Source organism: Tympanuchus pallidicinctus, unplaced genomic scaffold (genome assembly GCF_026119805.1).
Source record: "Tympanuchus pallidicinctus isolate F22 unplaced genomic scaffold, pur_lepc_1.0 scaffold25, whole genome shotgun sequence".
Taxonomy (NCBI): Eukaryota; Metazoa; Chordata; class Aves; order Galliformes; family Phasianidae; genus Tympanuchus; species Tympanuchus pallidicinctus.
In genome coordinates, this window is record NW_026294742.1 from 7,007,893 (window position 1) to 7,063,097 (window position 55,205).

Consider the following 55,205-nt stretch of genomic DNA (forward strand, 5'->3'; position numbering starts at 1 on the left):
TTTCTCCTCTGAACAAAACATGCAGGCCTTCCAGAGGTCACTGTCTCTTGGAGCTCTTTCCTCTTATGGGAAAGCTCCATGACTGCTCTTCTATAAGAAATATGGAAAAGCTGAATGGAAGGGACAATTAAAATACATTAATCAGCTTGCCTAACAGTTCAATAGCTGAAGTCAAGCAGATGCTAAATGAACCATTAGAAAACTAATGAGATTTTTTTTTTTTTAAACTCCATGTCAGTTACGCAATGCAACTGTGGCTTGCAACCATCCATTTCAGAACCTGAAGGGGTTTTAACAAGAACTTCACTGTCAAAAAACAGGGTTCCAGAGAAAAGACTCCATGGATTGATGTCCAGGCTTGGTGAAAATACCAGATGAACAGGAAGAACAGATTTCTATGCAAAAGCATCTGCACTTGTAAGCTTAAGTGAATATGTGTACTAAAACAAACGTTACACCTACGTGTGTTCTCTGCTGTGCTGTTAGAAAGCTATAATGGGCACATACAGCTAGGGAGGAGGTACTGGAACCAGCAGAGAAAGACAAACTGGTGCCCACAAGAGACAACAAGTGGAATTTTGCCCATCCTCTCCCACTAGCTGAATCCTCTGGATCATATTCTTGTTCCCTGTCATTTTTGGCCTGAGTGCGTCCTTGCTTGGGGAAGGAGAAGAAAAAGTGTTAAGAAATGGTTCAACCAAAGCTTCCTGAGAAGTGGGATTGTTCATTTCCATCTGTTAATGTGAGCTAAGACACCCATTGCTTTACCTGTCTTTCCCAACCAGCTCTAAAAAACCGTTATATTGTACAGATATCTCCAGTGCCTAATATGGCAACGTTGTCTGCTCGGAGTTGTAACGCTTGGCTCAGGACTGATTGGCCAATACAACAGGCTCACTTTGGAAAACACATAAATACTACAGAGATCTACTGTGGGACATCTTTGACTCGCTCAAAGGCACGAGATGCCAGCCCTCAGCCTGATCGCCCTGCTCAGCCTGGTGTCCACTGGTGAGTTGGTTTGTCTTGAATCTGTACAGACAGACACTAATCAATTACTGAAATTAATTTCAACGTAAAGCTAAGCTCTTTAAATCTGCTTCTATGATGAACTATAGTAGTGTTTTTACAGATAGACCTATACTGAAGTGCTTTGGTTTCACAGAATAAGTAGTTGGTATTGTAGCAGAAACTAATATTAGAAATCTGTGTCTACAGCTTTATTTTCTTTTGCTGTATGTACTTTATCAAGGCCCAAGGCTTCCAGGAAAGCAGTCAAGTATGCATAACGGGTTGCTTGATGTTCTTATAGCTGCAGTTCAGGGCATTATGAAAGCCCACCAACCATCATTTGCCTGTAATTAAGGAGGAAACCTCTCCTCTGTGGCAGAAGTCATAACACATGCCTTCTATCTTAACCATTGCATTTTGTAGCTTACCACTTTCAGTTGTACAACACTAACACAACCCTATTTTCCCCCCCACCCCCACCCCGTTTTCCTCTTCTGCACGGGCAGTTTTCACCAGGCAGTGGGAGGTGCACCCTCCCCAGCAGCAGGGCAGGCACTGGGCGCAGATATGCAGCGGGAACCCTTTCAATAAAATCCGGGGCTGCGACAGATACGGCTGCGGCAATTACGGAGCCAGCAGGTAACAGGGTGGGCATTAAGGACCGGGAGCAGGGGGCGCATTGTGGCTTTCCTACACCGAGTGTTCACAAAGCAAGAATGAGATTTAACCAAGTTTTTAAAAGGCTTACTACTATTTTGCATTCTTTCTCCCAGATTTAAGGACAATACACAAAATCACCAGCAGTGCCTTTCATATATCATTCATTGATATTTCTGCTGCACTTCAAATGAAAGAGAGCTTCTCCATGCTTTCTCTTAGTTGCTTTGAGTCATTACTTAGCAATCTCACTGAAGGAAATCAGTGTGATTTTGACTAACAGATGTATGGGTAAAGAGTAAAGAACAGAGACCACTATGTATAAACTAGCAGGCTGAGTGGGAACAGCAATGGAAAGCATTCCAACGACTAACGTAATTCATCTTTGGTTCTTCTAAACCAGACTCTTAACTAACAATCATCAATAGAGCTTACAAGAAGCCTTACAAATTACTTCACACAAGCTAAAGATCTGCAGCCACCACTGCCTCTGCATAGGCACCTTGTAACAGAGAAGGTTATGCTGTCCTAAAAAGCACTCAGAGGCCCTTTCAGCTCAGGATATTCTGTGATTCTATGATCTCCAGCATAGAACTTAAGAACTGCTAAGTGAGAAAATGCCAAATATACAATTCTATTTAACATGGCATAGATGCATGCTGGAGTGGAACAGGAGTACTCTGATGGTCTGGTGTCCCATGAATTTGGCAGAATTAAAAACATTCATTAGTTTGAAATTCTGCCCCCCTTTAAAGTGGACCACTACAAACACTCTGCAATAAGAATACAATTGAAACCACTAACTTCTCCCAATTTCACTGCAGATGTAAAACATTATGTTTCTAGAGAAGCTTCGTACGTAGTCTGAGTGATTTACCTATTAGGCCTGACAGATTGCATAACTACTTAATTATGTCATCAGACAGGGTAAAGGAGAAAAGCACAAGGGTGTGGATGTCATCTGCACTGATGGATCAACAGTGTATGCTCCCTTCAGTGGCCAGCTCTCCGGACCCATTCGATTCTTTCATAACGGAAATGCCATTGATGATGGAGTCCAAATCTCTGGGTCAGGTAAGCAACAACAGCACATATGTCACAAGGCAGGCACAAGCAATCTTATTTACCTGAGTAAGATATTTCTGTGCCTCTTCAAGTCAAGCAGATTGCTGATTTAGTCTCTCTAGTTCTTATACTGAAGCACAACTACATTGCCGCTTAGAAATACCAAAAGCTCCAGAAGGATGCAGTCTTTTTCTTAGATAGAAAGGAAGAAGGGAGCTGAAAAACACATAGCAGAAAAACAACCCCAAGTCAAACAAAGGAAAAAGTAAAAACAAAGCATCCGAAGTCCTCAGTTTTGCTGAGAGGATATTTTCCAGTCCCTATTTTCCAACTTCCTCTTTTCTTTTTCTTCTTTTCTATAAGGATGTGAGTACTTTCAGGATTCTTGGTACCTTGACTCCATTTCTGCTTCACCACTGTAGCCCCCAGTAACAGCCCAGTGAGGAAGATTTCTTGCACTCTGCCTCAACAGATGCAGCTGGTGTTTGACCTTCCTCTCCCATCTTTTCCAGGTTACTGTGTAAAACTAGTCTGCATTCATCCCATCAGATACCACGGCCAAATCCAGAAAGGGCAACAACTTGGAAGAATGCTGCCAATGCAGAAAGTGTTTCCTGGCATTGTCTCTCACATTCACGTCGAGAACTGTGACCAATCTGATCCTACTCATCTCCTCAGACCTGGTAAAAACAAAACAAAACAAAACCAAGCAACAAACATTTGAGGTTTATCATGAATGAAAATGTTTAATTGCAAATTACAGTAATATCAAGCAATAGGAGTCTCCTCCATCATAGGGTCTCCTCAAGACATCTGTAAGAGAGAAGACATGCATTATAGCATAACAGCACCATAGAAAGGAAAGAACATGTTTTAGCTTACCATGCTTTATTTTTCACCCCTCAATGCCCTCCCATGGCACAGAAGCATCAAGTCCCAGCAAAGATAGTCAGATGTCCCTTTTGATCCTTCTAACTACTAGCAATGTTTCCAAAATTACATCTCAGCTAGATCAGACATAAAATTCACACTTGAAAACAATCATCCTAAAGATTTCAGTGATGACGTAGAAAGACTTAAGGACTTTGATCCCATTAGTGTTGGCATAGAATAAGAAAAATCCAAATCTTCTCCTACCCCTCAGTTTACACTCTGGTTTATAACTGTGATAATCCTGCTGTGTTGTTGTTTTTTGTTCCCCCTCATCCCCCCCCCCCCTTGGAAGCACGTTCTTTATATCAGCCAACCCTAATTACAAAGCATTAAGATGTAGTTTGAGGCATTTGTTCCACTTACAATTCCAAACAGGTGACAAATTTTGTGGAGGATCAAACATCAACTGAACACTGCATGATGCAATTCCAGCATGTTCCTTCCTAACTAAAATGAAAGTTGCAAATGTGAAATACATTAAATAAAAACAACACTACCTTTATTTCCTGTTTCTATATTTCATAGATGTTTTACCACCCCTCCCACCATTCCCACAACACGATACTCACTGGGCAACAATATGTTCTGGGAATCCTACGAACGAGATAAGAGGCTGCGATAAATACGGCTGTGGATATTTTGGAGCTCCGAGGTACTTTGAACACGCGGGGTTTTATCATTGCTTTGTTGGGATAGAGTTGAACCTTGTTTAAGCTCTGAAAGTTTAGGTTGAACATAAGGGAACGCTCACTGCAGACGTCGTGCAGCACAAGAATGGGTTGCCAACATTGTTCATGAAGCCTCCGTGCTTGGAGGTGTTGGGTTAGACAAAGCCGTGCCTGACCTGGTGTTGTGAACAACCCGAGCTGAAGGTAGGGCTAAACATCCTCCACAGGTACCTTCCAACCAGTACTTCTGTAGCTCTAGAGTTCTATTTCAAAACTAGGGAGAAATAAGCCTCCACCCACACAATTCCCAAAGCTGTAAACCTAACTGACTACATAACATTAGCTTAGCTACCGAAAGAGAATGTCTACAAATTCTTCAGCCATGGTCAATCATGGCAGCACCATCTCAGTACTACTAACCTGTTTTCAGAACTTGCTAAGCGACCTCTCTCTGCATAATGTTAGGTCTGGCAGAGACTTCTCTAAGTATGTATTTGTTTTCAGACGCAATGGCAAAGGAGAGAAGCACAAGGGTGTGGATGTCATCTGTGCTGATGGTGCAACAGTGTACGCTCCCTTTTCTGGTGAGCTGTCTGGACCCATTAAATTCTTTCATAATGGAAACGCCATTGATGATGGAGTCCAAATCAGGGGATCAGGTATATAGCTGTTTTCATTTATTTTATTTAACAGTTCATTTTGACTCAAGTTCATGTAGGATACGTTCCCTCACAGGTAGTTGAGTATACCAGCAAAGCACACATTTCCAGTTGCTGTACTGCCACATTCAGAAATTTCTGCTCCTTTCTTAGCATACAAATATAAGCATTCAGTCTTAAAGACAGTGAGGGAAGATCTTGCCTTTATGAACTACTATTTAGTTTTCTCTCTACAAAGAGGAAAAAAAAGCTAAAAAGTTTGATTGGGCTGCAAATTGCATGAGAAAAAAAATTAAAAACAGGGAGCTTGAGTTGTGAATATTGTCTTCTTGCTTCAGCAGAGAGGAGAGCTTGAATTCTCACCTGTCCCTTCACTTTCCCTTCCCTAATAAGCCAGCAACTCCAACCACTCTCTAAACTTCTTACAGTACTTTGGATATTATTGCATTTCCAAAATTGCTATCTCAGTGGAAAGGACAAGAGTTGTTCAAATAGAATTAATACAGGAGAACAAATGTACATCACCTGATTTTTTTCCTTCCTCTTCTTTTTAACCAGGCTTCTGTGTAAAACTGCTGTGCATCCATCCCATCAGATACAGTGGTAGGATTTCTAAGGGACAAGCTCTTGGCAGAATGTTGCCAATGCAAAGAGTATTTCCTGGGATCACATCTCATATTCATGTTGAGAACTGCGATCGCTCAGATCCTACTAGCAATCTTGAAAGGGGGAAACAGAGAAGAAAGTGAAACGGAAGTGTAAAAAGTTCTGAATAAATACATCTCAGCATTCAAATGCTGTTGTTGTTCTCACGTGGATGGTCTCTCTCAATGAAAGAAGGAAAATGTACTTTACAAATAGAATGAAGTGTACACAGCAGGCACGACAATAGATTGCTGATGCAGTATTTTGAGCCTTACTTATTATTGTAAGGCCCAGCATCAACACCTCTGCCAGGTACCAGTGAGGTACTGATTTTTAAGTATTAGTAGTTGTGAATATTGTACCTTAGGCTAGCTTACAAACTTTACTGCATTTTGGAAAACAAAGTTACTGAAAGGAAGATTACTTCAGTTTTTGAAGGCATCTTAAACTGAGAAAAATTAGAGGGAAATTTACAAGAACATTCCAGAAGACAAAGATACTGTTTAGTGTTGTCATACCACGACTGATGCCTCTATAGATTGGCAAGAGGGACTCCAAAATAGAACATGAGATTTTGTTTGAATGGGTATTTGTGGGGGAAAAAAAAAAAAAAAAAAACAACCAGGAAGTTAGCAATGACTCACAATAAGCTTTGTGAATGAGTCAGTCAAGAAACTTGGAGATCAGCTTACCCCCTCATGTGGCAGAAAAGGTGCATTGCTGCAAGCTTCTTGCCAGAACTTGGACTTTCTGCAGTGACCCTACAAATCATCTTCATCCCTTAGGTGTAGATTCTGCACTTTACGTGGAGGTTTTTAGTTATTCAACATCCTTGCATTACACACTGAAGAGAGGGATGTTTAGAAGGTAGAAATAATACACGCATTGTACCACCAACACAACACTGAAATCTAACATTAAAACCAAAATTCAGCATTAACCATGTCAAGTGCTACCCGTAAATTGGTATTTCACATGAAGACTAATGAATCAATTTGGTTGATATTATCAGTTGGTCTTCCTTATTCACATCGTTCTGAACAAATATACCAAAAGAAGTCACCATATTAAGATTTACTTCGCTAATAAACGCAGGCTCATTTTCGAGCTTGGAACTGCAGCAATCCAACATCAGCAACTTCACAGAAGAGCTGCTCCATTAACAGAGAAAGGGACAATATTCAAATAAGCATTTTAAAGTTCCCCCCTTGTGTTTCATTTCTGTATATAACCACTAGAGACTTGCACTTCACTAATTCATTAGTGAATTCCATCATGTTGGCTACAGGGACATAAAGGACTGTAGAACTACTCAACCCTCTAAAAGATTTGCCAGCATATCTAAAACTCTACTTTGAGGCACAAATGTGAAAGGACAATTATTAATTCCCTGTTACTTCAACAGCTCCACTACCTCTCTAGGTTTGTCATGTTAGAAACATGACACAACTCAACCTAAAGGGAAGATAAGCAGTGCAACAGACAGATAAGAGTCTGGGATCAGTGCAGGTATTAGATCAGTTTATTATGTTTACAGTTAAAGCAAATCACACATCTTAAACCAAGAACTGCTTGGAAATACCTCAGTCTTTTTTTCAATCCCCTGACTTATGGAAGCAAATGCTTGGGTAGTAAGTGCTAGTAACCAGAGCCAGATGCTTCTTTTCTTAATTGTGCAATAAGCAATAATACATTATTGATTTAGACATGCATTATATGCTATTGGAATTCCTTTAGCTTGTAACTGTGAACAAGTCTGATCAAAACAACAGAGGTTTAAGCCTCTATATTTTTTTTCTTAACTGTAGAAAAGTATAACCATAGAAGAAACTATTTGACATTTTATCAGATGTGACAAATACCACCAGTAAATTAGATGTAGACTTCTTATTACAAATAGGAATATAGTAATGCAGTATGAAAAAAATTACAGAAAAATTTGTATACTACACATTTCAATTCACAAACTGTGCAAAAATGTTATCGCAAAAATACATACTCTACTTCACATCAACTCCCTATTCCTTTCCACTGTAAAGAAAAAATCTTCATCAAAAAAGCAATTAATAACAAATAGTAAACAGTCTCACAATCCCTCCCAAACCAAAAGTCTCAGCATCTCCTTCAGCAATACATAACTCTAGAAATCAGGGCTTACAGCACAGCTCTATACAAGAAAGGCAAGACAAGACTCCTGAAAGTCATTTCAGCCTCTAACAGGCAATTTTCTGAAATGCTCTAAACCCTTGACTTCAGAAAGTGATTAAAGACAATTGCATTCCATTGATCCTTCTTTTCCACTAGCCACATTCCTGAGATTCTTATCTCTTAATAAAAAGAGCCCAGAGCAGCATTCAGATGTCAACCTTTGTAATCAAAGATAGGAACTCTCAAACTCAGAAGTGCTTTGTCATTCTTCCAAGCAATCAATCTACTTTTAAATTCGTTAACTTCAATGCAATCTCTTCTCCATCCACTTAATGCATGAGATAGAAAAACAACATACTGTACAATGCTGTCTCTATAGTTTAGCTAATCTGATAAAGTGACTTAAAGTGCAACTGAAGATCTGAAAGCGTTTTTTGTTGTTGCAGAAACTCATTTACAACATTTTAATACACTGTCAGGAGTTTAAACTAGATTATATTTCAATAACCTGGGCTGGTGTTTTTTATGTACAAACTTTTACATATGTAACAAGAATGTTTTGAGAAACAGCTGCATAAAATTTCATGACAAATAAAAGTCTTAATGAACTCCAAGTTATATCCAGCTTCCCATAAAGTTAGCTTTACCCGAGGAGAAAAATTTCTCTTCTATTATTCTGACTACAGCAGAAAGACTTAAAGACAGACATGAGAAAGAAGTTCAATTTGAATGAAACATTTAAACTGGAGCTCCGAGAAGCTCAAGTTGACTGAAGTATGAAGCACCTATAAACCAGACCTATTTTCAGTGTCAAGTACACTTAATCTATTTTCTATTTTAATATGTCATTAACATTCTTGAATATCTTACTGTTACTCTACTAGAGGTAAAAAAAAAAAAAAAAAAAATCAAATATGAAAATAATTTTTCACATTTTGTTTTAAAAAAATCTTTATTTGCATAGAAAGTAACGCCCTGATTTTACCTGCCTACCCACAGATGAAGAGTGTTTACCATGTTGGCATCATATCAGGAAACCACATTCTTCCAAGGTGTTTGGAGACTTCCAAATGAAGTCGATCTAAGCTATAATCATTATCTGGAATCAGTACCTCCTCCATTATAGAGAGCTGTGTCAGCCTGCCTCCACACATCTTAACAAATTCGATAAAACCCCTGCAAGTTACTTCACATTCCCCAAGTCCCATTGCTGTTAAGTTCTTACAGCGCTGAGCAATCTGAATAAGTTCATCATCCAAAGGTTGAAGTCCATTAGCACACACAACCAACTCAATTAACCTCGGGCAATTCAGGCCAATACGACCTAGCATTGCTTTGCTTACTGCACGACCAAAGTAAAGGTGCGTAACAGGGGTTTCCTCTCTGAAGAAAGCATCAAATTCTTCTTCATATAGGAAAAAATACATCACAATGTTGACTTTGGGGGAGTGTTTAACAAAAGCATCCCAGCTTTGCTTTTTAATGGTGTGAAATTCAACCTGTCCAGGATTTTCACTCACAACGTCTATGCGAAGGTGCTCAAGGTCCACGTGTTTTTCACTTGAAAGAGCCAGCAACAGCTCATCACTCAGTATGTAGTAGTTCAGAGCCAGCTCCTTAAGTCCATGACACTGGTCAGCAACGCAAAGAACTCCTGAGAAACAAAAGAAACTGATCTGTAAAATGACAAGTGAACATAAGCACAGCAGTGTGCTGCAATGCTCAAACAAATACTATGTCTACTGACTTGAATGCTCATGCCTGTAACAAAAAAAAAAAAAAAAAACAACAAAAAACCAAAGTATGATAGAAGTTCAGAGTATACTTTCATGGGGTTTTGGCCACAAATAGTTATTAGCAAGGTCTGGTAAGATCCAGCTGAACTTGCCACTGTTCTCTTTCCCAGAGCTCATTCCTTCAGCACTTATCTGAGAGCTCTTTTTAAGTGAACATCAGCAGCCAAGTTGAACTTGAAAGCTAAAACCTCCCTGAGCTAAGACAAATAACACACTGCTCTTGATCTGTTGGAACAGGGTTCACAGATTAAATTGCCTTTTGTGGATGAATACAGGAGAAAGACTAAACCAGCTTTCCCTTTACCTTGCTCCAGGGTTTCAGGAGAAAGGTAACTGAAGGTCCTTTGAGCTTCCCATCTAGAGCCTTTCAATGGAATCAGCCATTTGCCAAACAATATTTAAATGAGCAAGTTCATGCTGCTACATCTGGGCACAGGAGGACACTATAGAAATCAAAAGACTCTTGCTCTTTTACTATTAGTTTTAAAATTCATTTACTCCTTCTGTTTTTATTAATAAAACTTTGAAGCATTAATTTTTTTTTGCTCAGTAAGTTGAACTCACAGCATTTTGCAAAACAGTTATTCATAGTTGCTTTCACATCCCTCAGCCCATCAATTAGTAATAAATTCATCCGGGATTTTGCACATACAATCCCACAAAATATCAGTTTAATTTACAAGGTTGCACACTTACATAAACTGTCTAAATACAATACATGAATAATTGTTTCAAAAGTAGGTCTCAACTATTGTTTTATGTTGCTTTTTTACTGTATTTTTCATGCATATTCACTACTCACCAGCAGGTGATACATGAGGACAACTGCTCATTTTAAGCAGTTTTAAAGTATCACTGTTGTTAGCAACAAGAACCTTCAAAGAAGGATCATCAAGTGGTGTGTCATCTATCTTGATTGATGATAATGACTTGGAGTTTACAAAAACTACTGTCAGTGCTGAAGCAAAATGAGCCTGTTTGAATGAATTGAAAGAGGAAAAAAAAAGTTTTATGAAAGACAGGAGGAGCTTCATCAAAACTTTAGGTTTTGCAAGCATAAAAACTTCAAAAATAATTACTTCTTAGGTATCCCCTTTATTGTGTAAAGAATATATGCTTATCATTGTTTAGATTAATTTTTCTTGAAATATGGTTTCTAAGTTATATTTTATTAAAAAAAAAAAAAGTACCTTAGAGACATTCATGAAGCTTGGTTTTGCTGTAGAAATCAAACCCAGTGTCTTGATAGAACAGTTTACCAACTGAGAAAGGATGTTACAGGCTGCTTCTGCTGACTCAGTACTACTATCAACCTGCACAAGCAATTTAAAAATCATTAAGTTATTCTTTACTACATTTCAGAAAATAGCATCACTGATGGCCAATACTGCAAGGTCCACAATCACTCAAGCTGCACCACACCAGGCTTCATTTACCACAAAAACAGGAAAGGAACAATAATTGGAAATTTCAAGACAAGAAAGAGTTTAGGAAGGTCAGTAGTAAAAAATATTTCCAAGTATTGACAGTTCTTTCTAATATGAACAGACCCCACAGATCTAGGCTGTCTTTTCAGATAAGCTCAAGCCTATCCAAATAACTACAAGTAGCGCCAGTCTGATCAACAATGGTACAGATGTACTTTAAGTAAAATATCCAGACTTTTAGAGCAGAAACAGAGTTAAGATCTAGACATCCTCAGCAAACTAAACCATTTTGCCTGCATGGGGAAAGCTTTGCATCTCAAATAATGAACTGATTCCTCATTCAGCTGTAAGATCAATGATCAACTTTGGACAAATCACCATTTCATCTTGCGTTCCTCCTTTTTAATAGCCAAGATGACAGACAGTTCCAATACCTGAAGAAGTGAGGCATAATTAAGTGCCTGGAAAAGGGCACAAGCTGCAGAAACAGATACTAGATTGCCAGTTCACTATCATCTGCTACCTGGTATGCAAAAGTAAGAGGTATTTAATAACTCATCATCCACGGATCTCCAAATATCAAACTCCTAACACTGCTGACAAAAAGCAGCTTTGGATTTGTATCCAAGTTTTAGCATCAGATTTCTTCTACTTTTCCTTCATAGATATGACTACCTCCTCTTAACAAGTGACTATAAACTGTTAACAAAGCAAATTCAATTTCAACAATGATCTTCTCAGATCAATTATTAGTAAACCCACACCAACTAATCAAATAAGATCAAGTTTATGCAGTCCTGAGACTACTAATATAACCTTCCTTTAAATCAAGGTTACTGTTACTTCATTACATCCTTACTTCTCGAGCACCTGAATATACATGGAGAACATCTTCCCCCCTGTTCACATGAATTGTAAAATCTCAAGTTGTTCTTCACAGTACAGACAGTTTTGCAAAATTACACACATAAGACTTCAGTTCACTTCCTCCAATTCATCAATGTGTAAGAAATGTTTATCCACACAACAATCTGCTGAGATCTCAGACTGCCACCAACACTGGAGCAGAGAAACTCTGCAGCATATTCTGAAAAACGTAATTTAACCTTCAGTGCAGTATCACATAACGTTAGCTCTTCCTTTACTTTGCAGGGATTAAAGTGTAGAAATCAGAAAGAAACAATGAGTATGTGTGAAAAACAAGTTGTTCCAGTAACTGTCTTTTTAAATATAACACTTCACAGGGATAACACTTGAGACCACCAACACATACGATTTAATTTTCTGTAGGCAGAGAAGCTGCATACATCAGGCAGAGCAATGTGACAAAAAAGCCTCCATCCACCCCAGACTTTACCTTGAAGCTGACATACTGCAGATGATCAGCGTGCCTCTTGATAATCTGCTGAATTAGATCAGGATGAGTAGACTTCAAGTAAGAAGTAGCCGGCTGGCTGAGTTCAAATTCAAATCTCCTCCAGAGATCTGGGATGTGAAAAACTTCGTTCCACCTTCGGCAGACGGACGATGCCCTGGCTCGATCTACCAACGGCAGGAACTGGAAAATGCGCAGAATAACGTGGTGCGGAAGGCTTCCCCAGTCTATCGAGGCATGGGGGTCAGACTCACTAAAGGCTGACCCATATAAGCAAGTTTTCTGTTTTTTGTTTCCCTGTGATGTTTGAGGAACTGCATTTTCATCTGTAACTTTCTGCCTAGCTCTCTTCATCATGAAAGTTTCAGGCACTGGACCAACCCAATGTATTCAAATTGTGCAAGAGTCTTGAAAGTCCTCACGTGCAGTAGATCTCTAGAAAAATAAAGAAATTAGGGAAGAAAGGCAATAAAGACAGGGAAAACACAGTAAGAGATAAATAAACCATGTTACTAACCTGCCATTTTTGCTAGTAAAAACTTGTGTCCATGTGTTATTGTCTAGCATATAGACACAAGCAAGGACCTTGCTTCTCAACACCATTTGTTTGCACAAATTATAATACTTGATTTTGGTACAAACAAGTTAAAAAAGTTTCCTAATTTACCAGGTGCAGTTTAACCTGTTACTACTTGAGAGTGTATCGATCATTTTGTGGAAAAGTAGTATTTAAGAGCAATATACTTTAGTAAGAGCAAATTAGATACCTTTAAGCAAATCTCAGACTACAAGAATTCTAACATCTACAGAAGCCAATTCCCAAGAACTTCCTACAAGCAACAACAAACATTAACATGTGTGCCTCCAGAAGAATCCAAATCAATACTTTTGCTCATCTCCTTCACAGACCTTTTAAAAGACAAAAAACAAAAACAGCTGCCAAACACAGAAAAGCCTGCACAACTAACAGCAACAACATACTCTACAGGCCTGTCAGCAAAACAAGAGCAAGAAGTAAGATTCTCATGCTGGCGTTTTTTTGGCACAGAAGACAGTGATCTCACAACACAGCAAAGTACAGTACTCCACCAAACAACTTTGTCATCTCAACCAGGGATTAAAGAAGGGCAGGAAGAGTTTTGATTTCATATTCTGGCACAGGGCAGCCTACCTAAATCCATTCAACACTGAATTCTATTCTGCAGGTAATCCTCAACAGTTTTAACTGTTTCAAGAACTGCTTTGTTTTACAGTGGGCTGAGGACCCTTCCCAAAGGCTCTGCTAATTACACATTCAGCCTGATCTCCTATCTGCAATCAGCCTGAAGGGAAATTTTGCATTACTTTACCATGTATTCCTCACAAATCAACAGAACACATCTATTTTTGGTTGAACTGTCTTTCCATGACAACCCTCACAGGATGCTTTTTCTGGGATTCAACTCTACTTAATGTTATTTCTCCCCTCTTTAAGCATTAAATAAAGAAACTAAGAAATAACACTGGTTCTAATTCTTACTCCAGTTTATTCATTTTTTCTGATGCATTTCCAAAAATAAAATGCAGCAATAAGAATAAAGATCTGGTAAATTTCAAATATTCACAGACAAATTTAGTCTGATGTTCACATTTTCTTTTATTCTACCCCTTGTCTTGAGTTCTTTGGTTTATCATGATTCTCAGGCAGCTGTAAAGCCCACTGACTTACACACTTTTTTGCTCCTAAAGGCCACACATCACAGCACGAGTGAGGCCTTTGGAGATCACTGCTCCATGCACACAGAAAATATCCATCTTGTAACACCACACTAACCCTGTAAACACCACACTAACCCTTGACCTCTGCCCAATGCAAGCCTCTTCTCTGCTCTCTCTGACAGGATATTAAAAAAATCACATATCTGCATTATCTTGCACTTAAGAAGAGTATAAGTGTTTGCTCTCAGCTCTTAAAAGAGAGCAACTCAATCACAGTTCTGACTTCAGTATATTAAATACCCAAAATGTTGGACTAAGTTAGAAGCACAGCATGTATTTGACATTTAGGGTGAAACTTTTCCTTAGTATCTCATGATGGAAAAAAAAACAAAACAACCCAGGAACACTCATCAAAAGCCAGACCACCCTGTCGAAAATGCTGATATTTTCCACAGCTCACACATCCTATCTGCAGGCTGTTGAGGTGACTGACATACAACTATAACAATCCACTCTTATGAAAAAGAAAGCACACGCCTCCTTTGAGAAGAGAGGAAGGAGAGCCTACACAACTCAGAGCTGTTTGCATGACCAGCTTCTCTAATGCTTGACATAACAAACTCTCTCAACCACCAAGGAACTTATTCCAGCAGAAATTTTCACCTCAGTCTCTTTAAGGCTACATTTATGATAGAAACAAGTAATACCCACAGAGAAATAAGTATTAACACTGCATTATATTTAATAACTAGATCTGTTCTTCCCTGAATGGACACGTGCCTTACGTAACAACTGGGGAAAGCCTGCAACTCAGAGAAAATGGTGAGTGGTACACATACATTTCAACATACCCTGCTTCAAAACAAAGCAGTATTTCTACATTAGTATTACTTATGTAATGAAGATGAAAGCTCAGCATGAATAAACACTTTGCCACTACCATTATCATCCACATAATTCAAACTGTCATCTACGTGACAACGTTTTATGACTTTTGAGTTAAGTCACACAATGAACAGGCATTCCGAAGTATTACAGGTGGATGTAGTAATCAACAGTTGCATAATACACACTCTCTCTTTCAGTTACTGGTAGCTGAGCTAAGTTTAGTTTGAGTCAATTACCATCTAATTTTTTTCCCTCCTCTCTCCTTTGAAGGTGCTGAAGAAACCAGCTATTTTCTAAAACTGAGGTCAAGACAAAAAAAATTAGAGAAGCTAAAAAAATTAGAGAAGCATTTCTATGCTTCTGCTATTCTCATGCCTATCTATAGCATCTCAGTAGAATGTTAAGTCCTGAAAACAAGAAATTAGGGTTCACTTTCTTTTTAAACTTTCTTGAGCTTCAGAAGGTGCAGCTTTAGCTCCCACAAAGAGGTCCTGACATAGAAAAAAAACACCAGAAAAGCCACCATCCCCCCACCCCAAAGGCCAGGCTATGCATGAGATTCAGTACATCCAAAGACCAAAACGATGTGACAAGGCACAAATGGTACATATAATATATACACTCTCAGTGACAGAGAGTGGCCACAATTTGTCCTTGTTGCTACATACCTTTAACACTGATAATTCTGCAAGTTTTACCTTTAGTACTGCAGTACATTTTAATGCAGCAAAATTACACTGTCCTACTTTGCAAGATCAGCAAAAAGTTCCACCAGTTATCTACAACAAAGCTTTCACCACACGTGAAGCCCTAATATTCACTATGAAGGTGTAAATGCCTATTTTGTTTCGAGTACCTGAATGAGGAAAAGTAGGTAAGATGATGATTGTTTCTATTTCAGAACTTAATTGAAGTAAATAATAGTTCCACGTGACATAACCAGGGTAGTAGTCAATGAAACATTTACATGCACACATACCTCCAAAGAATGTGGAAGTTCCTGTCAAGTTACCAGCACCTTTTTGGTATCTGAACATCCATCCCACTGTTGAGTCATCCTGTATGTGTGCAAGGATTCCTTAACCAGAAGGCAGGGATGGGTCCCAAAAGATGAACTGACCTGCGAAGCCATTGACCAAAAAAACAAAACTGTTCTGCAAAGTTTGGGAGACCCAAGGGAAGGACTAAGGTCAGTTTTGGAACCAATTCTGAGAGGAATAGTACACTGTGCTGTAAGGCAGATATGGCAGCAGAACAACAAAAGTGGAAAGGAAATTAGTTCTACCAAATGTCATCTGACAACTATCATCTAACTAATGGAAAGGTGCACGTGTTAGCATAAATCTAGATTTAGCATCACCTACAGTTTTATCCACATCAGTGTTCTTATGCAGCAAGAAAACACTTCTGAATTCTTGATTTGTATATATGTGTGCGTATATATATATATATATGCATATATATATATTTTTTTTTAGGAAGTTATGCACCTTGATAATAAGTACTGTTGTCTTTTTTTCTGCTCTCTGTGTACAATAATTAAAGATACAACCCCTAATATTGTAAGATGTAAGTACTATTAGTTTAAAATGCTATTCAGTTGTACCATAAAAGTGTACTTAGTGCACCACTATAAACATGTCAGTAAAACTACTTTGGCTAATTAAACTCTATGTGAAGCAAAAGACACTGATGTATGAATGGATATGCTCCCATCTGCTAATATATGAATAATAGCATGAAGGAGTATCTTGGTCTGCTGTAAGGTATACCTGAGACCTCCAAAATCAGTTACCCATGGGACAGTATTTGAAGAAGTTTCAATGGAAAGTTATAGGAACAGCTACACCCACCTGGCTAAACTACAATAAGTTCAAAATGAAAACACAGATTTAAAATCTGAAAGGCATTACAACATTAGGATGCTTTCAGAGTTGTCTCTTCAACTAAAAATAAGATTTCTAGTAGATTTTTATTGCTAAACTTTCTAATAATTGTTTTTAAAAACCAGGGACATCAGGCTTTAGATTGTCCCGAGTCCTAAGTCATAACATCATCTTTTAAAAACTACACAGTTAGTATCAGCCTTATAATTTAACACAGACACAGCACATGTTTTAGATACAAACACAACAGAGCAGCAGCCCCTTATCTCTTAAGCAAAACCAAACTCAAACGCTAAATGCCTTGCAAATAATGTTGCTCAGCTCGCTCACAGAAGAAAATTCAAGGCCTGTACAATCATGTTTGTAATTAGAGTTGATTTGCATTTGCAGAAGCGTCTGCAGATGGCACACCTGGAGAATTTTGTAATTTATGGTGGCCTTGTGTTGCACATAGGATTTACAGGTATTGCATGTACCCTGCTCACCACGGGCCTCCTAACTCCGCATGGCACATACAGATCACATTCACTTGCAGAAGTGCTTTCAGTGGCTAACACAAAAGGCAGATTCATAATGACGTGTGTGAACAGAACACAAATGACAGCAGAGAGAACAAAACACTGAATGCAGTTTAAAGATTTTAGGCAGAAGTTAATTAAGGGTAAGTTTATAAACCACACAGAGTACTTCGAAGCAGCTTTCTTACCTGAAGAATGCTTCCAAGTGACAACAGGCAAGAAATGAATGAACTGATGTAGCTGCAGCCATGGGGCACTCAGAACCATCTGTCTGCTTTCCTCTCCTGTCCAGATAAAATGCCAAAAATGAAAATCTTTAGTAATTAAAACAAAAACCTACTAATACATCCCATACAAAAGTAATAGGAATTGGATTTTGATTTAAACATTTTCTTGCTAACAAGAATGGTCTCTGAGGAATCATCTTGACACAAAGTAACTTGTCTCACATTGCAAATACTGTTACTGATAGAACTGTGAGGTCAGGTCAAGCCCGAAATTGATGTGAAACAAGTGTTGCAACTGCATTTACATTGTACACTGTCAATAGTACAGTGTAAACAGCATGCTTTCAATATTTGCATTATAGTTACTATTAATTGTGAAGTCTGTTAAACAACACTGCCTGTAACTGTTACCATAATCTAAGAGTTGTGGAAAATAGAGAATTAAAAAAAAAAAAGCACACAAAAAATACTTTTTCTGCCTTTCTCTATTTCTTGGCAAGGCTATCAGCCCAGGGATCTATATGACAGATGACCTAAATGCAAGCATTCACTTCTACCACATGGCACAGCTTCCTACCATCAACCATGCCAGCAGCATGAAGTCACCACCCAGTCCAGCCCTTGGCACACAGTCACACAGCAAGGAGCAGGCCATGAACTGCAGTCCATCATTAACAAATCTCTCAGCCTGCTGCCTCCTCCTCCCTGTTTAAAAGTTCCCAGGGAGCAGTGACAGCCTGCCCAAGCTAGCAGGTCTACCATCACCTACCATATCAGGGCATTTATTTTAACAGCCCCTTATATCCCTTCAAGCTGCTTGCTTTTAATACATCAAGGAGAAGTATTCAGAGAAGTTTGTGTTCCACTGTCTTTCATCATAAACAGTCACTAAGCTTTACACCCAAGCACATCGCTGAACTGCTTTTTATAAAAGCACTCTCAAAACTGAGCCCTTCTCATGCAAATACTTTGATCTTCATCAGAAAAAAAAAAATAATAACCTACCCCTCTATTCTATCTCTGGATTTCAGTATTTGGCATACCACAAAGATTTAAAACTTTCTACTTTTAACAGCTGAGTACTTCCTACTAATTACAGACCGTAATTAAGTGCTCATGAAGCAAGCTCCTCTTTAACAGAGCTGCTCGAGAGCTACCCAAATTATTATCAAAGATAAACAGCAGCAGCAGAGTTGAAATACTCAATAAACTGATGGGGTTCAGCAAGTCTAGTCACACCCTCATTCGAGTAGAGGAAAATATCAAATACAGGTGCACTAGTTCACACAGCTGTTTTCCACTATAAACACGTTTGACTTCGATGTATTGCTGTTGAAGTCTGCTGCACGTTATCCTACCAAAACAAACCCAAATCCACATTATCAGCAGGGATCCTGGAAAGTTCAAGGTCAATAGCTGTTTTTTCAGCTTATCCTGGTAACAGAACCACAAACTTCTGCTAAAATTCAGACTTGCAAAAGTCTCCCACGATAAGGGATTCCAAGCAGGGGACTCCAAGAAGTGGCAAGCAGTGGCTTAGTTAAGCTAGCAGCTGTTCACTGTTTCCCATGCTCAAACTTCAGTTGCAAAAAAATAAAAATAATAAAAAAGAACCCACATCACACGTTCAGGCCACATAACTGCTTTCTCAATTTAAATTCCACCTGCAGTTTTTAACGCCAAGGCTCAATTGTAATTGAAAAAATAAAATAGCATAAAATTGATTTTCAATAGAGATACTAAAAAAAAAATTGGATGCCAGTTTACAGATCTGCCCTTACCAGCTGAAATACCTGCCATGTTAATCAAATAGCCTTCAGGAAATCACGTTTTGATAGCAATGTGATCATTCTCAGAACATTAGAACCTGCCTGGGAAACAAGAACAGGTACTGCATGCAGGCAGTGCCACAGAGCTGCTGAGATGGGTGACACAGCAGAGGGCTGAACTGCTGAGTTCTGGCAGAGCACAAAGAGATCAGAAACGTATTTCAAGCCTAAAACTCAGAAGATCCACCCACCGAATGCAGTGAGGTCCGAGATTAAGCTTTTCCTTCATTTAGGACACAGCAGCCTTTTTACGGGTGGGCGTGGGGAACATTTCTGCTTCTGGGCAGGATTGTTTTCAATCAATCCTCATCTTTCTCAACCTCAGCTGTCTCCTCAGGGATTTACCACTTAAAAATACGCTTACGACAAAGCCTTGGAGACCTAAAAACAACAGCGTTCAGTTGCATTCGAGCGTTCGCATTAGCTCTAACTGCAGAAATACAGCTGTAATGCCACTTGAGCGTTATCTAGGCGGCGAAGCCTAGCTGTGCGAGCTCGACTGCTGCACCGCTTTAAAAATAAAGCAGCTCTCACCTCAACACCCCCCTTCCCAACTGCGAACAACCCCCAAGACGTCCTTTCTTTTCCTCAGCGACACACCCAGAACCCCACAGCTCCTCACAAGAGCTCTCTCCGGCAGCCTGGCAGCTCCCGTCAGGCTGAGCCGACAGCTCCGGGCAGGCAGAGGCCCGAGCCCCGCCGCCAGAGCCAACAGCCGCCCGGCGCCGACGGTCCCCAGCAGGCCCGGCTGGGTACCGCTCCCCAAGCCCGCTTCCTTCCCCTCCCTCCAGGTCGGGATCCCCACGGCCCCCTTCCCCGCCCCGCAGCTCACCGCCTCCTCGCGCGGCTCCTCGCACGGGCAGGGTCGCAGAGAAGCTCGCAGCCAGCCCAGCGACCTGCCCACGCCGCCGGCCGAGAAGCGGAGAGAGGGGAGGGGCCGACGCGCGCCCAGCCCCGGCACGGCGCGCAGTGCGCAAGCGCGCCTCACCCCGCCAAACTAGCGGCACGTGACGCGGCGACGCCATTTCGCGCCCGGCGAGCCTCGCCTCGCTGCTAAAATGGGAGGGCGGGAGGCGGTGGGTGCACAGGTGGCTTTGCTTGTGTGCCAGCTGTTCTGTGTGCTCCCCCATTTCCCACCTACAAGCAGTAAGAGTGTTTCTTTCTCCCAGCTGGGTGGAGACGGAGATCCCTCCATAAGGAAAGATGTGTCTCCCAGAACTGACAGCGTGGCCGCCTTGCTTGAGGTCTTGGATTTCTGCTTGCAAAAGCTCCCCTTTATTTCAAGACCTAAGGTGTAATGAGCAGCAGATTTTATTTGTATGGATGTGCAGCATCACGTTAATCAGCATTTCTTTGTGATCGTAGGAGCATCTGAGTTATCGGATATTTGTTAATACAAAACGCACACAGCAGATCTCCTGGCTCTTGCACAGAGCAATGAGTAACAACAAAACCTCTATAGCATCGTAGAAAGAGATAACAATAAATGTGCTCAAGGTGTTTCGGTGGTAGATTTTTATCTCCCTCTGTAATAGCAAAGCTGTGAAAATGCAACTGTTGGTGTGATGCTCAAGTAAGGCTTCTTCAAACCAATCTGGGAAACAGAAACAGAGCCGGTTTCAGGGCTAGCGAAACAAACAGAGGGAAAATTCATCATGCAGAGATTTTGACACCTTCAGAGTACAGAGTAAATTCCTCAAAGAGAATGGCAAAACCTGCTGCATGTTTAAAAAAATCTGCTGAGTTTAGAAAACCTACCAGAAATGGTCCAACCTGTATGGCTGTTGGCAGCTGCATTCGCACTTGAGAGCAGGAGGCTGAGTCTCCTGGATAATTGTTCAAGTCTTTTGTTCCTGATGTATAAACTGATACAAAGTCCTGCTACCAAAAAGCACAGTTAGCTCTAGAATTACTATCTGCAGATAGTAGTAGAGGATGGATTGTAAACAGAGATTAATGGGGATTTGTAGCTTGTGTCTAAATCTGCCAGTCATGGGTTTCTTGGTGCACCGCCAATAACCTTTGGGCTGCTGCATGGAAACAGGTTCAAACATACTTAAAGACTGATATTGGCAGAACTTTGAGACTGTGTACATGAGTTTCCTCTTCTGATCTGATCCAACTTAAAATGAAAACAAAAGGAGGGGAGGAGTAATATAGAAACATATGCATTTTATTACATGTAATTGCAATAAAATGCTTGCAGAGAAGAATATATATGAGAAGAAAAAAAAAAAACACCACACCAGTTCTGAATTTGTTGGAATTGCAAAAAGTGGGCACACACCAGCAGCTTCTTCCTTCTGTTTATCTTCCAGGTATAAAGCAGTGCTCTGCACTGAGCTGCTGCATGTGTCTCCAGGTATTTCATCTCATGCATAAGAGGCAGGGAAGGACATATGCCCTCCTTCTCTGACCCTATGACTGAGTTGCTCACGTCATCCAAAGTGGGGCTTAGCCTTCATCCTGCGGTTGTGTCTCCTGGAGGCAGATCTGCAGAAAGATATTCTGCCTCGTCTCAAGCTTATGATGGTAATGGGAATAGTCACCACAGTATTTCACGCAGGTTTTGTAACATACTCTTTGTGTACTTTAATCAGCAGTAATATTGCCATAACCGAAGGGTGCTTGTTGTTGCATATGCTCGCCTTTTTGAACTCTCGAAAGATCACATTAGAGGGAAAAGGCCAACAGTGCGGGGCTTTGGATGAGGATTCACGAGAACATCCTGCAGTACTAAGTAGATTCTTTTGTAGCTGCTCAGACAAATAAGTACACTTTGTTGCTCTTGGTTTGACGACTTGACTTCAGGAAGACTCATGTACTGGAAACAGCTACTTCACGGCCCTTCTCCGTTCAAAACCCAAATACTCAAACTTCGTACAATCAAACATTGCGGTTCTAATGATTTAAAACTGAACTGAGCAGGGTGAAGTAGCAACTGGCAATCATACTCAAAAAGTAGGTTAGTATGTCATGCTTGCTGTGAGGCTTGTGAGCTCCTCCTGGACACCAGCTGCTTCACAGGCAGGCAGTGAGAGACACACTGCCTCAGGATCAGAAATTACCCAAGCTCTGTAAATGTTTCCACATTGAATCTGAAATAAAAACAAAAGCAATTGCTTATTTACATAAATGAACACAAATCATTAATAGAAGTAACTCCAGCTGTGTTATAATTCTATCATTTTATGCTCTGAGCATTTGAAGTACATATATTCTTTTATTTTTTAATACGTATACTGCCTAGACCTGTCTTTCAGAGAAAGCTGATAATAGGTATAAAAGTATCCACTAAACTGCAAACAGGGCACCAGAAATCTATCAATAGAGAAATATGGGTCTGGCAAAGAGCACAGTCAGGACCCTGAGCTTCAGCAGAGCAAAGTTCCAGCTGTTTAAGGAATTATTGGATGAGATCCTCTGGGAAACTGTTCTTAGGGACAAAGGAATGGAACAGAGCTGGCAGCTCTTTAAGGACACCTTTCTGAGAGTATCCATTCCCCAGCATAAGAAATCAGACGGAGAAAGCAGGAATCCAGCATGGCTGAACAAGGTCACAGTGAGGGATAAGAAGGAAATGTACAGACAGTGGAGGAAGAGATGCATGGCCCGAGAAGAGTGCAGGGCTACCATCTGAATGTACAGAGATGGGAGAGGGAAAGCCAAGGCACGGGTGGAACCATAAGTCATGAGGAATGTGAAAAATATTAAGAAGAGATTCCTCTGCCAGGAAGAAAAACTATAATAAAGATAAAACGCAGAAAGAGTTTTCACCAATTTCCTCCACCCTCCTCAGATTTTGTCTTTCAGGCCTAGGGTTCAGGTGTGGATAAAATAACCTTTACCTTCATCAGCTTTATCTTTCCTTTTGATTCATATTTGTGGTAATGTTTTTCAGAGTAATGTTTCTATTAATTCTTTTTTCTATTCTATACAAATGCAGTAAACACTGGAAAATGTTAGATCAGTGGCCACTAAACAACAGCAACAACAAAAAAAACCCTACAGAACTGGCATAGTCTCTGTAATTTAAACTGCTTCTTTGCCCTGCAGAGATTTTTAAGCATACCTTGTAGGGATTTTTTCTCTGTTAGTCCTGGGTTTGGGTGTCTTTTTTGAACTTCCAGGGATGCTATAGCATCCCTTGGTCACAAGAGGGAAGTCGTGTATTATCTGCAGAATTCATTTTTTAACAATGAAATTTCTGCAGCCTAATAAAGCCTAAATGTGTGAGGATATGTATGTGTGTGAGACTTGTAAGTGTGCTTATTAATCTATCCACATATTTACATACACACATCTTTCAGTTACCAAATAAGAGAAATCACTGATAGAAATAAATAACAACAATCATAGCTTGCAGCAAATACCCTTACATTGGCCTAAAAATATCTTTTTTACACTCCTGAGTGCTCACATTCACGATTAGTCTCAAAGCTAATATTACCTGTTGCTATCAGCACTCACCCACATCATACCCCTGCCAGCAGGGCCTGGCCAGCAAGGAGTCTTTTGCTAGCCAAAATTCGACTCTATTTGAAATTCACCCCAGAATTCGTAGCATTAAGTGTACTTGCATTTACTTTGTTATAATGAACACAACTAGTAAGCCTAACATGGCATGGCAGCTTCTTCTTGTAAACCTATCTACTGTATCTCACTCTGCTGCTAGCGAAGACCATTGCGAGATAACTGCTGGCAGTTCGGTAGCTAGATTTGGATCCAGATATGTTGATGTTTAATTTGTAGCTTTCAGGGAAATACGTTTCCTTGGAATCAACAGCAAACATCCTGTAAAAGTAAACTGCCATGTCTGGCCCAAGGGTATGCCAGGTCCCTTGCACTGTTTCGTCAAACTCTGTCGACCAGCACACATTCCAATAGCCCTTCAGTTCATCCCAGGTCTGTGAACCAGTGCAAACTCGCTTTACTGTGCCAACAGGTGCTATGTGACACAGTAATTTATAGTTCATAGAATCATAGGGTTTGTTTGAGTTGGAAGGGATGTTTAAAGGCCATCTAGTCCAACTCCCCTGCAATGAACAGGAACGCCTACACCTAGATCAGAGCTCTCAGAGCCTCCTCCAGCCTGACCTTGGATGTCTCCAGGAACATCCACTACCTCTCTATGCAACCCGTGCCTCATCAGAAAAATCTTTTTTCTTATAACCTATCCAAATCTTCCCTCTCTTAGTTTAAAACTATTTCCCCTCATTCTATAACAGCAGACTCTACTAAAGAATCTGCCCCCTTTCTTCTCACATACCCCCCTTTAGGGAGTGTGTTCTCAGGTCTCCCTGGAGCCTTCTCCAGGCTGAACAGACCCAGCTCTCAGCCTGTCCTCACAGGGAAGGTGTTCCATCCCTTGGGTTATTTCTGTGTCCCTCTTCTGGACATGCTCCAACAGGTCTGTATCTTTCCTGTGTTCTGCACACAGTGCTCCAGGTGAGCTCTCACCAGCACAGAGTAGAAGGCCATGCTTCTTTTTGATGCAGCCCAGGGTACAGTTGGCTTTCTGGACTGTGAGGGCACATTGCTGGCTCATGTCCAGCTTGCCATCCACTGGTACTGCTAAGTCCTTTTTTACAAGGCTATGGTCAATCCTCTTGTCCTTCAGCTTGTATTGATAGTGGAGATTGACACGACCCAGGTGCAAAACCTGGCATTTGGTTTTGTTGAACTTCATGAGGTTGGTTCTCCTGGGCCCACTGCTCAAGCACTGAACATTCCTCCCACCAAATTCACCTATTTCCAATTTAGAGAGAAGGATCTTGTGGAGGACCATGTCAATGGCCTTACTGAAGTCCAGATAGATGACATCAGTGGCTCTTCCTTTGTCCACTGATGCAATTATTCCACCAAAGAAGGCACTAGGTTGATGAGGCAGGACTTGTCATTGCTGAAGGCATGCTGCTTGTCTCATATCACCTTGCTGCCGTCCATGTGCCCTAGCACAGTTTCCAGGAGGATCTGTTGCATTATGCAGTTGCATCATGCAGTCGTGCTTGATTTGGCTTTTGGATTTCTTGTGTCTATTTTGCACACTCTCCTTGTTGTTCTCTGACCTTGTGACTTCTTAAATGCATTCAGGTTTTCTGTCTGTACAACTAGTGCCCTTCAAACACAGCTGGGCTGCATCCTGAAGAACATCCCCTCCATAGCTGTGTCTGATAGCACCGATACAAATGCAGTGGAGATTGGGCCACACATCAGTGATGTGTTGCAATGAATTTGGGGCCTGTGAGAAAAGATGAGTTATCAGGAGCCACAGGGCTGATTCCTAGAGCTCTATCATGGATTGTGTTTGGGATCTGGAAGTGGGTGTTTGGGATCTGGAAGTGGATGTTTGGGGACATGCACAAGTTTCCAGATGCACGGAGTTGATTCTCTTACACTGATTTTTGGATTCTATGAAAGGCATTGTAGGCAGGAGAAGGGAGCTTTCCTAATCTAAGTTTGGTTACCGAACCGCCGATCACGTGGTTATCTGTCAGGTTTGATATATGGTTTTGAAACTTGTAAAGGAAAGCCACACGTAATTAATCATTACCTATAATCTGCACATCTGAGCTATTAAACAATCTAATCATTAATTTAATTGCACCACACCTGCATATCATCATTGTGTTTGTATGACTTGTTGGGATAAGAAATTTTGCACGGTCTAATTTTGAAAATCTTAAAAGCTTGGAACTGATCAAAGAAAAAACTGCCATAACAAGGCTAGACCTCAAGCCAGGTGAACAGTTATGAACATGTCTCATGTTGTCAGGACAGCATGTGGTACAACAGCCTGGATGTAAACACAAACACAGTCAGAAAAGCATAGGTGAAGACTTTCTCAAGGCCGTATCTTTTCACTGTCAAAATATTTTTGTGATTTGATGCTGCTTCTGGAATTGATTTCTGTCTCGGTACACTTTTAGATAACCTTTACTATTATCTGTGTGGGTTTTTGTTATAAATGTAGCCAAATTACAGGACTGGATGGTCCTTTTTGGGAAAGAGTACATGGTAGGATTAAGTTGTTATTCTCTGAGTATGGATTTTGGTCATTCTAATGCGCATGTATTAATCTGCAGTAAATGGTCTTCCAAACATTTTCAATAAAGGTTGATCAAGAACTTTGGTAGGGATAACTGTAGATACACATCTACAAAAGCATGAAATGATACCAACACATGGCAATAACTGAATTTCATTTTGTAATGGAGCTAGAAGAGTGCCAACCATAGAACTACGATGGCAGTGTTTCACTGTTTAAACGATACGAAAAATGTTCTATAAGGACTCATTAAGAACTCATTGCAGAGACAACTATTACATCTTGTTTGGTCAGACAGTTCTTCTAAAGAGTGACAGTTATGCCAGGTTTTCTTTCATATATGTTGAGAGGATTAAACATGTTGCTGCAAGTGACATCCTGGTGTTGCTTGAAAAAGTACCTCTGAAGAATTCATTTAAAATTGGGCTTTGTGGGCACACAAATTGACAACTTGGCAAAGCACAATTCCACATTATGCTTTAACTTACTTAGCTGAGGGCACCTAAGGAAGTATAGTCCTGTTGTTCTTACACTTCTCTCAGGTGAAGAGTCAGATGGAAAACCAAGAGTTTTTTTTTGTTGGTCCTTTGCAACTGCACAGCCACACAACTGCTGAAGCTATCCGTGTTCAAGCAAATTAACTCTAGCAGGACATGTCATTGTAACAAAACATTTCTAGTATCAAAAACATGTCAGACCAGGCTTTCGTATAGTTCTTCTTCTTCATTCATTATGTCTTAATTCTTTGTATCAAATAAGTATAAATGAGTGCCAGCTAAAGGCTGCAGCCTTGGGACTGGCAGCAACACATTCCTGCAATCCACATGCAGCTCTTGCCCCTGTTTCACCCACACTGCTCCACTTGGTTGGTAGTTTCCTTTCATGCAAGGGGATTTCTCAGTTCACTGCTTGGGATACTCTGGTTCTAAGTTCCCCATAACAAGGTTGTTCCAGTGCCAAAGATCTTTCCAGCTCCTGGACCTCTCTTGGAGACAACTGACAGGACAAAATACACACTAGTCATTAGAATCTTCTGGTCTCCCAGTCTGCCCCAAGGCTTGCCTCAAAGATAAGCTGGTGGTAAGATCAGTTTCAAACAGCAACACTGAGCAGCAGCTTCCATCTAAGCCAAGAAGTCTTCTAGATTTCTCTGAACATTTTTGCATCCCATATGAAAGGGCGTCCTATATTGAAATATTCGGGATATGTGATCTATACACACAGCTTTTCTTAACTGCACACAGGTAAGTAAAAGGATCGTGGTGAAAGCTGCACAAAATTATGCTTTCCTTGCCCATCTTGTCCTCAATACCAGAGACTGTGAGGAGCAGGGAGGCTGTGCTATAAAGCATTTAATTTTCCCTTTCCTCTTCCCTCAAACTGTTCTGCAGCATTTGCTGCATCTGTCAGTCTCTGATGAAAGGAATTTTTGGGTCTTCAATGCCAATTTTCTTAAAATATCATGAGATTCACCAGAGCTCCTGGTCCTTAGGGGTTTGGGTCTCTAAGTTGATGATAATGATCAAATGCATTTTTGCACTTTTCCTCTCTTGCAAACACCACAGCCTTTATTTCTAATCGCACTCTGGTAGTGCAACATACGTGCCAAAAATACTCTGTATCAACAGGAATGTTTTAGGTCTTTGTGTTTTCCTTTCTCCTGCATTTTACTTAGTAATGTGATGTCAAATGTATATGGGAGCAGGAAAATGAGGCTGAGACACTTTTTCTACCATGGAACATTTATATATCTATATGGCTGATTTATATCCTGCCTGAAGTTGGTGTCATACAGAAAATCTCTCTTCTCTCCCACAGGCTGCTTGCAAAGTCAGAAGTAGGCTGATCATTATCTGCATCTCTTCAGTCATGATTTCCCTCTTCTTTTGTTATTTGACAATTCCAATTTTGTGGGGAGTCAGGGGAAACTCCGCTCACTCCTGGGCTTTTCACTGACCTATTACTCCTGGAAAATAGTTGTTCAGTCTGAAAGTTGTCAAAAGAAAAGCTGAAGATATTAATGCAATAAATAAATCAAAGACATCCGTTTTCTTGTAAAGCTTCTTGATGGTGATTATGATTCTGACATGACTAAAAAGAAATCTCACATGTATTTCACACAGACCTTTATTAATACTTTCTTATTGGTCACACAGTCTGATTGCTGTCACTTTGTTCTACAATGTAGCTTAGTATTAGTGTTGAATTTTCTCGTGTATTACTGCACTACTAGATTCAAGATAGCAGAAACAATTCAGACATGTTACTCTTCTGTAAACACCTTTGATTGTAAGGGCAATGTTTGAATCAGGACGAAAATCCGTTGTGTCAATCCAGCCCTTCACCCCTTTGGGTGCTGAGCCGTGCAGATGCTGAGCTAAAGTCCATTCTGTGCCCCAAAAGGAAGAAGACATTTCTCTAGTATCTCTGAGCAGTACTATGAGCATTCAGGAGTACCTGCAGATGTTTATGTAAGACAAAGGATTCTGGTTTGAACTGACTCGTGGTGTGCAGCTTGCAGCCTGGATCATGTGTCCGTGAAAATGCTGTACTTTGTTGATAAGGACTATGTTGTTTCCATGGGAGATGCACATAAAACCCTTGGAAATCTTCCATTCTAAATTGGGAAACAAGACCATACAAATACATAAAACTGCTTTTAAATGCTATGTAAACTATTGCAGGAAAGCCCTTGAATGGCAGCCCAGTGCCCCTCCTTCCCATGCTATTACATAGACCTTGTTCCTACAGAGGTACAAGAGGCTTAGAAAATAAAACAAGATCAAGTCCCTCCAAAAGTATCTTCTAAATCTATGATCTCCTATCTGCCATTGGAGACAGCTTATTAGGTCTCTGACACTGCTAGTGTCTTGGACTTGTCTTGCAGAGGATCATGGTGTTCTATAGAGGGTAGGATTCTGAAGACAGCACAGAAGTTTTAAAAACAACCATCCTACTACATGAATGCCTGAATTAAGGCAGAAATTACAGCCATGGCACTGCAGATCTTGTGGCTGACTGCTCTCAGCAACAAAACCCTTCGAAGAAAGTGTTTATGCTGACTGGTGTCACAGGACTCCAGGATCTCCTTGCAGGAGAATTAAGCAGTTGTTCAAGAGCCTTCAAAACAGATTTTGGCAGCCTGTAGTAAGGAATTGGTCTGTACACTGCCAACAGCTAACTCTAATAAGACAGAGATGCCAGAAGGAAGATGTAATATGTGCAAAGATAAGGAGGCACCCCAATTCCTGGATCCTCAAAATTCTAGAGTTTCTGTCTCAGAAATCCTAAAGCAAATTATTCAAAGCCTCCTGGAAACTGATGGTGAGACACAGAAGCAAGACAAACACCGATCTCCACATCTGAAAATCAGCGTGCTCTTTGCCACGGGTACCTGACAGGTTTGAATAGCTAGTTGGATGAAGGGTTAATTCCTAAAATCAGAGTTGATTATAAATTTCCCACTGTAAAACTATTCCACAATATAATTTACTTTGCAAATGTTGTATATCAAACCTCTGACCCTCTTCACCTCTGCTGTCCCCATGTCGCTTCCTCTCTATCAGAGAGTGTAGTACAACACAGCCTGCTAGAGAGCTTTTAGACAGAGATCACTGAGATAACAGAAAAAAAACTATTTGTTACAGTAATTAAGTACCTCAATTGATCTGTTTTCTTTTGTTTTTATCTGGCAGTTTCACAAGTCTGTCACAAACCAAATGAGAAAGAGAGAGAGAAGGGGCCTGCAGGCATCTCAACTTTGAGCAGAGCGGAGCTGAGGGGACAGGAGTAGATATTCTGCAGATGTGTCTTGCAATAGTTAAGTTTGATTTTTACATTCTTTGCTAGAGTTTCCCATTGCCGTATTGCAGAAGCGATTTGACTGGACACTATTTGCCTTTTGGTCTCAATTCTGTTGAGCCGAGTGGCATATCTGAGCTCATGACACTAGAAGGATCTTCAAAGCCAGCATTAAGTATGTCCTGAGAAAGAAACAGTGAGCTACAAGTCCCAAGCATGTGAGCCCATTAAGAATTCATAATTCACTGTAGGTAATCCTCTTGCTTTGTTTGTTAAGGCATTCATGAGTTCTTCACTACTTGAACGAAAGAACGAAGCAGCTATGGGCAGGAAAGTCTGCAACCTTGCCAGAAAGAAGCTAAGCTGCTTACTCACGGTGCACAGATCATATCAAAAAGTAAAACTGATGCAGATAGGAAACAGAGAACTTCTCTTAACATCAGAAGTCCTCAAACATTTTGGATACTATGCACTGGTTAGAATGAAATAAAAAGAAGTCATGAAAACATTAACAAGCACAAATGGAAGCCTCGGAGTTCTGCAGCAACAAAGTACTTGAGAAGGGAGGGGAATGGGTACCAGCTCAAGATCTTCAGAAGCACAAATGCATTTTGCTGTTCTGTCTCACATGAATTAAAGTGATGGACTTGAGCTTTGCAAAAGCACTGCAATATTCACTGATACAAACTCAGATGTTCAAACCTTTTAACAAGTATGAAACACTTAAAATGAAGACTCCTGAATACCGTTGCTCACATAAGCAGCTTTATTGATTTTAACAGTCGTTATTTCTACCTTTGAATTTTCAGATGGACAATAAATACAATAAATAATGTTTCCCTCCCCCCTACTTATTGCAGAGTTTCATCTTATTTAACTTTTCTTTAAAACAATTAAACTCTTGATTTATGGATTTCCTGATAGGTTTTCAGGATTTTTTCCAGAAACGTCCTCACAGTTCCCTTGGTCTTGTACTTGCAATTTTTTCCACTTGTCAGACTCTGCGGTAGAAGGAACAATAAAGTTTGGGTTATGAAAGGTTGTACGCAAAAAGATGAAGTACTTAGATGAAACAGCAGGGTGCAGAGCTGGGTGAGAGCAGAACCCTGTGGCTGCTGCATGGCTCTGACAGCATTCACCTTGGTGAGCTCACTGCTCGCTTCAAGGAGCTTGGTGCTGCAGCATCGCTGTCTCCCCTGTCTCACTGAATCACAGTTTTGCTCAGAACGTAAATAAAGGATGTTTCATTGCCTCTGAAAAGGATCCTGTGGATCCAGGAGTCTTTGTGAGCATCACCTCAAGTGCAAGGATGCCGCAGATCACAGCAGTGTTTGGTGCTCAAGAATCCCTGAAGAAATTGCAGCTGCAGTAGAACTAATGCTCCAGAGAAGAAGGACGTCCCTGCCTGCCTGTCCCCCTCCATCCTGCTTCTGCACATCTATTCCAAACTTCTATATCATTACCTGGGGGGAAGTTCTCTACTATGAGAGTGGTGAGGTGCTGGAACAGGCAGCCCAGAGAGGCTGTGGATGCCCTGTCCTTTGAGGTGTTGAAGGCCAGGTTCGTTGGGCAGCCTGGTCTAGTATTAAATGTGGAGGTTGGCAGCCCTGCCTGCAGCGGCGGGGTTGGAGCTTCATGATCTTTGAGGTTCCTTTCAACCCTAGCCATTCTATGATTCTACGATTATTCAGCTTAAGAGACATCTTCTGAGATGAGCAGAAAAAGCACTTTAAAGAAAGCTCCTTTCCCATAGTTTTGTGATTAAAGGCCCTGATACTAGCAGGGTTTGGAGAAGGGAAGAGGACACAGCGGCATAGAGACCACCTCCTTGTTTCCCATGTCAGTGTTAACAGCTTTCTATCACCTCATGCCAGTTCCAGCTACTACATCTACATCCTGCATTAAAAAAAAATAAATTAAGTATTTAAAACACATTTTGACTTAAACAGCTGCAGAAAAGTTATAAAAACCCTTTCTCTTGCAGAAAGTGGACAAAGATATACAGGAAAACAATAAATGTCTTACTTCACAGAGGTTTCTATCCAGTTGAATCTGGAAGGATTGATTAAGCAGAAAAAGTTTTTTGTTCAAAGTCATGTTGTGCTCCATCATGTGCTTGGTTCCTTCCACAAAGCATGCCAGTTCATGGCCAGGCTGTTAAATGAAAGATGGATTAGGAAAAGAGACAGGAAGTGGCTAGAATGCATTTGGTGCTTATCCACAGCAAGAAGAAATGCGTGCTTCTTCATGTGGCAGCACATCATGAAGAAATGTAGCACGTGTTATACTGAAAACCGATACAAGAAATTTGGGTGGCTGTAAAACATGCAATCATCAAGTGTGCAGTGAGGCTTACCGGAGTGCAATGGGACTGGGAGAGACCCAGAGCTGCCACCTGTGCCTGGTGTCCCTGCCCTACAGATCTGCAAAGTATTTGGGCACCTAATCACAGCACAAGGTCTTTGGGAGATTTCCAAAGCAAGCACCTGTATCTTTGGGTTTGTAAGCCCATGCAGGACTTTGGCCTGATGTTTGCTTCTGACTGCAGCAATCCTGAGAGGACGTCTGGCAGCTTCCCCACCACTACCCAACAAGTGCTGTGCTCAGCCACAACCAGTATGTTAGATATCATCCCCATTAATGAAAGCAAAAGTATAAAAGAGGAAAGTGAATAACTAAATCCAGTGGTAATCTCAGTTAACACTGAAGGTTTTAGACATCTATAGTAGCTTGAAATCTAGACTTACCTCAGGGATGGGAAGACATGAACAAGGCTGAAAATGAAAAGAGTGAGCATTACAATTCTGCATTGCTAGCATTCAGCGCGCAAACACATTTATGTTTGGTTTCATGATACTCTCAAATCCAATGTACTCACAGTGGCAGCTGTCCCCCTACACGACCAACTTTCTCCAGTTTTGTTCTGAAAAAAATAGCAAGAGAGAAGTCAGTATTTATTATCACATGCTCTGCAAGCACAAATCTTTGCAGAATGAAGGTGCTCAGCAGCTACTTACAAGCAGACTCCTGGTATTGCGGATAATTTCGCCGACTCGGCAATTATGTGCTTGCACAGAGAGCAGCACACAAGAGAGGAGAATGTATGACAGCATGCTGGCATTCATGTGCAAGTCAGACTGATGGGTGACAGGAGAATAGGAGGCCACTCCTTTTAATGAAGTCTTCACAAAACTCCCATTCTCATGTGGAAAAACCCAATTATAAAACTGATACCAGGTGCCCACCTTTTTTTCCCACTAGCTTGGACAGCATTTTAGAAAAGTCAAACGTGGAATTGAGTCACCTACTGTTAGTGACTGTTCTTCAGTACCGTGGAAATTCACTAATGCTCCTCAGAAGTGATAAATTTGAGCATAATGATATCACACCCCAACAGGAAACAATGGTTAAAAATCTACGAAAGCATTTTTTTTTTCAGATGTGGCTTTTGCCTCTTGTATTTATGTAAATTGTGGTTCCATGAAAGCAAAGAAACAACAATGTTCCGCATTGCCAAAGTTCCTGAGAAAACAAATGGGCAGCCTGCAAGCTAGCTCTCCCCACAGTTCAAAGCAGTGTTGTCCCAAAGGAAGCTGCTAATGCTGCAGGAATTCGTCAGCCAGACAGAGGAACCACTGGAGCTGTGCAGTGATGCCTGCAGAAGCTGGCATTCCAAATTTCAGCTGCTGCATCCGACAGCCCTCAGCAGGGTCCCACCTATGCACTGATGTGCTGCTTCCTTCCCTTTCCCTTTCAGCAGAAAGGACTAAATGGGAATACAGCCCTAGGTGACAGATTTGAGACTTTCAGACAGTCTTCAAATCCAGCCGAATGACTCCTAGAACTCTCTGCAGCCGCAGAAGTCTTCTTTTTCCAAGAGTGTATGGCAGCCCTTTGATTTTCTCTGTGGGTCAGGTTGTAAAACTTTCTTCCTATTACACCTCCAAGTTCTTCTCCAAAAGCCCCAGCCTTGAGCTGCTCAATTGGGCTGAAAGATGAGTGCCGCTTTCGCTGGAAAATATCCTGGAATGGGCAAAGAAAAAAAAAAAGAAAGAAAGAAAAAAAGAAAGAAAGAAAATCAAAGAAGTTCCCATCTGCATGGCTCTCCCCAGCCCCGCTGCTCCCTGCCTCGCTTTGATGTTCAACCTTAGGTGACAGAGGGTGGAAAGTATATGTCCCACTTGGCAGCTCCAGCTTTCAGGAGGCTCTGGGGATCGCCTAGCAAAAGTCAGGGGCCCTCCCTTGGTGAGGTAAAGCTGGCAGCGCTTTACTTGTTGCACAGAAGTTTACGGCAGGAACAGAGGGTGTGCATGGGGTGCTGCAAGGCACCAGGATGTTTGATCAGGGCTAGGTTTTCCTTCAGGCAATGGGCATGCTGCTCTCTGGTTCTTCGGCCAGTAAAACCCCATGGCAAGAACGAGAACAATCGGTTCAGTGCATTAATCTCCACACAAAATCAACGCTGCATAACATTTCTGGGACCCTTGGTATCTCAGATGGCTGGAAGCACTATTTTTCATCATTTCAAGAGCGGAATTCACAAGCATCTCTGATTCAAAGCTGCACAAGGGATATGGGGAGAACAGGGTGGGGAGGTCTCCTAACAGCCAAGCATTGCTACTGCTTCTTGGTTTTAAGAAAAACGCGTCCATTTGCAATCACATTTTTTCCTGTAGAGGCTACATTTTGTCTTTGGAAGGCTTTTACACAGCTGATACACTTAGCAGGGCCCACTGATGAGGTTCTTTGCCTGAGGAACAATATTGCAATACAGCTGCCATGCTCTGTAAGCGAAAATCACTGGTGTCATACATGCTGTGTAAGATACATAATTAAGACCTTTCCCTCCATCAGATGTAATTACATTTGCTAAACAGCCAACTGATAAGACAGCTTGTTCCTGGGCCCAGATCCCAGGAGGAGAAGGCGTGTGTAAGCATGTGCTGCTGGGTCAACATGAGAACTTCAGGGGATGAGAGGAGACAGCTGGGTCCATCTCCTTGATACAGCAGAAGCTGAAGGACAAAATCTAGGAATTTCTCCATGCACACACATGCGCTCTATGAAAAGACAAACAAACTCTATCCTAGCCAAACCCGTGACACCTGGAAACTAATATTTGCTGCCACCCCAGCAGCAAAAGGACAAGGTTTGATACATATGATTTTCTATACATAACCTTCCATTTTTCATTATGCTTTGATACTTTAAAATTCTTCAGCTATGAATTTTAATGACTTTTCACATATATGCTATCATTTGCATGTTAAATACAGTCAGCAGTTTACGCTTTGTCCTGGTGTCTGATCTCCCCCCGTTCCTATCCTTTAATTTCTCTTTAATAGATACTAAATATATTTTTTATTTTTTTCTATTTTATTTCTAACTTTTTTTATTATTATTTTTATTTTATTTTTATTTTATTTTTTTATTTCTAACTAATTTTATTATTTCTAACTATCCTAATTAAATAGATTTAATAGAAAAAAAACATGGAGAGAAAATTCAGATTTTTTTTTTACGCAATAAATTAAAAAAAGAAAGAAAGAAAGCAGTAGCTAGAATGCTAACTAGAAATAGCAGTAGGTAGGAAGGTGACTACTGAGCCCACTTCCCTGCGAAGAACCAGAGGAACCACAGACTGTAACCCTCAGATGGCCCACTGCCAAAAGGGAGAGCCACCACAGTTCAGTCTGGCCTTTCCGAAGCTTTTCTTTTTCCCTTTGAAGCTTTCTGGCTGCAAAATTCAAATCAGATGAAGAACTGAGGTCAAAGGTGTGTTAGCCCATAAAGACACCTCCTACATCACCACTGGGAAACCGGAGTGGAGATCTCACCGTGGTCAGGCTGTGGAAGGTCAGATATCCACATTTCACATGGGCTCCTTAAGGGGTACAGTGAATAAACAGAGCGTGGAGTGGGACACAGAGCTCCCTAACCTGAGGCAGTGCATCAGCTAATGGAGCCTGTGCCACGGTCACAGTTCTCCAGTGACACAACTGTAAGACTTCAGCCCCAATTTAAAAAATGTGAGCGTACAAAATTCTCCTGTGCTGGCTCCCTCTGGCTCCTTTGGAAATTCTCACCCTACATCCTGTAAGCCTCTTGTTTATGCACAAATACTTCGGGATATATTTTCTTCTGATGCACCCCTTTTGAAGGTGGGTAGATTGACTGAAAACCCCACACACATCTCCAATTTTGCATTGCTATTTTAGCTTGGCACGCACCAACCTTCAGACAATTTGAATTCCCCTGAGAGAATTTGTAGCCCACTGTAGTGTTTCCCAGAAACTCTGTGCAGGGGACGTGGGGAGGAGTTGGGTTTGGTTATTTTTTTTTAATGTGAATAAAAGATTCCTCGTAAATGAAAAATGCTAAGATAACACATGAGCTTATTTTACACTTGCTGCGCACGCTGATCAAGACGTAAGATCTCGCAAAGACCACAAATGAAAAGATGCAATGAACAGTTTTATTTTCCAGAGACAAGCTCTTTTGGAGGTGGTTTTTTCCCCTTTCTTTTTGATAATGACGACATACACTGTTGGAGAAAACAAAAGCTGAACTGGGGTCATTTCGATTCCCCAGTGAAAGTGCAAACCGTGCTTTAGTAATACCAAGACTGCCTGTGACAAAAAGATGTAAAAGCCAGCTCAAGGGAGGCAGCAGCAGCTCCTGAGAGCCACACAGTCTGCTCTGCTCCAGCAGATGGGCCACAGAATGTCCTCAACACACACATTAGCTTCTGTGGGCAACAGAACCCCTATTTCTTAAGTAATTTGAAACTGTTTAAATTAACTAACCAAAACAACTCATGATGCTTGGGAGCTTTCAGAGCAAGGAGCAAACATGCTGGGGCACACCCATGAGGGATGTTGAGAGCTGTAAACCATCCCTGTCTCATGCAATACTACAGCCACCGGCACTTTCCAGGCTTTCTAGCAAGGGAAGCCAAGCATCCTGTGCTGCAACAGCATTTACCAAGAGCTGAGGCATCTAAAAGCAGAAAGCCCAAAGAGCAGCATGCCAGCTGTGCTGGGTGTGGTGCTTACTGCAACTGCATCTCACAACCAGCAGCAAGCAGAGGAAAGCAGGAATGGTCAACAAATGTCGCCAGATCTCTGTAAAGTTTCAGCATTCTCATATCAGGACAGAGGAACATGGCAGAGCTCTCATATCGTAATCTCACTCACCCTTCCTTGCACATCCCGCAGCTGGGTTTTGCCTGGAGGAATGCAGAGCACAAGGCTTCACTTCATGCCTGTGTTAGAGCCCTCCACTGGCTCCACCTGCATTGCAGCTTGCTTTCCACACTGGAAGCATTGAAAATCCACCTGCAGACTGCTTGATGGAAAGGCGGTGATCACAATTTAATAAAGAAGTCAGCACAGCTGTTGGGTCACACCTAGTTGCATGAGTAAGGATAGGCTGGCCCTCTTCCACAGCAGTTGGCAGGATTTTCTATACTATGGGCAAAATATTTTACATTAAAGTGTTTTGAAACAAGGGAGAACAGACCAGTGCAATCCATGAAGATGAGCTGTCCTGGTGCTCTTACAGCAGATGTGGCTGCAGGTGGGTGCCAGCCTCCAAGCACCAGGTGCTGGCAGCAGGACAGCCCCAGCTGCAAGCTTCTTGCTTCTCCAAACCACTCTCTTCATAATCCTAAATTATCCCTTGCTTTCTTTACGACTCAAGTGAAGCTTTATTTTCTTTCCAGAGATCTGGTGCTTTGCCATTCTGTAGCCTTAATATTTCAGCTATGCTAAGTCAGGATTTCTTGTTTCATTCAGTGTCTTACATCTGTTGTTATGAAAGCTCATACAGCACCTCTGAAGGCTCCTTAGAAGACACTTTCATTGTGCTGTTCTGTATGGCTCTTACAGGTTTGCTTGACTCTGGAGCTATTGTGGAACACTCAGTTTAGCAAAACTCTTTTGGAAATCACTGTAACTGCTTAGATTTCCTCACTGCATGGTTTAATTCCCTCCAGATGCCAGCAAAGGATGCAGACTTTCCATATGACTTATCTAAGTTAGTAGCAACCCATCAATGTGTTCCTATATAGGAAGAAGATGGCTTTAGAGAAAGGAAGCAGTTCCTGTGCAGTCAATATTTAGCAGCTTGAACTTTTTCACACTCATCTCTTTGGATCTCAACATTTTTTTCCTGAATCCACATTTTACATTTCCTTCACAGGCACAAGAAAAGCACTGGCCTTCCTGTCTTCCTAGAGCAGGAGAAAAATCTTTACCATACCAACCTCTACTACAAAAGATGACTTTAGCTAAAGCAAGTAGGTAGATTATAATATCTACTGTCCCCAGGAGCTGTGGGGACACAGAACCAGGGGACACAAGGGGAGGTGGCCCTCTTCTTCCCCCTACCTGAGCCTGGTCTCACCTCACACCCCACGGGCACCACAGGGCTGCTCCCAGCACCCATGACCTTCCTGCAGCCCAGGGCTGGTGGCCAGAAAAATGGCCAATTCCAACCAATGCAAACTGGTTCCTGTTTGTTCATTAATAAAAAGGAGAGTGGAGGTAGGGAAGGGATTGGAAGGGATAAGCTATTGTTACCTTTCTTTCCTATTGTTTTGAGTAGCATATGAACTGGGAAAAGCAGCTGAACAGCCTGCACCTTGTTAAGTAATATGTGTCGTAAGAGATGGAACACCACCAGCAACAAGAAAATGAAGCAATTACAGACTCGTTTAAAGCATGACAGGTCTGAGTATTCTTCTGTATTCCAGGCAAGAAAAGCTCAGAAATAGATATCTCTGGTTCTCCTCGTCTCCCTTCTCATTTTTTTTTTTACCAAGTTCAGCACTTGACTGCTCTTGTGATAGCAACGTGGGGCTCTGGGAGGCTCTGTGCACGAGCTGCCAAGCAGAGGGACTGTCCCCTTCAGCCTGTGGGCTGGGGGACGTGCCACCAGTGCTGGCAGAAGAGCAGGTGCATAGCTGGTAATTCAGGGACAAATCCACCAAAGCACGCAATTGGGACTCATACATGGGACGTGAAACAGCCAAAAGAACCCCTTAGAAATCTTGTTCTCTTTCAGTGGACGATATCAATATTATCTCTCAAAAAGAAAGCGTTTGAGAACGGCGTGCATCGGTCGGGCAGCGGTCTGGGGCTGAGCGGCCACGAGAAGAGATTGCCGAGCCCGAGCCGGTCCCTGCTTTGTACGAGAATGCCATCAAGCGGCCAAACGCAGTCGCTTCCTTCCCACTTTGCATTAAACGTTTCGTGCTTTCCTTTCAACACCAGCTCTTTCAGCTCCCGAGTGTTACTGCAGAGCTTTGCACGGATAAATCCTGAGCACCCACCTCAAAGGTGGTTTTGCTGGAGGAAGGATACCAGGAAAAATCGCCAAGCATTGCCAACACGGAATGCGTGCCAAGAGGCACTGAAAGCCTCAAACCTGGGCAGTGTCATACAGGTATGCAGCTCATTGCAAAGCTCATCAATTTAATTCACTCACAGTCTATTTAACATAATACAGGCAGATAACTGACAGTTTTCTTTGCATTGAAAATACAGTCCCTAAACATTATCCCTGGAGACATAAGGCATTGCACATCTAAAACAAGTTCTATGCACATACATTAAAATAGGAAGCATTGACACATTAAATGTAGCCTGCAACAAATATTTAGGTGAAGGCTCATCAATTTTATATATATTGTTTATCAAAAGCAGTTATTTCTGTTCTTGCCAAGCTGAAAGGCATTGTGAGCCTCTTTGCCTACAAGGTCTGAGATGAAGCAACAGCAGCTGTTTCTCACACTTCTTCAGGCTGCTTTTGAGTGAAGCCACATGTGGGGCTGTAATTCAGGTCCCAGCAAAGAGGAGCCCACGCTCCTCTGGGTGGTCAGGGAGCCCATTTCCAAATACTGCTCCAGGCCTGAGATTGTAGGCAATTTCTGTTGAGGTCTTCAAGTATGTGACCAGTTCCTCAAAGCATTGATGGACAGGATCATGCAAGCTGCTTCTTCCTTCTTCTCCTCTTATGGAGAGAATCTGGATGGCTGTTATTATGAATATCTGCTGGGCTTTATCCACTGCTCCAGAGGGTGGGGGAAGCCATGCACTTCCCAGAGGACAGCATTGTTCCAGACCATTCCTCCATGCTGCACGTCCCTTATGATCCTTCAGCTCTCCTGCTACTGCCACAAGAGTCCTCCTGGCCCAGCAGTTCTGCTTAGTCTTTTGGCATCAGAAGCTCCGTGCTTAGGAAATGAAGAGTGGAGGTATTCACGAGCACAGAGAGAAATAACCACAATGTAAGAGGTCTTCAGATGAGCTGAAAGACTGAGGTAGACCAAAGAGAGACCTGGGTGCCCCACAGTCATCTCAGTGGGATTGCAGCAGAGTTGGAGATCTAAAGCTGGTCTTTGTATTTGAGAGAACATACCCTGGGACAGACTTTGCATAGTTCAGAGACTCTTCCTTCGGTGGTATCTGCTCAAGAGTGCAAAGCAAGGCAGTCATTAGGATTTGGCAGCTGGACTGTCCCATCAGATGCTCTATCAGGTACCCACATGCCTCTAGCAGGCCCCTGGAGGGCTAAACAGCAGAAGTCAGTTCAGTCAATAGGCAGCTGTCTATATGAAGTGAGGTTAGTTTTATTACTTCCTGAAGACAAAGAGCAGTTTAGAATCTGAATTTAATATCTTGATGTTTCCTAGTTTATATCTTAGATAATAAAGTGAAAGTCATGTCTTTACAAGGTAATGGGTCACGCTGTGGTACAACTGGGGAACTCTGTGATGCAAAACAGGAGCAATCATTCATATGGGTACAGCCATCTGCTTCTTTGATGCTGAAAGTAAGTTGGGATTTGATAGGAATCCAAACCTTCCTACACAAAACATACCCGTGTACCCAAAGTGCTCATCCCTTCTCTTTCCAGAGCAGGAGATCCTTGTTCACAAAGAAGAAGAGCGTTATGCATGGCACCACGCAAAATGCATTCACTCAACTCACGTCACGTGGGGTCATTTTGGGTGTACCTCATCTGTGCAGGTAAGGAAAGTTGTTCTTTCAGCTCAGTGAGGAAAATGTCATTAGTGAAAAAGTGCAACGCACCATGGGAATTAGTAAAGTGCTCTAGACAACAGTGAGAGATTTAAAAATAAAATGGTCTTTGGATTTGGTTGAGCTGATGTAGGTTTGGAGCCCTTCAGGGCCCAAGGCCATGCAGAAGGGAAAGCAGATGCCATCGCTATGGGCTTTTGCAGTGCCAGGAGTCTTTGGTGAAACCAGCGAGCCCTCACCTCCCCCAGGCTGTTGGTTGGGCTCAGGAAAGGAGGACGCTGGTCAGGTCTTCTTGGCAACGCTTTAAAAATGAGAGCAAAGGAGGTTTATGAAATATGACATAAAATAGTAGACTGCCAAGTATAATGTGGAGTTTTTAGCTGGTAAAAGAAGTCTGTGATGAGATATTTTTAATGTTGCTCCTATAATCAAGCCTGGGTTTGTGAATGAAAGTAAAACTGTGAGCTGATAGTCAAAACACTTTGGAAAGGCTTAGCTTCACATCTTTGTGGATGGATCAAGGGAGGAAAGGATACAGTGCACAAACCAGTCAGAATGATATTTCCCAACTCATACGATCATAGACAATACTGTCCTTTCAGATTATCTTTTCTTGTTCACACCAGTCAAGACAATCACAACAATCAGGATGGATTGCAACAACATGCCAGTAGATCTGGAATGAAACCAAAATCCCACTGATACGGATTTTGGCACTCCAAATCCCACAGACCCAAATTTGGAAGGTGTTTGACTATCCTGGTAGGTACCCATATAAGTTACCTGACTTCCAGAGGATCTCTACCATTGCAATTCCATTTGATTAAAGGATTAGTCCTCTAATTTTAGGAAAAAACTAGAGGGTCTTTATGCGCTGACCTGGAAGTTAAGGATTGGTCTCAGTTTGGTCTCTTTTCATTGCTTTGAGGGAAAGTTCATAGCCAAGAAACATGGCTGAACTCGTTGGAAATCCTCGTACTGCATTGATCGTGATGCCCCTAAAAAAGACCTGTTGGGGATGGAGAAAGGTTAGAGTATAGGAATACACCAGCTGTTCCAAGAAGAAAACAGTGAACTAAGTCATGGTTGATTACTGAACCCAACCATGGTTTGCTCAGGAGATATTCTCCCACTTTGCTGACGTATGAACTGGAGAACTGAAAAGCAATGGTGAAATGGCTGGTTTGGCATCAGTGTGCTCTGTGTTCCTTGTAGACAGACTCCCTTCTGCATCTGCCAGCAAGAGCCAGCGGCCTCACACCACTGGTAGAGAGCAGAGCTCCTCCTAGCTCACTACAGCTCCTTCCTCCCATCGCATACACAAGCAATTGTGCAGACCCTATGGTACCATAAGAAAGCTGCTGCTTTTATATAACAAATGTTCTGGAGTTGGGTCTATGAGTTTGGAAGATACTGGTCACTGGTCCAGTATTAAGTGTGGAGGTCGGTGGCCCTGCCTGCACAGCTGGGTTGGAGCTTGATGATCATTGATGTCCCTTCCAACCCAAGCCGTTCTATGAAGACATTTGGGAACTGGAGAAGGAACAGTGTGTGAGCTGCCACCATTTAGGGAATTTGGAATGAAGGAACAATTTGTCCTTCTCACAAAATCAACCCATTAACCACTGCGGCTAATCACTGCAGTCCAAACACCAGACAAGAGAATTTGCATCAGCAAGGCAAGCTCCCATCCAGGCCTCAGAGCTCCCATGTAAGACAGAATCTAAATGGAGTTTGCAATGTGAAATTGTGCTGTTTGAATATCTGGGATACTGCCTGATATACCTGTTTTTTTTGGTCTGGAAAGACACAATTTTCTGGAAGGAAATTCAAATATTTCTAGTATCCATCAGGTAACATGAGAGAGCCAAGTTAAGTAATAATAAAGATTTATGAAGAAAAGCCCAGAGGGGTAAATTTTTTCTCATCAGAGCAAACACACCCAGCTACAGAGAAAGAAAAGTGCTACATTTCTGTGTGTGACTGAGAATGCTGCTCCTCAGTCCCAGCATGAAAACGTTCAGGCCTGGGTCTGCCATCTCCTGAAGCACAAAAGGATTTTTCTTACAATGGAAAGTCACACCACTATTGCTCAGCCCTACTGCATGCCCTGTCCAGGTGCCAGGAGCAACAGCAGCCAAACCACAAGCTGCACAGACCCCAGGCAAGAACACCGAGTGCTTCAATTAACTCTAATTATTCAGGCAGGACAGCGAGCATGGAGGTGAGGATGACCAAGCACACTCCTTAGCAGCTCTCCAGGTGTTGTGCTTTACAGCAATATGACTCCCTTCATGCAGCAGCCAAAACCAAACCAGGCTGCAAGCTCCTCTGACAGCTGGCCTAACATAGAGGCATGCGGTCAAATGCTGAAATCCCACCCACTTGCAACTTTGTAGGTTAGTTTCCTTTCTGCAACTGGTTACTCTTTCCTCAGCATGTGAAAACTAACACTTGGGAGCTCAGAGCCCACGCGACATTTTGATGACAGCTTAAATGCAGGTGGAATTCCATATCAGAAGACACCACTTCCCATAAGCACGCATCGGTGGTGCAATGAAGCTGCAATCTCTGGTTCTCTGCCATTCACATCTAATTGAGACAAGGTTTGCAGACAGAACAAACAACTTTTATTACACTACTAGATAAAGTCAGAAAAAGAATGGTGTTTTTTGGCGCACAGCCCTTCTTCACATTGGAAGCTGAAGCAATTCTGATTTAAGAGTATTTTCTACCTCTAAATTACAAGAAGTCAAATGATTTCCTCAGTTAAGGACCATGACAACAGTGTTGTTTTAATTTAGCACCACCAAGGACCATGACCCCTGGTCACCCATTTTTTCCTATCTGCAATGCAGATTATTACTCTTACTATTATGATTTGGAAAGAATCCATGCTATAATTATCTACTGCCACTACTATAATTGAGAAGTAACTGGTTTTAGCTGTCTCTTAACCCTGCAAATGGCTTTATAACAGCCATTGTATTTCCCAGCTAACAAGCAGATGCCCGACACCCAGATTTTCCTTCAAACAGTACTTACTTTTAGCCCTTCGTTCCGGTAGCTCTGCAAGATACAGTCAATAATCCCCTTGTACTTGTTTAGATAAACTCCATCAGCCTGGAGCCGACTTTTCACAACATCCATTGGAGTAGCAGTCCCCCAGGAAATGGCTCCTAGAAGAAGAACACAGAAGCAAATCCTTTCTTTATCCCAATACACACACCTGGGCTTTGGCCACGACGTGGTATTTGAACAACTTCTCAGTATTGCCTTGGCTTCAGGCCAGCAAATGGGAGCATGCTGCCTCGCCTGCTGCACCATGATGGGGCTCTCAGGGCATTCACCCTGCTCAGGTGCAGAAACTGCATTTCTGGGAGCAAAGTTCCCTGTTGCAGAAAGAAACAGTGAGATCTGAGGGGGAACGCGAGTAATCAAACGCAGGCAGCCCAGCAGGCAGACAGGGACATGGTCTGGTGGAAACAGAACACCCAAACTGCAAGGAGCTGCCATCTGGGACCATGTCAGGAAATATCAGACAATATCAGACAATATTTTGAGTCGAGAATAAGAGGCTGTTTGCTTTCCATGCAGCCAGGGTTAGGCTCCATACAGCTATCTCATAATTCTTGTATACAGAAACCCCCAATTTAAACCAATTAGCCTGCAGTTAAATGGGACATTCTTGCCCCTCTAAAGGCTCAGTGGTGCTTCCAACAGAACAGAGCTGCTACGTGTCAGTCTTGTACACGTGCAGCAAATAGTCTCCAGTTGTTCCCACTTCCCCAGACACATCACGTTGTTCCCTTGCAGAGAGATGTCCCGGGTTATGAAATTTCCTTGCATGTGACTGCAATATATGGCACAGCTGGACTGACAAGAGCAAGTCTGGATCTACGTGAGTGTTGAGGCATACTAGAGAAGTTGTCCAGACGGGCCACGGCTCCGTTTATTTACAGTAAGAACAGATAAAGTGGGTTTTAATAATTACTTGACCTTAAGATTGATCTGCCTTTAGGGATCTGCAACATAGAAACCACCAGTGAGTGGGTAGGGAGCATATGAGTGAACTTGCACACACGGGCATGTCAAGGTGCACACTGCAGCCATCCAGGCAGGTGTGCACAGGTGTTCCACCATGGCCCTGGGGGAGGAAAAAGTCATCAGCCTCATGTCCCCTCCTGACAGGCAGCCCCAAGCTAGCCCTGGATCCCAGCCCCAAGACACTCCTGTCCTTTTTTGGCCAGCTGTGGGGCAAAAGGCGTTTACCTGCAACACCCCCTGCAAGCCAGATGGAAGCAGGATTAGGGGAAATGCATCCGTCAGGGGTAATCCAACCACAGAAAAACGTGTAAGGGATGAAATACAGGCAGTACCCAGGAACATCCCTCAGCAGCATCGCTCCCATGCCTCGGTATATCCCTGCTATCCCTTCTTTCTGTAGGACTGTCCTAAAGCAGTGAATAGGGCCTTGATACACAGGAAAGCCAGGAACTGTAGGCTTCAGTTTAACATTGGCTGGAAGAAAAAAAAAAAAGAAAGAAAAAAAGGTATTTTTTTTAAAAAAGATACGACATTACAATATAATAGCTATATCACTAGAGTTCCTTGCAAAAGCCTCCCAACACCCAGCAGACAGAGATCACTGCCATCATCATTGGTTTTTTGGTTTTTTTTTGAGATCAATAGAAACTCTGGGAAAATAAGTTTTTAGAAAGCAGACTTAGGTCTAGTTTTAATAGATGGATACCTGAAGTTTGGATACTTCAATTTTTCTTAGATGCAATTCATGCAGCCCAATGCTTATGTATTCAGTGGAACTTCCAAATGACTCGAAGGCTATGTGCCCAATTTTCATACGATTCCACATCTGGTGCCAAAATGCCCCTCTGAAAGCCTCGACCTCTTCAGCATCTGACCCTTCCAATGCAGAGGAGTGAGATGCTTTTGGAAAAGCACTTGGTTGCTAAGCTGCAAGGAAGCTTTTAAAAATGGGCATCATGTTATTTTATCAAAGCAGCCACGGTGCTGTTGGTGGGCTCTCCAGGAGACCTGGCAGCTCTGGGCAATGGGAGCAGCCACAGAGGCAACATGGTTATAAAGGGAGACGTATGGATAGAAGAGGGTGTCTGCTGTAATACTGGCAGACCTGGGAAGCCAGCCTAAGAGCCAGAAGCATCCCTGGGAAGTGCAGTTGGCATCCCTGAGAGATACATCCTCAGATGCCCCTCATTTGCACAGAAACAAGCATTTGTGGCAACAGGCTCGTTAGCTGGGAAGGTGAAAAACGGCCTGGAAAAAAGAGAAAAACCATCCTGAGGAAGAAAGATTTGACCACAGGTATCGGTGCTGCCCACTGCAATTCTCACACAGCCCTGTATGTGGTAGCAGTGGCCACGGAAGGTAAATCTACGCCAGGATTCCAAATACACAGAAGACCTGCAGAGCAAGGAAGAAGGAAAGCTTGCCTTCCTACCTGTGCTGTATGTCTGTGTTTGCATTTGCAGCCTGATCTTCACCAGGTCAACAGGCGTGCCGATGCCGACAGAGATGAACCCGGCCACTGTGCTGGCAAGAGCCACATCCACCAGTGCTGGTGCATGGGATGCATCCCCATGCCTCAACTGGCCCAGCAGCCTCTGTGTGTTGCTGAAGACACCAAACACCACTGAGCTGTAAACAGCAATGCTGGCCAGAGGGAAGGACATGCCTTTGAAGAAGCCAGCCACCTAGATGAGAAGGGAGCAGGAGGTATAAGGGCAGCTTAGCACAGCTTGCGGCCCAAAATCAGCAAATTGCCACCAGCGTTTCCAGCATAGCCAAACTAATGCAGATGTTAGACCCACGTGGAAATGTGAGCAGTGCCATTCATCACATCTGCCCCCTGCAGAGAACTGACAGCAGGAGGAGGCTGCAGTCTCTCCTCCTTCATCTGGCATTAGATGGAAGCACACCAGCTTTGCTGGTCTTCATGTAACCATTGGTATCAACACTGATTTTGTATAATTGCTTCATGTATTTATTTACTTGTCATTCTGCATTCCCTACCAACACGTTTCCAGCAAGATAAAGTACTTACAGACTCATTTCTGTACACAGTAAGAACACAGTTGAGTGTATTTCCATATCCCTGTCCGGCTTGCAAACGAGTCTGCAAAACACATTCACAAAAAGCAGTTAAAACTCCATGCTTCCAGCTGGGTGAAAGCTTGTGCTGTGTAAACAACACGTACTTTGCTTTGAGAGTGCATCCTCTCTTAGCTGTAAAGAAAACAGAGCAATAAAACAAGATATATGTGCATCCACTCCCCTTGAACTTTGCCAGAAGCTGGGCTCAGCAGAGGCCTGACGCTTCCTGCAACATCTGGAAACAATGACTATCAAATCTCCAGCCCACAGCAGCCACCCCAGCCCTGCACAGCACTCACAGCAAGGCACCGGTGTGCAGCACCTTGTCTGCAAGTCTGTGATTTATGGGGAAGTTTGGGTGCAACATGATGTGACACTCAGCAAAGGTTGGGGTGCACTGATGGAAGAGAGCTCACTTGAGAGACTCCCAGGGTGCTGCTTGTAAGACACAGAAATACTAATCAGGGCCAAATTAATGGAGCTCCATCTCAGAAATTCTTTATGCTCCTCTCAAAAGTACGTCCTTATATCATTTCCAATGAAGATATTTTGTTTCTGGGAAGCAATAGCTATATGCTTTCCAAAACATGCCTACAACAGCTGTGAGAATTGACACGTCTGTATCATTCAACATCCCTCTCCCTTCTCACATACACATAAACACACACACATTTAGCTCTTCTTCTGCTCAAGCTGCTCACAAGTTTGCAATAAAATAATCCTTACAGTAGACGATGCATTTTGGGGCTCAGAAGTGCGTGAGGAAATGGAAAGCCCGTTCTGTTGCTTCAGCCATTAAACCTTTGCACACAGATCAGAGATTTTTTCCTGCAGGATGACACTTGCAAGAGCCTTATGTGTGTGTTTAAAGCCCAGAAGAACTCATGTGTGGAAAGCAGGGTGATTGAACTTGACCAAACACTTGGTTCTGAGCCAAATGGGCACAGTCCAAGCCTGCATGCAGGCCCAGGTTCCTATTTTACCACTATGGGCTTGTTTCTGTTTTATTTTTCTTCTTTTACACAGTAACCAGGTATTTAGAGGTTCAAGTTAATACATTTCTTGAATAACCAAAGACAACTGAGTGTCCTGACAAGGTACTCTGTGGCCCTGGATAAGCCATGAGCACCTGGCACCAACACCTTGCTGGCACCTCTAAGTCAGCTGATAACAGCACATGTGTTCCTTAGGAAAATGCACTTTTCTATTACATTTTAATGGGCACACAAAGAAACCCAGAAATAGAACTAAAGTCCCATGGAAATGAATGCAAAGTGGAGGTTGAAAAGTGAGGAAAGGTGAAATCACTCAAGGCTTTGCAAAGCTGGGGAAAAAAATGGTGTTGGCTCTTCACTTCCCATCCCCTACATTTGGAAAGACAGCAATTCTGCCTGCTTAGTATTCCCAAGCCACATCCAAGCCAAGCACAGCAGGGGCAGCCTGACACTTGCATTTACAGGCATGAAGGATGGGCTCTTGGCACCCACAAATGCAGTGCAGTGCTATGGAATCCTCCATCAGCTGGTGCCAAACTCCCCCCAGCCTGGCAGTGAAGGCCTCAAGCCTGAGATGGGGATGCCAGCATGGGAGCAGAGCAATGAGAGAGCCCAGAGGTGCCTGGCACACTGTAAGAAAGAGAAATGAAGAAGACAGACATCTTCCATCCTCCTCCATGGCTCTGCATGACAGTAAGCTCAGTTAGGGAAGGTGGTGTTAATGTCTGCATGGAGTTGTCTGCACCATGGGACTGGTGAACCATCTAGCCAATGTTTTCTTTCTCTCTCAATCCTTCCCTCTGAGGAACATTTTCCTTGCAGGAACAGAGAATGCTACCTGTCATAGCCTGGGATCCTATTTTCAGCATTCTGCTCTCACAGCTGGGAAAACATGTAGAAATGTGCCCGGAACTAAACAAACACAGCACTCTCACTGCCCCTTGAATGCTTTTTTAGGTGGCAAAGTTCAACAGAACATTAGTAGAACTGCTCTGTAAACTCATCATGATGTAAGGCCAGCTTTACTTTTCAGTATTAATCTCCTCCTGAGAAACTTACATGTATAGGGCAGCCCTCCATGCCACTCCAAAACTGGAGAGGAAAAACACTAAGGTCTATGACAGCCTTTCTACCCAGCCTAAGTTCTGCCTTGCAGTGAAGGAAAAAGTGAAGGTCTTTGCAGCACTACCCCAAAGGAGGCCACCCCCCCACCCAAGGCTTTTGGAGTGGTGATGTGAGAGCAAGGATCAGTGCTCTACCTTGACAGTGTCCAAGGGATGACCCACAACCACGCTGGCAGCTCCTGGAGATGGAAACAGAGAATTAGGCAAAGTGCTGAAGAATTTTATGTGCTGGAATAGGAAGCTATGGGCTTAGAGGGGAGGAGGAGAGATTTCCAAGAGAAATCCCACCCTGGGCTGAGCCACTTCTGAGGGGCCAGGCAGAAGCACTTACACCTCTTTACCAGAACATCCTCCTGCACTCATCACCTGTACAGCTCAAAGGAGCAACCCAGAGGAGATGCTGTGTTTCTACACCCTGTCCATGAACCACCTCCATTTCCCTTGCATTTGTGTCAACTGCAAAGCTCCAGTACAGTGAGGGTCAGGTTGGAGGTGAGGAAATACTTCCTGGTTCCTACAGCAACGCACAAAAGCCCACTGCTAATGGGGACTGTATTTCCCCTTCTTTGCTGCTTTACTGAGAGCAGCTTCTAGGGGTATTCATGAAGGATGACTCAAATATAGAGGACCTTGCTCTGCACCAGTCTCTGGAGTCTCATCAGCCACATTCCCTGTGGTTTCCTTAGGAGAAACTACCTCACCCCCTGACACCACCCTGCCCATCTCCCCACACCACTTGCTCCCAAAGCCTCTGCAGCAGGACAGACCACTGCTTGCTTTCCCCTTGCTCCTACAGGGTGAGTGATCCACAAACCACGGCCAGGTGTGGGATTCCGTCCTCCCACACAATTGGCAATGTGTTTGTGTAGATGGTGGTTAATGCATGCTGCCTCCACGCCTGCAGGTCTCAGTGCAAACCCACATCCCCTTCGCTGGGTTTACATCAGTCCTTTAGAGACCTTGGGAAATTTCTCACCTGTAGGGCAGTCAGACTGAAAAGAGCACAACACCCTTGGTCAACACATTATGACTTCACTCAGAATGCAACACTAAAACATCCCCCGTCCCATACCTTGACCTGAGACCAGCTTCAGCCCACTGCTGTACATGAAGACTCACATGGGATATGAGGAAAAGCCATCATCTCCAAAAGAGCAGTGATGCAGTGGCACAGGCTGCCCAGGGAGGTGGGGGATTCACCATTCCTGGGAGCGTTCTAGAATGGGAGAGATGTGGCACCTGGGGACACAGTGGGCATGGTGGGATGGGTTGGGTTACGTTTGGGGATCTTAGAGGTCTTTTCCAAACTGAATGACTCTGTAACTCTAAGACTGGCTGCTGCCACAGCCAGGATGGCAGCTGAGTGTTGGTGGCCCATTCACCTGTGATGTCCTGCCCTGTGCTCGGGGTATACAGCTATGGTACAAGACCAGCACACAGCCTTCTGGCAGAGACTGGTTTTATTAGATTCTCTCATTAACTCAGCGTGGCTCCTCAGGATCTGTGAGCCACCTCAGCCCTCTGTCCTGAGCCTGGCGTCAGCACAAGGTTGCAAATTGCTGTGAGCGCTGCACTCAGCCCCACGCCCTGCCCATCCCCACATGCTTTGCCACCTGTCACACTCAGCAGGAACGCGCAGTTCGGAACTCTCCGACACAGAACAGCGCGAGCGTCCCGACAGCCCTTTGCCTTTCCTTTCCTTTCTCTTATCTCTATTCCTGACGGCTGCAATCAGCATTTTTCTTTTTTGCAAACCGGGTCATTGCCCCTTCCCGCTGCCTATTTGCTGCACCTGGAGCGCGGGGGCACCGAGGGGCACTCGCTCTCCGGGGGTGTGCGCGGCTACGGAGTGCGGGTTGGCTGCAACGGGACCCGGCCGAGCACCGGCTGCTGCCCCCGGACCGGAGCCCACGGGGTGAGGGGAGACGTGGAGGCGGCACCGGTGTCCCAACGTCCCACCTGCGGGCGAGCGGAGCGGCGTGCAGTGCAGCGAGATGCTGCTGCCGCTGCTTGAACCTCATTACTGCGCTCCCAAAGAACAAGTTAGTGGGCAAAAAGCACCCCCCACCCCCTCAACATCCCTGGCCCGACGCACAGCTCCTACACGCCACGTCTGATTACCGCCCCCCGTCCCCCCCTTCCGCGCACACTCCTGCTCGCCCCCAGCCCCGCAGCACTCACCGCCCACCCAGCCGGCGGCGAAGTCCTGGAGCTGGAGGCTGCCCATGCCGAGCCGCTGCCGAGGGGGGCTCGGGGGGGTCCCGGCGGGGCCGCAGCGGACGGCTCGGAGCGGAGCCCGGCGGCGGTGACATCACGGCCGGGGCTTAAAGGCGCAGCACGGCCGCCCCACCCCGGGCCCGTCCCGTCGGGAGCGGCCGCTCCGGTGCCGCTGTCAGTGCCGGGAGAGGTGGGGCCGGGCTGGGGTCAGATCCAGCGCTCTCCTTTTCACGGCGGAGCTGGAAAAAGCAGAATCGCTCCTTCTCTAAACAGACAGGAGGGGACGGGGTTTTCTTGATGAAGAGTAAAACCAAGGATTGTTCTATAAATTCCCAAATTAATGGAGTTCAGTGGTGGAGAGCATCTCTCGCTGATTTTCTGTCCCTCTGCTTCACTAAAATCTCACAGCTGTCTTTTCAGGAGATGCACCCCCTTCTCTATTTTGAGAAACTGAAGAATCTCTCTCTATCCCCTTCCTTCTCCACAGCATTCACAATTTCCTTACATCCAGAGATTCCAGAGCCCAGTTCTGTTATTTTCCCCTCTCTAGTTTAGCTCAGCCTCCCCCAGCACCTCTCTAAGCAGCACAACAGAACCACAGGAGGAACACATCGGGTTTCAGCGTTCTGATCTTGAACCCTTTCCTGATCATTCCCAACATAACTTCGACTGATACTGAAGACTGAACTCTCCTTCCTGAATGAAAGAATCCCTGACTTCAAGCCTGGCTATTTCACCTCCTGTGTCAGTGAGATCTCATGCCTTATGCTCAAATAACATCCATATGCTCAACAGCACTTTTGCCATCCCTTCGCTCCTTAACCAGATCATTTATATCCTTGTGCTCTCCCTCTTTCTTTGACTGCAGGAAGAATGACTTTGTGAAAGATGCTTTGGTTCTTCCCCATCCTATGTACACATCCATCTCACCTGTGATTTATGACAGCCCAAAGCGCTTTTTGTGCTGCAGGGATCAGATTGTCACAGCTCTTTGGATCGGTCCTGGATGCTTTCTGCGAAGAATGACATCAGTTTCAGCACATTGCCTTCCTGGAATACTGCATTGTTTGTGTCAAAAAATATTGTCTGCATATTCTCGTAGGTACACAGGCAGGTAGTTCATAAACAAGAACCAAACACCAAAATACTGCCTTAAAATACAAATTCTTAAATACGTCAGTGAAATGATGAATACACAAATTTGCCTTGGAGAAATCATCCTTCTCCAAAGGATAGATAACAATTCAAGCTGACTTTACAGCAATGTCCCCTTCTGTACGTGCACACTGGAAACCCAATCCATGGGTTGGCTGAAGGGAGCTTTTGTCTACAAATTGCCTGTAGGGATTTGATATCAGGTGTGAGGTTATCAGCTCTGATCATCTACACCCAAAACCTGAGATCTATCAATGTGCAGAGCACCGTGTGCCCCCCATGCAGGGGCTGCTCCCCAACCACCAACAGCAGCTCCGGGGGCTGTGGACCATGTAAATATCATGGTGACACAGATAGACTCATCAGCTGTTTGTTTCTTCAGATGAACTTGCTTTCTTCCTTTGAGAAGAGATGGGATTCTATATTTGCAGTGATACAGGATATTGTCCTCCTTTTCCACGCATATTTTCTCACAAAGCCAGAGCTGGCTGACTGAGCTAATTATTCAAGATCGCAGCAGCATTAATCATTAATTGCAACAATTCCCTGTAACTCCAAGCAATGCGTTTCCACACCAGATTCAGAACATCTGCTATCTCAGGCAGAACACTGGAGATGATCTTTGTGCAATGCTTAACCGAAAGCAAATGTTACAGGGGCTTCACTGTAACTCTCCAAGCTTGGAAGAGCAGGGTGGGATGGATGCAGGCAGCAAACAGCAACGGTCTGGAGGCTGTTCCTCCAAACAGACTCAGCAGCCTGCAGGGCATTTGTAGCTTTTGCACTCTTCGCAATACGCAAAAGACCCAACAAAGCAGCCCCAAAATGTACACAGTCACTTGTGCACAAGCTAGAAGTGCTTTATACTCACCCATTAAAACAAAGTACAACCCTGGGCACTGGGCAGCTGCGTATTTGTCCTCAAAGACATTGCGGGCTGCAGCCAAGCAGCGAGGGGAGCAGCTCATTGCTGCCCACAACCAGGCAGCACCAGGATCTGTGCACACAGCTCACAGCTGCCAGATGCTCTGCTCGTGCTGACAGCACTGTCATATGGAGAATTGCAAAGGGAGACAGATTTTTTGCTGCTCTGAATCCCAGCCTGGCTCTGCAGCCGCTCACAGGAACACAGGTTGGAAGGGGATGAGTGTGGTTTTGGATTAGGGATGAGGAATCTTCTGCCTCCAGCCAAGAGAGGAAGCGGGGAGGTTGGGTTATCATGGATGTCACTGTTCCTTCTTCCTCCCCAACCACGAAATCACTGCTTTGCGCAGCACTGCATTCCTTTGCCCAAGTGATCTGCTTCCCACAACAGGTGCCAAGGCTTGAGATAAAAGCAAGGAATCCCCCACACCTCAGATGCAGTTCCTAGAGATAAGCAGTTGTGTAACTTGCAATCACTCCACACATAACCACTCATGGGAAATCAAAAGCAACTCAGCAGAGAGAACGCTAGAGATAAAAAGGGATTACACATTTCTTGCCCAATCGTAAAGGATTTCTGGACTATGATGAATTTCACTGGAACTACTGCTGATCCAACAGGACGTTGCCTATTAACATTTTAATGACATATAGTGGCTTAAACTGCGGGCAAGATAGAAGCAAAACAACATGAAACCGTTCAGCGGTCATCAGGGACCGACGGCAGATTCATGAGCAGATCTGAAAGCAATGCCTGCAGACCCCCAGGGCAAAGAGTGATAAGGGGACAGCTTCATGGTCTGCATCTGCCAGACACATCCAGGCAGCAGGAAGACAGGTCAGGGGGCACATAGCAGACATAGCTCTCCTGTCCAGGAGATACTGACCAAGCTCATTTCTGTGGGAATGTGAGCAGAAGATGAATTAGGGACTGCAAAGACCAGAAGCAGGCATGGAGTCTCTGCTATCAACAGCTGCAAAGCTTTTCCCTGCCCTTGATCTCAGCACATCTTGCTAAATATGTATTTTCCCAGGGGGAATTAGGCAACGCAGGGAAGCCTTCAGTCTTTTCATCACCTGTTTGCTTATTCTACTCTCTAGTGGAAGTCTCTGACAAATGCCTGGAGGAGCTGGTGCCTCTAAGATGTGTCTTAGACCAACGGGATACTGCAGCCATGGATGAGACTGAAAAAGCAGGAAGTTCCCTTGGCAGAGGCAGGCATGCTGTGGGTGTACTGCTAATGAGCTTAAATGGAACACTTTGCTCAAGGGCATTCTCAAGTTCCAGAGCTCTGACTGTTGCACCAACAGGCGCCTGCTCAGCCTCTACCACA

The 55,205-nt window shown here is 43.1% G+C and overlaps 3 protein-coding genes and 1 long non-coding RNA gene across 9 annotated transcripts in view; 1 reads left to right on the forward strand and 3 right to left on the reverse strand.

Moving 5' to 3' along the window:
- The first annotated feature begins 900 nt into the window (after window positions 1-900).
- Window positions 901-5,788, forward strand: LECT2 (leukocyte cell derived chemotaxin 2). The gene is made up of 7 exons (XM_052689425.1): window positions 901-1,011; window positions 1,518-1,650; window positions 2,591-2,742; window positions 3,246-3,416; window positions 4,192-4,318; window positions 4,839-4,993; window positions 5,552-5,788. The coding sequence occupies exons 1-7, from the start codon at window positions 966-968 to the stop codon at window positions 5,740-5,742; spliced, it is 975 nt and encodes a 324-aa protein (XP_052545385.1). The 5' UTR covers window positions 901-965; the 3' UTR covers window positions 5,743-5,788.
- A 1,350-nt stretch (window positions 5,789-7,138) lies between these two features.
- LOC128083851 (F-box/LRR-repeat protein 21-like) lies at window positions 7,139-20,387 on the reverse strand. Of its 3 annotated transcripts, XM_052689422.1 has the most exons (8): window positions 20,263-20,387; window positions 19,622-19,811; window positions 17,563-17,658; window positions 15,950-16,090; window positions 12,367-12,819; window positions 10,773-10,895; window positions 10,385-10,556; window positions 7,139-9,440 (listed from the first exon to the last, which is right to left on the reverse strand). In XM_052689422.1, the coding sequence occupies exons 5-8, from the start codon at window positions 12,739-12,741 to the stop codon at window positions 8,797-8,799; spliced, it is 1,314 nt and encodes a 437-aa protein (XP_052545382.1). In that variant the 5' UTR covers window positions 12,742-12,819; window positions 15,950-16,090; window positions 17,563-17,658; window positions 19,622-19,811; window positions 20,263-20,387; the 3' UTR covers window positions 7,139-8,796. The 3 variants fall into 3 exon arrangements, with proteins under 3 accessions (XP_052545382.1, XP_052545384.1, XP_052545383.1); XM_052689424.1 differs by lacking the exon at window positions 15,950-16,090; XM_052689423.1 differs by lacking the exon at window positions 19,622-19,811 and having other exon boundaries at window positions 20,263-20,383.
- A 13,645-nt stretch (window positions 20,388-34,032) lies between these two features.
- SLC25A48 (solute carrier family 25 member 48) lies at window positions 34,033-51,978 on the reverse strand. Of its 3 annotated transcripts, XM_052689328.1 has the most exons (8): window positions 51,757-51,919; window positions 49,711-49,754; window positions 47,407-47,478; window positions 46,804-47,056; window positions 45,597-45,845; window positions 44,370-44,503; window positions 42,204-42,333; window positions 36,741-41,625 (listed from the first exon to the last, which is right to left on the reverse strand). In XM_052689328.1, the coding sequence occupies exons 1-7, from the start codon at window positions 51,800-51,802 to the stop codon at window positions 42,211-42,213; spliced, it is 921 nt and encodes a 306-aa protein (XP_052545288.1). In that variant the 5' UTR covers window positions 51,803-51,919; the 3' UTR covers window positions 36,741-41,625; window positions 42,204-42,210. The 3 variants fall into 3 exon arrangements, with proteins under 3 accessions (XP_052545287.1, XP_052545288.1, XP_052545289.1); XM_052689327.1 differs by lacking the exons at window positions 36,741-41,625; window positions 42,204-42,333 and adding an exon at window positions 34,033-34,302 and having other exon boundaries at window positions 51,757-51,978; XM_052689329.1 differs by lacking the exon at window positions 42,204-42,333 and having other exon boundaries at window positions 51,757-51,953.
- A 49-nt stretch (window positions 51,979-52,027) lies between these two features.
- Window positions 52,028-55,205, reverse strand: part of LOC128083784 (uncharacterized) — a 7,074-nt gene continuing 3,896 nt past the window's right edge. The window contains exons 2-3 of one of the 2 annotated variants that reach the window (XR_008208189.1): window positions 52,723-52,805; window positions 52,028-52,057 (exon numbers count right to left, since the gene is read on the reverse strand). This is a non-coding gene — a long non-coding RNA (uncharacterized LOC128083784). Of the gene's footprint in view, window positions 52,058-52,722; window positions 52,806-54,811 lie in introns of those variants that run through there. The other variant, XR_008208188.1, reaches the window with a different exon arrangement.

Coding starts and splice junctions, on each gene's coding strand:
- LECT2 (XM_052689425.1), top strand. CDS start 966: ATGCCAGCCCTCAGCCTGATCGCCCTGCTCAGCCTGGTGTCCACTG. Junction 4,319..4,838: donor GGATATTTTGGAGCTCCGAG/GTACTTTGAACA, acceptor ATTTGTTTTCAG/ACGCAATGGCAAAGGAGAGA. Junction 4,994..5,551: donor AGTCCAAATCAGGGGATCAG/GTATATAGCTGT, acceptor CTTTTTAACCAG/GCTTCTGTGTAAAACTGCTG.
- LOC128083851 (XM_052689424.1), bottom strand. CDS start 12,741: ATGATGAAGAGAGCTAGGCAGAAAGTTACAGATGAAAATGCAGTTCCT. Junction 10,896..12,366: donor TGCAGTATGTCAGCTTCAAG/GTAAAGTCTGGG, acceptor TTGCTTGTGCAG/GTTGATAGTAGTACTGAGTC. Junction 9,441..10,384: donor TCCTCATGTATCACCTGCTG/GTGAGTAGTGAA, acceptor TTTGTTTCTCAG/GAGTTCTTTGCGTTGCTGAC.
- SLC25A48 (XM_052689327.1), bottom strand. CDS start 51,802: ATGGGCAGCCTCCAGCTCCAGGACTTCGCCGCCGGCTGGGTGGGCG. Junction 45,846..46,803: donor AACACAGACATACAGCACAG/GTAGGAAGGCAA, acceptor TTTTTCTTCCAG/CCAATGTTAAACTGAAGCCT. Junction 34,303..44,369: donor ACCGGAACGAAGGGCTAAAA/GTAAGTACTGTT, acceptor TGCCCATTCCAG/GATATTTTCCAGCGAAAGCG.